This window comes from Zea mays, chromosome 5, assembly GCF_902167145.1.
Source record: "Zea mays cultivar B73 chromosome 5, Zm-B73-REFERENCE-NAM-5.0, whole genome shotgun sequence".
Lineage (NCBI taxonomy): Eukaryota > Viridiplantae > Streptophyta > Magnoliopsida > Poales > Poaceae > Zea > Zea mays.
In genome coordinates, this window is record NC_050100.1 from 170866073 (window position 1) to 170938161 (window position 72089).

The 72089-nt window shown below is 44.5% G+C and overlaps 1 protein-coding gene, 1 long non-coding RNA gene, 1 other non-coding gene and 2 pseudogenes across 5 annotated transcripts; 3 read left to right on the forward strand and 2 right to left on the reverse strand.

Annotated features, from left to right (window-relative positions):
* Positions 1-18507: 18507 nt before the first annotated feature.
* On the reverse strand, positions 18508-19913 carry LOC100276641 (uncharacterized). 3 transcript variants are annotated; one of them, XM_020553227.3, is made up of 2 exons: positions 19803-19913; positions 18516-19412 (listed from the first exon to the last, which is right to left on the reverse strand). In XM_020553227.3, exon 2 carries the CDS (start codon positions 19375-19377, stop codon positions 19018-19020), a length of 360 nt encoding a protein of 119 aa, XP_020408816.1. In that variant the 5' UTR covers positions 19378-19412; positions 19803-19913; the 3' UTR covers positions 18516-19017. The 3 variants fall into 3 exon arrangements, with proteins under 3 accessions (NP_001168041.1, XP_020408816.1, NP_001145399.2); NM_001151927.2 differs by having other exon boundaries at positions 18699-19409; positions 19803-19849; NM_001174570.1 differs by having other exon boundaries at positions 18508-19850.
* Positions 19914-37373: 17460 nt separating this feature from the next.
* LOC111589367 (uncharacterized) lies at positions 37374-37482 on the forward strand (annotated as a pseudogene).
* A 375-nt stretch (positions 37483-37857) lies between these two features.
* On the reverse strand, positions 37858-39128 carry LOC118471961 (rust resistance kinase Lr10-like; annotated as a pseudogene).
* Positions 39129-42753: 3625 nt separating this feature from the next.
* Positions 42754-46271, forward strand: LOC109939566 (uncharacterized). The gene is made up of 3 exons (XR_002262045.1): positions 42754-43071; positions 45621-45773; positions 46189-46271. It is a non-coding gene; the product is annotated as an uncharacterized lncRNA (long non-coding RNA).
* Positions 46272-70688: 24417 nt separating this feature from the next.
* LOC111589366 (U5 spliceosomal RNA) lies at positions 70689-70811 on the forward strand. The gene has a single exon (XR_004849795.1). It is a non-coding gene; the product is annotated as a U5 spliceosomal RNA (small nuclear RNA).
* The last annotated feature ends 1278 nt before the right edge of the window (positions 70812-72089 follow it).

The following is a 72089-nucleotide window of genomic DNA, read 5'->3' on the forward strand; positions in this document are numbered from 1 at the left end:
AGAAGAATAGAAACGACATCAAGTTACAAATGTACCTTCAGCTTGGAAGGAAGTAAAAGTACAAGCGTGACGTAAAAAGCAAATGCCAAGTCAGCGTGAACAGTACGGGGGTACTGTTCACCTATTTATAGGCACGGGACACAACCCATATAAAATTACATCCATGCCCTTTACATTTGGTAGTAGCTCTATAGTAATCCACCGAGGTTTAAATAGCCTTTTCATATTTAAGTCGGTTTCCTTTTCTGCAGACACGTCGAAGCTTTCCTGCTCACTCCTTCGGCACTGTATCAACCTTCGTATTCTTCGAGCTTCTCCCGCTGTGGTACCGATTCGAGTCCGAAGATACCTGTTCACACATTATACTCCAGAAACACAGTTAAATCCTGTTTTTGAGGACCTTCGGAAGCCGAAGGCCCCCAACACTAGGTTATAACATGAGTAGAGATCATATTTTAACTTAGTGGGATTAATCTACTAAACATAGGTCAAATAAAGATCAAATTATAAACGTATGAGATATGCTACAATTAACGCAGTTACCACGTAAAAAAATATTACAAAGCGAACACAACTTGAACGGACCAAATCGGGGTTAACCCCATTGAGTCACACCCCTCTAATCTGAACCCAACGTCCATGATTTAATCACGAAATGGTAACCCCTACTTCTAATCTGGCGCACTAGCACAAGATCCAACGATTAGAAGTCTGTCATCGCCGGACGGCAGCACCCACACGCATAGGCGGTGGTGCCATCGCCGGTGCACCTAGTTCCATGCTTCGGCCCATTAACTTCTAAATCGTGGGGTCCTATGAGAAGAGGAGGAAACTATGATTTATCAGAAGAGGTTCTCACCTCTGGTGATGACGCGACCACGTTGACGGCAACCCGCGGTGGCGCAGTGACCATGACGAGCAAACCCAGGGACCCTGGCTTCAAATCATCACCAGTGAGGTCACAGGCGCCCTCCACTCGCCCCGGGGAATCTCCCTAGCCTGACTACGAGGCCCTAACGAGGGAGCACAGGAGTTCTGCCATGGCAACACTCCTACCTCTTCCCCCGCTCCACGTGCGTGCTTTGTTCGCCGGGAGAGGCCCCAGTACGATGGGAGGAAGAGGTATCACAGGGGGGTCGGTTTTATATGTATCCGGAAAAAGTCCAATGGCTGAATGACGACAGGATCGGGCCCGAGATCCATGACGCGCTTGCGGATGTTCATTGAAACAAACTCAGAGTCCCACCTGGAAGGCGGTTCTACCGTTGCGGTCCCACATGCAAGCGGCCCCAGGAATTGTGGCTTCCGCGTGGCTCCGGCTAACAAGCGGGGCTTGCCTGTCGCGCGTGCGGAAATGGGCAGGTAGTGGTGGGCTGCAGGGATGGAAAGGGTTTGGGCCGGGGCGATTTTGGCCCAATAGTTCTCCCTTTTTTCTTATTCTATTTTATTTTTTATTTTTTTCTAGTTTTATTTCAAATTATAAATTCGAATTTGATTCAAATTCCACACTTATCTTCAAATGCATAATCAAAATCCCATCATGAAATGCAATAATATTTTATTATTTTGAATAATACTAATGCTTAATTCATCAAAGAGAGGGGAAGAAAATAATTCACTCATATCAACATTTGAAAATCTTTATGTTTATTAATTGATTTCCAATTTTAACTTCTAGTTTTGAGACCCAAATCTATCTTTGACAACTCAAAATATAATATTGTCATTTACTTATTTTTAAGAAATAATTTCAAAGCTAATAAAATCCTTATTAATGACATTTATTTAGACCTTAGAAAAATCTTTTTAACAAATCCAAAATAATATTTTGGGTGTTACAACATTGATACAGTTAAATGCAGTGGAAGCTTCTTCCTTTATCCAGATCTACATTTTCTCTTTTTAATCCTCCTTTAAGACTACATAAACTCAACTCAAACAAATATATTAGTCACAAAGGGTCAAGTTGTAGGTTATCCTCCCCCTCAACATATGCATCAATGCACAAGGACTTGTGAGGTCCGGGGATTACAGTCTACAACTTGAGCATCAAAATAAAGCATAGCATAAAGGACATGATCAAAGGTACATAAAGAATGTATGCTATAGATCAATCCAAGTTCTGTGAATCTAAGACATTGAGCTCACTGGGCAACTCACAAAATCTCCTCTCATCTAAAGGCTTGTTGAAGATATAATCTAGCTAGTGACCGCTACTAACATGGCATACATCGATATCTCCTCTTTGTTGGTGGTCTCTCAAGAAGTGATGTCGGATGTCTATGTGCTAAATGCAGTTATGTTCAATGGGATTATCTGCTAGGCGGATTGCACTCTTATTATCACATAGGAGTGGGGCTTTGCTCATATTGTAGACAAAGTCCCGGAGGGTTAGGTTCATCCAGAGTAATTGCGCGCAACGCTGGCCTATGGAAATGTACTCGGCCTTAGCAGTGGATAGGGTAACAGAATTTTGTTTCTTTGAGCTCCAAGACACCTCTGACCTCCCTAAAAATTGGCATGTCCCTGATGTGCTCTTCCTATCTACCTTTCACCCGGCATAACTGGAATTCGAATATCCAATTAGGTCAAATGTAGACACCTTAGGATACCAGAGCCCGAAGTGAGGCATATGAACTAAATACCTTAGAATTCGCTTCACGTCACAAGGTGACATTCCTTAGAGTCGGATTGAAATCTAGCACATATACAAACAGAAACAATAATGTCTTGTCTACTTGCACAAAAATAAAGCAAGGATCCTATCATAGATTGGTATACCTTTTGATCTACGGACTTACCTCCCGCGTTGAGGTATAGGTGTCCATTTGTTCCCATCAGTGTCTTGATGGGCTTTGCACCTTTCATCTCGAAATTCTTCAGGATGTCTTGTGTATACTTTGTTTGTGAGATGAAGATGCCTTCCTTGAGCTGTTTTACTTGGAATCCAAGGAAGTAGGTCAGCTCGCCCATCATTGACATCTCGAATTTTTTGCATCATCACCCTGCTAAACTCCTCACAAGACTTTTGATTAGTAGAACCAAATAATATGTCATCGACATATATTTGGCATATAAACAAATCACCAATACAAGTCTTAGTGAAAAGAGTGGGATCAACTTTCCTGACCTTGAAAGCATTTGAAATAAGATAATCTCTGGGACATTCATACCACGCTCTTTGTGCTCGCTTAAGTCCATAGAGCGTCTTAGAGAGCTTGTAGACATTGTCGGGATACCTATCATCATCGAAGCCAGGGGGTTGCTCCACATACACCTCCTCCTTGATTGGTGCATTAAGGAAGGCGCTCTTCACATCAATTTGAAAAGGCTTGAAAGAATGGTGAGCAGCATAGGCCAAGAATATACAGATTGATTCTATCCTAGCTACAGGAGCAAAAGTCTCCTCAAAATCCAAACATGTGACTTGGGCATAACCTTTTGTGACAAGTCTAGCCTTGTTTCTTGTCACAACCTCATACTCGTCTTGCTTGTGTGAAACACCCACTTGGTTCCCATAACATTTTTCTTTGGACGTGGCACCAGGCTACAAACTTCATTTCTCTTGAAGTTGTTGAGCGCTTCCTACATGACCATTACCCAATCTAGATCTTGCAATGCTTCTTCTACCCTGAAAGGCTCAATAGAAGAAACAAAGGAGCAGTGCTCACAAAAATTAGCAATAAGAGATCGAATCATTACTCCCTTGCTAATATCACTTAGGATTTTGTCCACCTGATGGTCTCTTTGTACGGTAGCGAGGATTGGAGCTAAAGGTGCATGTGGTACATCTTCTTCTTCCATGTCTTCTTGTTCATGCGCACCCCTTGATCCATTCCCAGATCTTGAGGTACATGTTCCTCACCGTGAGTTGGGGGTTGCGCCATTGTTGAATAAGAAGGTTGATCTTGTTCTTCTTGTTCCTACGGTCGCATATCTCTTATCGCCATAGTTCTTATTGCGGCCGTCGGAATCTCGTTCTCATCTACATCATCAAGATCAACTTGCTCCCTTAGAGAGCCACTAGTTTCATGAAATACAACATCGCCAGTTGGGTGTAGGACCGGTGAGGCAACCAGAGGGGGTGAACGGGAGCCACTAAAAATTCTCGTCTTGTGAGTCCATGACTTTGATCCCAAAGTTCAACACGGAAGACCTCTAGGGACTCAGAGCAGTAGGTCAGAGTGCGATACAAACCAGTGTCATTTGTATGCACCAAAAACCCTAAGAATAGCAGACTCAAGTTATTGGAAAATATCGGAGTCAATCACAAGGAAGTCCGAGCGTTAGTGCCGGCCTGAAGGTCGGCAGTGTCGGGTCTGGTAGTGCCGCGCACATGGGTGGCAGTGCCAGGCAAGCAATAATGCCCAGAACGATCTCAAATTTGACAGATAGTTTGCACAGGATAAAAAAGTTCTCTGGTGAAGTATGAACCCAAACAAACAAGAAATCAAATCACAGATCAGAAATCCCAAGAGTGATGGGGTTTTCTCAAAACGAACTCAAAGAGAAATAACCACAGTTCACGACCAAGAACTGCACCGTGAGGGGGTATGCAGTGATCCAAAGAGTCTATCTCCACACAAATCAATCCCCAATAGCACCCATATCAAAAGAACTCAAAGATTCTCCACAAAACTACAAGAGAAGAGAAAGGGAGAAACCCAGAACAATATACTTCAAAATTCTAGCATGGGTGCAAAACCGAATTTGAGAAGTGATCAAAACCTGTTGCCGTACTGGCGACCCTTCCTCGGATTAAAATTGAAGAGGACAAACACAGTCGAAGTACAAAATAGTTGTGGATCCTTGTCTAGAAACTAGAGCCGTCTTTAGATAGGAAATATGAGTATTAAAACCCTAAGCCAAAACAAATGGCAGCCAAGTGATGCTGAACTAAACAACCTTCCCCTCTATTTATAGAGGGTTATTTACACTTCCTAAACTAGCCATGTTTACATAGAGCCTATCCACTCCACCAGGGGTGAAATGGACTAACTCCTAGGTTTTTTATCTGACGGCCATGCGCTTCGCACAAAGTTGCTTCGCCTTGACGCACCCTTCATTGTGATGCCACGTGTCGCCACCGGTTCCCTCTAGAACCACCACCACCGAGTTTTGAGGCCCAAACTCAGCAAAACTCATCATCCGTAGGGTGATTTTGAGGCCCAAACCACCAAACCCACTCTGAGTGCTGCACCACGTGCGCGTCCTCCATGACCAGACGCGTGTCTCGCCATTCCTCGACCACGCCGACAATACGGTCCACTTCACCATGTCCTCGTGCGAGTGTGTGTCTCAGGTGTCAGCCACCACGGATAGTCACCCCGCTGCACCGGATCGTCAGCCAAGACCCAAAAATCATCCTTCACCGCTCCCGGTCCATCAGCACAAGCCCGCATGACCTTCACCTCAGCCGTCGACCACCAACTCTGTCCTCCACACCTACACACCACAAGCCAATCGACATGGTTGCACATACATAATCTCACACTTTGGTCAGTCCACTAACTACCCCATAGTGCTACTTGTTGACAATCACTCATCATCAACCCGAACCACAAGGGACAAGTGTGAATCATCTAGGCCCCTTAGTGATGTTTTGGTAATTAATGACAACCATTTGTGGACTAACAATTCTTAGAGAAATAAGAATGCAGGTTGGATCACAGAGGAAAGTATGGCTTGGAGACTTAAAGCATTGGTTGTGGATCAAGTGAAGGCAAATGTATAACATAGGTTTTTGCTTTTGCCGGTCACCAAGTGTCTTAGAGAAGAAATTGACCGGATTAGTAGGCTAGTGTAGTACCCAAAAATGTATTCGAAGTGAGTTGAGTTGATCTTCTTAAATGTTTTACCATCTACAACATGGAACATCCAATTTGAGTGAACAAATAACTAATAAAAATACTCTATGCACCATGTTGGGTTTTTTTTATTTGTTTGTGCATTTCATAAAAATAATAATATTAATAAAGGTACATTACTAATGAGAAATAGGATTTTAACATGATTCAAATTCTAGGGTTTGGAAATAATGTATAAAAGAGAGCAAAATGGAACTCTAAGTACCATAAAGAGAAATATAGATATATAAATGATTCTTTTACTAGCATAAATGGATTAACTATTTAACTTAAAATTACCAGTTCACAAGCCAAAAGTTTAAATGCAGTTGAACATTTGAATTCAATAGAAATCTCCGAAAAAAAAATGGAAAAGAAAAGAAAATGGAGAAAGAAGCTGTGCGGGCCGGCTAACCTCATTTCGGCCCATTTCACCCCCTGACCTATTCCTGCGGCCCAGCTCGTGCCGCACTCTCGTGCTGTGTATGACACGTGGGCCCCATAGGTCACTCCCCTGCGCACACCTAGATTCACCACCGCGACGCTGTTGGGTAGGACCAGAGCGTCAGCTCCTTCCCCTCCGCTGAAACCAAACAACGCCGAAGCAGCCACCAAAACGGAATCCGCGGAATCACTGGTAAATCGAGCAGGGTCCCAAAATGACTTGGGGGAAATCGGGGGGCGGATAGCGCGGACTCCGTGGTGCCAGGGGACTTTCTCCCACCTTCCGCTGCGCAACAAACTCGACCGCATCTCGCGTGAGCTCACCGAATCGAACTCCGAATCGTCTGTGGCCCCTCCCCCTCTCTGACCGGACTCGGCGGTGGTACTATAAAGGCGCAGGGCCGCATCCCCTCCTCTCCTCCCCAATTTCGCGTGCGCCGCCAGCTTTGGAGTCTCCTCTCCGTCCAGAAAGCACCCGGGGCTATTGCTGTCGCGTGCACGGCCGTTGGTGGATCCCCTGCTTCATCGCTCGTGCTGTGAGGTCAGAGAGCTCCACCCGGTCCTCCTGTTCGCGTTTGTCGTGGTGCCCGTGCGTGAGGACGGGTCGTGCGCCTCCAATTCGTCGCCGAGATCGTGCCTCCGCCGCGGGCCGCTGTCCGCCGTGGACACTCGTCGGTGGGTCGTCTCCCGCTCTGGTAAGTCCTCTATTGGATTCGTGGAATCCGTAGCATCGCGTAGCACCGAGAAGCAGTGGTTGGTGAAACGGGGCCCTGTGGCGCGCTGCTCGCTGGCGATGGCGCCACCACGGATGGAGCTCCGCCACCATCGGGCCGTATCTAGGGAAGGCGATAACGCGGACCCGTTGGATCCTAGCCAACGGTGATCTGGATGGTGAAGGGCTGAGGAAGTAGATGGACTTGGGTCGTTCGATGGTAGATGAGCGCCCCAGATTAGATGAAGGTACCCCTTCGCCTGGATTAAGTGTTGACTGTTGGATTTCAATCGGGTGGGCGCGAGTAGTTCTCGGCTATTAAAAATCTGAGTCGTTGGTCTCGAATCCTGCGATCGGGATTTGGCGCGGGATGCTTAAGATATGAATCTAATCTGGACCGTCCGGATCTGATCAAGCGGTTGTGTGATGTCCATACCCCTTCGCCCTGGCTTTCTTTCTAAAGAACCCCTGGCTTTCTTAAAAATCAACCCGCCGTCCCCGCGGGAGTAGGCTGTGTCTGGTAGATTTTACAAGTTAAACCCCGACCTTCTCTATATTAGTGTGCCCAGTCCAGAAGCTTAGGAAATTCAGAAAAATAATTTGGGAAATGGTTTTTATGTATAAAAATATATCCAGAACTTATTTAATTCATAGAAATTCCATTTTTTTTCTCCTTTTTAACCCATTCCAGTTGCAATAATTTTGTATTAATATTGTCTATCAACTAATAACACTGTTTAGCCATGAAACTTGAGTTAAAATTGTTCATTAGGATTAATCTATTCTAAGCACTAAATAATTTCGAAAATTCATAACTTAATAACTGCAGCTCCGAATTTAGTGGTTCTTGTTTCTACGATCTCGTTATGGCGCGTAGATTATTATTACGCAATGTATTCTTATGTTTGGTGTAATGTTAATTTTGTCTATACACTATTTGTTTGTAATGCTACGACTAGCGTGAGAACACGTGTCACCTGAAGAGCAAGTTGGTACCTGGAGTCTCAAGTCCCAGGCAAGTTGTGCCCTTGATCACTTCTTTTACCCACTCATGTTCTAATTAATCATAATGATCTGCATAGGTTAATTTTGATGGGACCTAATAGGTTACCCTAGTTTGTTTATCCTGAATACCTTGTTTAACCCCTGAATCACTTGGGTAGTTCTGCTACTGCTTTATATGGTTTTGGGTTAATATTTCATTATATCTATGCTCCAATTATGTTGTTATTTCATTTATGCTCATGACAAGATCATTAAATGTTAATTGGAACATAGAGCTTAACTTGAGAAACACGTGCCACCACAAGGGTTTAATGGGACGCCCTTGGCTGATTAATTAGGAAAGCTAGTGGAAGACTACCTTACCCGAAAGGGGCAAGGGCAGTAGGGGAGTGGTCAGTGTAGGGAGGCCCTCGGGAGGATTTTGCTGCGATGGCGGTCCTGCAAGGGATTCCTGCATTGGAGCTTCCTATAAACTGTAGCGGGTTTTCTGAAGCTAGTGGAACTTTGTAAAGGCCTCGTAGTGTTACCCTGCCTCGCCTCCTCGGAAGAGGTGTATGGGAAGTCGCGATCCCTTGGCAGATGGGTAACATGACTTGTGGGTAAAGGGTACCACCTCTGCAGAGTGTAAAACTGGTATACTAGTCGAGCTCACGGTCATGAGCAGCTCAGGACTCTCTGATGATTAAATTATGGAACTAAATTCAATTTGTCATATGCATTGCATCGCAGGTGATGGTGTTACTTTTGTTCTACTACTTAATTGGGTTGGTATTTACTTATACTTAGTAATTGCTAATAAAATTTTGACCAACTTTAAAAGCAATGCTCAGCTCTAACCATCCTCTTTGGTAAGCCTTACACTTCACGTGAGCTCCCACCTTTGGCGAGTTCATGCACATTATTCCCCACAACTTGCTGAGCGATGAATGTATGTGAGCTCACTCTTGCTGTCTCACACCCCCCCACAGGTCAAGAACAGGTACCGCAGGATGAGGCGCATGGAGGATGCTGCGATGAGTTCGTGAGAGATCTAGGCCGTCGTCTCCCAGTCAACTTTGGGTTGCTGGACCGTTGTCTCCTTATAATGTAATTATTTATTTATTTTGTATAGAACTCCTATTATATAGTAAAGATGTGACATTCGATCCTGTGCCATGATTCATCATATGTGTGAGACTTGGTCCCAGCACACCTGGTGATTATGTTCGCGCCCGGGTTTTGGACCCCTAAAATCCGGGTGTGACAGAAGTGGTATCAGAGGAATGTTGACTGTAGGACGAAACCTAGATAGAACTGGACAACCAATATTTACTTATCTTTGCTACTCTGATTCTTTCTAAACTCTTCTTAATCTTTTCTCATCTATTTCCGCTCTACTCTGATTATTCTTACCTTTTCTTTCTAAAGACAAATGTTGATTTCACACTTTGAAATCCTGTGCCTAAAGTGACTTTTAGGAATAGGAGGCCTACTCTTAGGAAAAAAACTATTTTTATATGTATTTATACGCTTGAGTGTTTGTTCTTATGACACTTGTCTGATTTGGATCTTTGATTGAGTGTGATGGGTTGTGGAGTAATGTCCACAATTGCATATACATATAAGCATAAATATAAATAAATGAAATTCATGAGATAACTAAACAACTTAGATTATCCTCCATTAAAGTGTATCTATTTTGAATAGATCCTTCTTAACTCAAAAGATTCTATTTTATCCTAATAGGTTCACCCTATGTTCTATCTTATCTCATACTATCCTAACCACTTTGCTTATCTCGAACTAGTGTAACAACTGTGATCTAATCCAAAGTAATTAGATATTATCTAGTCTAACCTAGTCATATCCCATCTAATCAAGATCCTACCTAACCTAATATAATCTAATCTAGTGTGAGTTACTAATACTGGATAAAACCATACTCCTAATTCACTTAAGCCTAAATTGGTGACGTAAGTCAACTCAGCCATATACAACCACTTGACCTATATAATAGGTTATACAACCTATCCCACCCATCTAGAAGCAAACGACCAAATCAGATTCTGACTAATCTCATTAAACTTATAGCTACCTACTAAACCCTCTACCCATCTGTTGCCTACAGATCCATCTTAACCTCTTGTCCCAAACCCGGATGAAGACACCAAGACTCGAGAAGAAGGAGATCAAACTCGTTGAGGAATAATAAGATTCAAGCCATACCTCCAAAGGAATCAAAGATCCACAATCTGGGACGGAGTCTTTCCCTTACCCTACTCTTTCTTACCAACACCTACTCATACTTCTAGGACATCTGTTATCCTACATAATAAGGTGGCCATACATATGCCTTCCTAATCACCTGATAATTTGATATAGACTATAAAAAAAATCTTTTCGTACTAGAACTAATTAGAAAATGAAATCTAGACTACAAGATAGACTTGTATCCTCTTTCCTCCTAAATCTCGAGGACGAGATTCTTTTTAAGGGGGGTAGGATTTGTAGTACCCAAAAATGTATTCGAAGTGAGTTGAGTTGATCTTCTTAAATGTTTTACCATCTACAACATGGAACATCCAATTTGAGTGAACAAATAACTAATAAAAATACTCTATGCACCATGTTGGGTTTTTTTTTATTTGTTTGTGCATTTCATAAAAATAATAATATTAATAAAGGTACATTACTAATGAGAAATAGGATTTTAACATGATTCAAATTCTAGGGTTTGGAAATAATGTATAAAAGAGAGCAAAATGGAACTCTAAGTACCATAAAGAGAAATATAGATATATAAATGATTCTTTTACTAGCATAAATGGATTAACTATTTAACTTAAAATTACCAGTTCACAAGCCAAAAGTTTAAATGCAGTTGAACATTTGAATTCAATAGAAATCTCCGAAAAAAAAATGGAAAAGAAAAGAAAATGGAGAAAGAAGCTGTGCGGGCCGGCTAACCTCATTTCGGCCCATTTCACCCCCTGACCTATTCCTGCGGCCCAGCTCGTGCCGCACTCTCGTGCTGTGTATGACACGTGGGCCCCATAGGTCACTCCCCTGCGCACACCTAGATTCACCACCGCGACGCTGTTGGGTAGGACCAGAGCGTCAGCTCTTTCCCCTCCGCTGAAACCAAACAACGCCGAAGCAGCCACCAAAACGGAATCCGCGGAATCACTGGTAAATCGAGCAGGGTCCCAAAATGACTTGGGGGAAATCGGGGGGTGGATAGCGCGGACTCCGTGGTGCCAGGGGACTTTCTCCCACCTTCCGCTGCGCAACAAACTCGACCGCATCTCGCGTGAGCTCACCGAATCGAACTCCGAATCGTGTGTGGCCCCTCCCCCTCTCTGACCGGACTCGGCGGTGGTACTATAAAGGCGCAGGGCCGCATCCCCTCCTCTCCTCCCCAATTTCGCGTGCGCCGCCAGCTTTGGAGTCTCCTCTCCGTCCAGAAAGCACCCGGGGCTATTGCTGTCGCGTGCACGGCCGTTGGTGGATCCCCTGCTTCATCGCTCGTGCTGTGAGGTCAGAGAGCTCCACCCGGTCCTCCTGTTCGCGTTTGTCGTGGTGCCCGTGCGTGAGGACGGGTCGTGCGCCTCCAATTCGTCGCCGAGATCGTGCCTCCGCCGCGGGCCGCTGTCCGCCGTGGACACTCGTCGGTGGGTCGTCTCCCGCTCTGGTAAGTCCTCTATTGGATTCGTGGAATCCGTAGCATCGCGTAGCACCGAGAAGCAGTGGTTGGTGAAACGGGGCCCTGTGGCGCGCTGCTCGCTGGCGATGGCGCCACCACGGATGGAGCTCCGCCACCATCGGGTCGTATCTAGGGAAGGCGATAACGCGGACCCGTTGGATCCTAGCCAACGGTGATCTGGATGGTGAAGGGCTGAGGAAGTAGATGGACTTGGGTCGTTCGATGGTAGATGAGCGCCCCAGATTAGATGAAGGTACCCCTTCGCCTGGATTAAGTGTTGACTGTTGGATTTCAATCGGGTGGGCGCGAGTAGTTCTCGGCTATTAAAAATCTGAGTCGTTGGTCTCGAATCCTGCGATCGGGATTTGGCGCGGGATGCTTAAGATATGAATCTAATCTGGACCGTCCGGATCTGATCAAGCGGTTGTGTGATGTCCATACCCCTTCGCCCTGGCTTTCTTTCTAAAGAACCCCTGGCTTTCTTAAAAATCAACCCGCCGTCCCCGCGGGAGTAGGCTGTGTCTGGTAGATTTTACAAGTTAAACCCCGACCTTCTCTATATTAGTGTGCCCAGTCCAGAAGCTTAGGAAATTCAGAAAAATAATTTGGGAAATGGTTTTTATGTATAAAAATATATCCAGAACTTATTTAATTCATAGAAATTCCATTTTTTTTCTCCTTTTTAACCCATTCCAGTTGCAATAATTTTGTATTAATATTGTCTATCAACTAATAACACTGTTTAGCCATGAAACTTGAGTTAAAATTGTTCATTAGGATTAATCTATTCTAAGCACTAAATAATTTCGAAAATTCATAACTTAATAACTGCAGCTCCGAATTTAGTGGTTCTTGTTTCTACGATCTCGTTATGGCGCGTAGATTATTATTACGCAATGTATTCTTATGTTTGGTGTAATGTTAATTTTGTCTATACACTATTTGTTTGTAATGCTACGACTAGCGTGAGAACACGTGTCACCTGAAGAGCAAGTTGGTACCTGGAGTCTCAAGTCCCAGGCAAGTTGTGCCCTTGATCACTTCTTTTACCCACTCATGTTCTAATTAATCATAATGATCTGCATAGGTTAATTTTGATGGGACCTAATAGGTTACCCTAGTTTGTTTATCCTGAATACCTTGTTTAACCCCTGAATCACTTGGGTAGTTCTGCTACTGCTTTATATGGTTTTGGGTTAATATTTCATTATATCTATGCTCCAATTATGTTGTTATTTCATTTATGCTCATGACAAGATCATTAAATGTTAATTGGAACATAGAGCTTAACTTGAGAAACACGTGCCACCACAAGGGTTTAATGGGACGCCCTTGGCTGATTAATTAGGAAAGCTAGTGGAAGACTACCTTACCCGAAAGGGGCAAGGGCAGTAGGGGAGTGGTCAGTGTAGGGAGGCCCTCGGGAGGATTTTGCTGCGATGGCGGTCCTGCAAGGGATTCCTGCATTGGAGCTTCCTATAAACTGTAGCGGGTTTTCTGAAGCTAGTGGAACTTTGTAAAGGCCTCGTAGTGTTACCCTGCCTCGCCTCCTCGGAAGAGGTGTATGGGAAGTCGCGATCCCTTGGCAGATGGGTAACATGACTTGTGGGTAAAGGGTACCACCTCTGCAGAGTGTAAAACTGGTATACTAGCCGAGCTCACGGTCATGAGCAGCTCAGGACTCTCTGATGATTAAATTATGGAACTAAATTCAATTTGTCATATGCATTGCATCGCAGGTGATGGTGTTACTTTTGTTCTACTACTTAATTGGGTTGGTATTTACTTATACTTAGTAATTGCTAATAAAATTTTGACCAACTTTAAAAGCAATGCTCAGCTCTAACCATCCTCTTTGGTAAGCCTTACACTTCACGTGAGCTCCCACCTTTGGCGAGTTCATGCACATTATTCCCCACAACTTGCTGAGCGATGAACGTATGTGAGCTCACTCTTGCTGTCTCACACCCCCCCCACAGGTCAAGAACAGGTACCGCAGGATGAGGCGCATGGAGGATGCTGCGATGAGTTCGTGAGAGATCTAGGCCGTCGTCTCCCAGTCAACTTTGGGTTGCTGGACCGTTGTCTCCTTATAATGTAATTATTTATTTATTTTGTATAGAACTCCTATTATATAGTAAAGATGTGACATTCGATCCTGTGCCATGATTCATCATATGTGTGAGACTTGGTCCCAGCACACCTGGTGATTATGTTCGCGCCCGGGTTTTGGACCCCTAAAATCCGGGTGTGACAGCTAGATAGTTGTACTATAAAGAGGGGTCAATGACTTTGGTCTGTGTAAAGCTTAGTGCCTCATAGAACATCAAGTAGTTGCATTTGCATGAGGACTAGCAACGCTTCTGAAAGGGAAATAGGGTTAACCATTTCCACCACGCCGGAGTGGCAAAGGATCATCTCATAGTGAGCACTTGGTTCTTGCGAGAACCAAGGGGGAGCGATACCCTTGCACGGGTGCTCCAACGAGGACTAGTGGAGAGTGCCGACTCTTCGATACCTCAAAAAAATTGGAGGAGTATTCTAAACTTTGCTTTACATTCCGCACTTAATTCAAGCATTTTACATTATGTATTTGTTTAGTAAGTATTTGAAGCATTGTCTTAGTATTGTTGTATTTCTAGTAGTTCTCTTATTGCTAGTTGTTGGGGTGAAGTTGGGCTCTTGATTAGGTTTTAAATATTGTTGATTTTTAGAAAAGCCCAATTCACCCCCCTCTTGGGCATCGTGATCCTTTCACTAACTATGAAATATTTATACTATTTTCTACAAAATAGTTAAACTTAGAAAAGTTTGAACTTAAATGAAGGATTACATCCTGTTTTTTCATTGGAATGAGTTAATTTTATCTCCTAAAAGTATCATTGTAGTCTACATTTCCTACTAGAACTCCAAACCACGAACTAGCAAAACCATTCGGATTACCTCCTTATCCTTCGTTAAAGTGGTTTTAAAGGTAGTTTTATTTCTTTGTGTTATTTAAAAAATCCAACAAATATTAAGCTTACAGTTTTTTAAAAAATTATAAATTTACAAAAATATTCTAATCGATGTTAAAAATGTGTTTATGAAACTTTTCACAACAAAAATGTGAGATACAACCAGCATGGGTGCAACATACATTAAGGTTGAATGAATTCACGTTATGTATCAATGTCGATTGTGTCTTACATTTCTTATGGTGGAAAGTTTTAAAAACATGATTAGAGGATTTTTTACATCTTTCCATTTTCTTAGAACAAAATATACCTTTTGGAAGCTCTTAGACATATTTTTTTATCAAATCTTTTATTTAGATTTGTTGTATCCTAAATTGTCTCTCAGTTTTTTTCTAGAATTTTCTCTAGCATAGAGATTTTTTGTGGTTTAATGACTCTATCAAGTGTTTATCATAGTTTTTTAACTAAAAGGACAAAACCTTCTTCAAGATCACTTCAAAGTCCGAACCACGTTATGCATAAATTCACCTTTCGATGGCCCCAATCTTCATTTCCTTTAGCCTTTGAAGTACCTTCGAGTTGATTCCCGTGTATAGCCGAAGGTACGCTTGTAAATTTGTTACTCCCTTCGTCCCAAAATGGTATTCTTTTTAGACTAAAGATACGCTCATGGGTAAATATAAGAACGTGGTTGGTATATATGTCTAGATTCATTATTGTTCATTTGAATGTGGACAAAAAAAGATGGTTAGAAAAAACTATATTTTGGAACGGATAGAGTATATGTTAAAGGATGGAACATAAAATGCTAAGACATACAAGATGAGTAAAATGCTTTGTCCTTTTCTATTCTTTTGCATCTGATTACTTTGTATTCATTCATATCTCACACGTTCTCCCTTAAGTTATCCTTTGGAGAAGTGGCAACTTAAGGGTTTCTAACTGGTTTTTATACTCAATAATAATCAAAAGTAAGTGATTAGCAATACCTGATTTAGTATTCAACTCAATTCAATTCTATCATCTTTAATATCTACAGAGGATAAAGGTTTTCCTATTTCATTGCTGCCGAGCGCCGACCTAGGAGTACGGAGAAAACAGAGGATGCCACTTCGAGTGCGCTTCGGGCCTCGAGGCCGGCGTCTCACGGTCTCGGTGAATGTGGGGAACCGCTCACTCCGCTCGTGGGCTTGTGGCGTCATTGGGCGGCCCGCGCCTCTATCGTGTCGTGACCGTGAGTCTCACCTTAGAGCATCTCCAAAAGGATACTAAAATTTTTGCCCCAAAACTGATTATTAGCGGCAAACAAAAACTTATTAGCGACATGCTAAGATTTTACTCCAGCAGTTCCCCAAATAGAAAACTAAAATGAAAAGTGGGCAGAGCATGTAGTAGTCCATAGTTGCATCAGTCCTGTTAGTATTTTCCCACAACCTGGTTGTAGGACACCTACGTTCATGCATACAACAACACGGTTCCCTTGAAATATGCCAAATTTAGTATGTCAAAAACATAATGTGTACAAGATAAGTACAAATTCAACATACATATTTGTTTCTTTCGGTAAAAGACCTATAGAATGAGTGAACAATGAAGTGCCTTCCTATCTAAGATTGGTACCTAAAAGTGCTTCGTTATTCATCTGGCAAACAATTGAAAAATCCTAATGAATCACGTTAGCTGCTCTTGTTCAATTATTCTTGCAACCAATTTGAGACATCAGTTGACAAACAACATCAGGATCAGGTTCAGTAAGCTAAACATAGAAATTCTTCAACATCATCTTTTATGCATTTCAGTCTTATAGACTCACAAATTTAGACTTGCAGAATGACAAACTTAGAGATAGACTCACACATTATTCAAGCGACTGTGTTCTAAAATTATTTTGAAGAGCCAGTGTGCAATGATTGAATGATGCAACAACTGATTATATGTAATGTGCATGTTGCCATTTAGCTATATGACATCGATTGGCAAGAAAAATTACACTCACCGTCATCATTAATTTAATAATTACTCCTACAGATCAATCTAACATGCTACAGGAAGCAAAAGCGAATCTGACATCCAACTTCTTCACTCGAGGTTTTAGATCCAAAAAAAAATTTGTACCTCGGAACGCTCCTCCTCTGTCAGAATCCAGAGCTTCATCGTCGGCTAAATCATAAATGTCATGTAGGATCCTCCCGCCGAAGAGACATCCTGTAACGTACAATCACGAGTCACGACGAGAACAGCAGTATCCCTTGCGGGAAGCATCGCACCGGCCACCACCGCCTCCTCTCCAGTCGACCGCCGTGCTTGTCGAATCGTCGAACGCCACCGCCTCCTCTCCATGCCACCGTTGCCGCTTGCCGCCTCGACCACGACAACTGCGCACGTGAGAAAAAAACGTGAGAGCACGGGCGGATTGGGGAGGAATGCTCACGCGAAAATATGCGGGAGCGAAGGTCGCCGATGAGGGATGCGAAATTTTTCAGAGGTGGATACAGGAGCTGTTGGAACCAGCAAAATTAGTTTTTTCCCCTAATATATTTTTTAGGGTAAGTTTGCATCTTCTTTTGGAGTTGCTCTTAAACGACTTTCGTCCGACTTGAAAGTTGAAACGGAGCTCACCGCGAACGGCCGCTTTAATGCTTTATCAAGCGACAGGGGATTCCCCGTTTGTCCTCTCCTCGTCCAGCAGCTGGCAGTAGTAATAATAATAATAATAAACAGAGAAGCCGGCAGCGTCACCTCATTTCGATCCCAGAAAAGATCTGCTCCACCTCCACGTTGCTGTAGTTAAGAAGAGAGAATCTCTCGTGCGTCCGCCGGAAGCAATCATCGCCGCCGGTTTTATTATTTAGCAGCAGCTACAGCCTGACCCAGAGCTGCACGGATCACCCATCATCAAACAGGCAGAAGCTACAGCTTGTCAGCGTGGAGGCCGAAGAAAGAGGAAGGCCGGTCCACGTCCATCCAATGCGCTAGCGCCTAGCGGATGGTCTCTCATCTCATCATCAGTGCAGGGCATCAAAACTCATCACAACCACCTTGCACATGATCGCGATGGAGACCTGGTGGTGGCCGGTGTGTGGGCAGGCACTCCGCCCTGGGCAGTGCAGAGCAAGCAGTGCTGTACAAGTAGATGTGGTTGGCCGAACCACGTCGAGCTAGCAACTCCTTCCGGGGGGAAGCGCAACCACCAGTAGACGCACTCACCTGGAGGCTGGATGTTTTTTTATATATATATTTGGAAATTCCTTGGATCAGAAAATTCTGAAACTAAAAAGGTCAGAGCCGGAGAACATGGATGATGTCGAAACGCGACATCGACACCGATGGAAGACAGAGAGGTGCGGTCCTAATCGCCATCCTAATCCTTATCCTAATCTGTCAGGTTGAAGCTAGGACTAGTAAAATCGAGACGGAATATTTGGGGAGAGAATTGACCTAGCACTAGCAGCAACCAGCGATAGCCACATCACGTCGTCATCTTCGCCCTCGACTCAGGGCTTCTTCAGCTGTGGTGCCTTGCACCTCCCCTCAAGAAATCTAACCAAGGCCCTGTTTGTTTCAGCTTCTGTCAGCTTCTGGCCACCAAAAGCTGCTGCGGACTGCCAAACGCTCAGCTTTTCAGTCAGCTTCTATAAAATTCGTTGGGACAAAAACCATCCAAAATCAACATAAACACAGAATCGGTTGAGTCGTTGTAACAGAATCGGTTGAGTCGTTGTAATAGTAGGAATCCGTCACTTTCTAGATCCTGAGCCCTATAAACAACTTTATCTTCCTCCACACGTAATCGTAATTATACTCAGATTCTCCCCACAGCCAGATTCTCACCACAGCCAGATTTTCAGAAAAGCTGGTCAGAAAAAAGCTGAACCAAACAGGTACCAAACCGGCCACTGATTGAAGATCTTTTATGTACGGGTACGAACTCTTCACCGAAGAAACACAGACCATGAGTCCATGACCATCACACCACAGACAGAAGGACACAACAAGGGTGATGATACTTCAATACTAGTAGCACGTAGAATGGTAAAGAGAGGCAATTAATTACATGGAAAGGCATCCAGTTTAACCTTCTCCCCAAATCAGGATCCAGTTCACCAGTTGAGAGGAGCAGCGGTAGCAGTGGCAGGAGGAGGAGAGTCTCGTCTTGGCAAGGAAGAAGGCGGGACGGCCGGCAATCAGGAATTTAGAACCACAACCAGCACGAAGGGAGGAAACGGGTAGGGGGGAAGAGGCAAAACAGCGCGGATCACAACAAGAGGGAATAATAGCTTCACTCCTTTCCTTCTGACAGACTGACACGACAAGTATATCCCATCATCTTCTCACTTTCCCCACGCCTCGCCCGTCTTTGGCCTCGGACACTCACAGGGCCTCGACGGTGCGGGAGGAAGCGGAAGACGAGACGCCCTGCGCCGGCGCGGCGGGGGAGGCCGGCGGGGACGGGTGCGGGTGGCCGTGGCCGTGGCCCTGGGAGTTGGTGCGGTGGAGCCGGCACTTGAACGACCCGGCGTGGGTCGCGGGCGCGCACACGCACTTGGCCCCGCCGCCGCCGCCGCCGTGGCTGTGGCCCGCGGAGGACGCGGAGGAGAAGCTGCGCCGGAAGTTGCGCGGCGATGCCGCCGCCGCCGCCGCGCCGCCCGTCGGGGTCGTGCTGGTGCTGTGGCTGTGAGGGCCGTGGAACCGTCCCTCCTCGCCCGTCGTGTCCACGTAGTTGGACGCCATCGATCGCTTTTTCTTCCTCCCCGCTCTCTGATCTGCTGCACATGCCAGGACATAGGCCATCATCAGCCAGCGGCGCAACGCGACATCCAGAAGGCAAGGCAAGGCAAGCCGCAATACTTAAATGCGGGGGGAAAATAAATAAATTGAAATCCAGGAGTAAAGATCCTTGTGCGTAACGCAGCGAACGGCACAGGGAAACAAATTAACTGCGTTCGTAAATTCAACTTAAGAGGATGTTGCTGTATCCTCCACTACGACCGAACGAACCCAGGCTATCGTTCGTTCAGTGACGTCCCAGTTTTTACAGTTGCACAAGACTCACTTTCGGTTTCAGGGTTAACATAATATAAGCGAGATTTCTTAGCGTCTCATCAGGAGTACTACTAGTAGATAAGATCAAGCGAGGACAGGAGAGAGGAGGCTACCTACGGACGAAGACGACGGCGGCGGCGGCGGAAGAAGACGGCAGCAGGCTCACAGAGCGGCAAACTGCGTTATCCAGGCCTTGGCGCCCGTTTTATAGCCGGCGAGAGGTCAGAGCAGAGGTGCCCGCGGGCAGGCCGGGTAGGGGCTGCCCGGGAATCCCTCCGCCAACCCAACCCGTGGGCCCCTCGGGCCCACAGGCCATCGGCGCACAGCCCTTCACCCTCGCTGGGCTGGATCCAAACGAGGACGCCGATGCCCTCCGGTGCGGTGTAACCGCTGCCCCCCCTCCCCCACCCCGGATCTCGTCGTTTGCGCGGCAACGGATTTGGATCCATTCGGGCCCGGCGGAGAGGACACGCTCCTGGCCTGCTGCTACGTGCGCACTGCCTAGTTTTACACGCGTACTTGTGGGTATTGTACTCCTTGTATATCTTTACTGCTTTTATTATCTGCATCAGTTTATTCACTCGTCCACATATTCAAACTCTATTATACAAACGATGGACCAAAATCTCTACCGCGATCTTTCGCGGCGATGGAGACGGAGATTTTTCCTCCTATGCAAACAGGGAAGATAAGGATATATACAATCAAGATAGAGAAAAATATATCACAAGCTTGTACTGCGGGCTGCAGGCTGCAGCAACGTACGTACTGCCTACTTGGATCTCCTGCTCCACCGGTTTTTCAACGGAGCAATACAAGCGCCGTCCCGCTCTGACGCTTCCCGGGCCACTAGTACCGTCCCGCCGGTGACCGACGTACCGATCGATTGTGACTGTGTGGATGCGGCCTCCCCTACCCCGCACCGCAGTGACGGGATAGCCGGTAGCCACGGCGCCGCCACGACGCCGGACGGTGCCGAAGTCCTCTCCCACGTCTAGTGTGACGATAGGTTATATAATGTATACTATAAAATTTAAAGATCAATTTAGGATCAGATTTTATTTCTATTTTATTTTTCAACTAGAAATAATTTAAAACTTAATAAATTATAAAGAAACATTTAAATCACAATCTATTATCATCTCTACCACGTGAGGTCACTCTTCTACACGCGAATTTTAGGCCGAACGGGTCGGCAAGCCCCGATGGCTGCGCGCCGGCTTCCGCGTGGTCAGCAGGACGGTGAACCCTGGGTCCAAAGCCGCTCCTGCGAGCCACCACCAACGTCGATGGACGGTGCGTGGCAGGTGGCACCTCACGGAATCACACGGTCGGTACTCGGTGGGCGATGCCTCCTCCGCGGCTCCGCAGCGTCTCCGGATGCCTTCAGCCCGGCTCAGCGGCGCATGCGACTTCCTCGTCCTGACGTCTGATTTTCTGAGGCAGCCATCCAAGGCATGGGCTCATCACAATTCACAAGATGGAAGTTTAGAGTTGCCGTCCATCGTCGGACGCGTTATCCTTAGCGACCTGGCCGGGAGACTCCGGGCTGCCATCAGACGCATTGCCGTTGCGTCTTCGCCACTGCTTGCTGAACTCCTTCCTCGTCCTAGGTTTCGGTCCTCACCCGTCAAGTTATCAGCCGGTGTCGTGTCTCTGCAAGTGGCCGGCTTGCATTGTTTATCCATCGTCCACCCGATGAAAATATCGGGCGGAACAGGTCAGGCGTGCGTGATTGCAAGCACGACAAGGGACAAGAAAAAACAAAGCGTCGTGGATAAACATCATGACCATTATGTCGACCGGCCGGGCCCCGTACTCACTACTACTACTCCCGCGCGCCCGGGCCCGGCCCACCCACCGGAGGTTCTCGTCGCGTTTTGCCATGGTGACCACTGCCGTGCCGCCGCGGGTGTGTGAAAGCTGTTTGGCGCCGGTCCCTAGCTCCCTGGGCCGTGGTAGCAATTTCGAATCGCGACGGCAATTCATCCCCGGACCCCTCCGGTGCGGTACGCCTTCCTACTCTTGTTGTTCGGCACAATGGCAGATCCGGTCTGTGTCAATTGTCATGAAACGTAAAAAGCTACCCGTGGCCCCAGCACATTGGGCAAGGCCGCGTGACCAGCTGACAAGGACGGGCACCTTGCCCGGCCGCCCGCCCGCCCCCACCCCTGCCTGTGTCTTTCTTAGCACACGGAACAGAACGGAACGGCCGCCCGATGTTAACATCTACGTTCGCCCATGCGGGCAAGCCAAGCAATCCACCCGGGCCGGGTTGCTTTCAGTGGCCATCTTCATCGACCGTCAGCAGAGCATCGCCCCCGCCGCCGCCGCCGCCGCCGTCCGTTGCTAGCTAGCTGGACGCTGCCGCGCTGGTCGTGTCTCCATCCATGACGTGCGTGCCTAGCCTAGTAGCGCTGCGCAATTCGCGTTGTTTCTACGCGCTCTGCTGAACAGATGCCGATGGCCGTGCCAGACCGGCGCTACTGTACTACGTGCTGCCTGCAGATTAACTGAGCAACTGCTGCCGTGCCCCCCTCTGGAGTCATCGTGAACTCTGCAGCGTGGCCATCCATCCATGCATGTGGCACGCCCGCCCGCCCTTTCTCAAGTGCAACCAAGGCTTGGGGACCTGCTGCTCCGTCAGGCTCCACACTAACGTGATCCTGCCTGCCGCTGATGCTCCGTGATCGTCAGGGACTGTGGACCTCTCTAGAACGATAAGGCGATATCATCCACGTGGCGTGGCCTGGCCTGCCGATCCATGTACGTCCCCATGTCGACATGTATGCTACAACGACATGCTATCTGCTCCGGCCGCCTTCACCTTCATTGTAGTGGTTATTACGCTAGTGCTACTAGCTAGCTTGGGTTCTGGGCATCGTTAACATCCCCTCCACTGGTTGCTTCATTGGCTGAAACTACTCTGTTTTCCTGAGAATTCCCTCATGTTTGGCTGTTTCTGCCTTACTGTTTCCTGACAATTCCTTCGATGTATGTATTTATGTATAGAGAAAGACACGCACCAACCAGATCCTCTTGTTTGCTAGCGATGTTACATGTTGGAGCGCGATTCTTAGTATGGTCTGTGGTCCCATGCCGTTTTCTTTGCTTCTTGGATTAGAATGCATCAGAGTCAGCTTTTATCGTTGGAAAAAAAGTAGATCTGGATTAGGGATTCACCGTAGAGTAGCTATACTAGTGAATCTGAAATCTATTACGGAATGGAACCATTCGACTACACGGCAGCTTTAAATTCATGTAAGAGCATATTTGGATTCCATGAATTGCAATCAGCATACAGAAAATGCTTCGTATTTTTTATTATAAAGTTACTTTAATATTCCTCTCAATTCTCGGGAACCAAACAGGACCAGGGTAATATGGTCGGAATAGCTTAATTTGACCTTTTCCTAGGCCCCACTTATCACTACCTCTGGTCCTTTTTACAGCTCTAGATTTTGCACCGTAAAATTGAAGAACCGAATTAATTAGGAGCTCTAACTTAATGTGAAGAATATTTGAATTGTGATTCAATACTACACCTATTTCTGCATCCTTCATAAATTTACAAAAATATACATATGTTCGGGCATGGCCCAGCACGGCCAGGAGCGATCGAAGGCGGTGCAGAGGAGAGAGGCCAAACACAAACCAGAGAGTAAACCGTGTTAGAAATTACTGGTGCTTAGGATCGTTTCCTAAGTCCCTAGAATACCAATCCGTGTCTAAAATACCTCGATGATGAGTAGATCTATTCTACTGAGGGGTATAGGTTAACATACCGTCGTTGTTGTTCCTAGCCATCATTGCGGCGGCGTCTTGCAGCGAAGACCCGCCTCCTCCTTCTTGTCGATCTCCCTGCTGGTGTCGAGGAGATTGGTTCCCGTCGTTGATCGGCGGTGGATCAGCTCCTCCAATGTTGCCTGCAGGGGGAATCTCAGATCCCGATGGGATAACAGGGATCTGAGACATAGTCACAGCGATTCCAGTCACTTCGAGCGCCTAGGGGATCGGTTCCTCTCAAAGTGTCGATTAGGGTTTGTGGTCGAGCGATTAGCGTTAGCTAAACCCGTCGGCCCCCTTAATCTATTTATATGGCGTCGTGTGACCGGGGGCTGCAACCAACGGTTAGGATAGCCCCCCCGATCAGGGGCGCGGTTAGACGGTTAGGATTAACCCTACCCCGGTTACTGTTAACCGGCTAGTGTAGAGGACACATCCTAACAATCTCCCCTTTGTTCTCTACATATCTCACACTCAAACTTTTATTAATTCCGTCCTTTAACAAGTTTACACATAGAGACCAATGTGTGACAATGATCTATTAAGTATCACCGCACTCATTGACTACAACATGCTCCCCTGCTTCAGAACGAAAGATTTTACTAGGTTGCAATCTGTAGCCCCTGTGATTCTAGATCATAGGTACTTCCTTAATCCCATGTCGGCTGCGTGCTTACTAAACACGCTGGGTGGAAGACCTTTTGTGAGCGGATCCGCAAGCATCTGATGGGTTCTTATATGCTCAACTTGAATGGTGTGATCCAGAATCTTCTCCTTAACAATATAACACTTAATGTCAATGTACTTGGCAGAGCCACTTGACTTATTGTTATGGGAGAAAAATACCGCTGGCTCGTTGTCGCAGTAAATTCTCAGTGGTCGCTCTATGCTATCAACCACTCTTAATCCGGGTACGAATTTCTTTATCCATATCGCCTGTCCAGTTGCCTCATACGTAGCTACAAACTCAGCGTGCATTGTCGACGATGCTCTCGCTGTCTGTTTGCAGCTCTTCCAAGAAATAGCTCCCCCAGAAAGCATAAAGACATACCCTGAAGTGGACTTCAGTGTATCTCTACACCCTCCCCAGTCGGCATCTGCATAGCCAACTATTTGTAGGGAATTAGATCTTCTGTACGTAAGCATGAGACCTTTAGTACCTTGAAGGTACCTTAGAGCCTTCTTGACTGCTTTCCAGTGTTCTATGCCTGGATTCTTCTGATAGCGTCCAAGCATCCCGGTGGTAAAAGCTAAGTCAGGGCGAGTACATACTTGAGCATACATAATGCTTCCGATAGCTGAAGCATATGGTACTGACTTCATCTTGTTTTTCTCATACTGATTCTTGGGACACTGATATTCCCCAAACTTATCACCTTGACTATTGGACCAGGCGAGGCATTACACTTGTGCATATTATGCCTCTTTAGTACATTTTCTATATATGACTTCTGTGAGAGTCCTAATACTCCCTTTTGTCTGTCTCTGTGAATTTCTATTCCAAGAACATAGGAGGCTTCTCCCATGTCTTTCATATCAAAATTCGAGGAAAGAAACCCTTTTGTTTCCGCTAGTAGATCCTTATCACTACTAGCTAAGAGTATGTCATCGACATACAGAACAAGGAAGATATACTTTCCTTTTCTAAATTTTGCATAAATGCAATTGTCTTCCTTGTTTTCCTCGAAACCAAACTTTCTTATAGTCTGATCAAACTTGATGTACCACTGTCTGGAGGCCTGTTTTAATCCATAAATGGACCTCCTCAAGTGACATCCCATGTGTTCTTTACCGCTCACAACAAAACCCTTTGGTTGTGCCATGAACACGTTTTCTTCTAACTCTCCATTTAGGAATGCTGTCTTTACATCCATCTGATGGAGCTCTAGATCAAAATGAGCAACTAGTGCCATTATGATCCTGAATGAATCTTTTGTTGAGACAGGTGAGAAGGTTTCATGGTAGTCAATGCCTTCTCTCTGTGTGAACCCTTTGGCCACAAGTCTAGCCTTGTATCTTTCTATGTTCCCTCTGGAGTCACGCTTTGTCTTGTAGACCCATTTACAGCCTACTGTTTTGGCTCCATGGGGAATGACTTCTAAGTCCCAAACTTTGTTCATTCTCATGGATTCTAATTCATCTTCCATGGCAGATAACCATTTGGATGAATTTGCACTTCTCATAGCAGCTTCATATGTAGTGGGATCACCTTCTGTATCAATGTCCTCACTCATATGAATCTCATCACATTCTATGTTTTCTGCTGCATAGACTTCATAGTCATCAGGAATCACAGATTTTCTGAGTCTCTGTGATCTCCTGAGACTTGGTTCTGGTTCAGATTCTACCTGGGGCTCCTGCAATGGTGCATCACTTGGCGCAACACTATCATCATCTTCTGAACTGTCCTGTGCAACTGGCTCAGGGCCAATATGCGCAGAAGGTGAAGCTACTTGCTCTGTAGTAGTTGCACTAGATGATGCCACATTTGCAGCAGGTGTTTCACCCACAGTCGGTGTGACTGTTGGTGTAACCACAGTGGGTATCGAGAAGTGTGGTTCTTCAACCATCGGAAACGGGACATATATCCTCTTTTCCTGAAGGTCAACCTCTCTGAGTAACTTACTCCCCTTGATCATGTCATCCTCTAAGAAAATGGCATGTCTGGTTTCTATGAACTTGGTTTGTCTGTCAGGGCAGTAGAATCTGTATCCCTTTGATCTGTCAGGGTAGCCAATAAAATGGCAGCTAGTGGTTCTCTCATCTAGCTTTCCCTGTCCAGGATTAAATATTCTAGCTTCTGCTGGACAACCCCATATATGGAAGTAGTTGAGCGTGGGTTTTCTGCCAGTCCACAACTCATATGGAGTTCTAGCCACTGATTTACTAGGAACTCTGTTGAGTATATGCATAGCGGTTTTTAAAGCCTCCATCCATAGACCCAATGGCAGGTTAGAGTAACTTAGCATACTCCTTACCATATCCATTAGCGTTCTGTTACGCCTTTCGGCAACCCCATTCTGTTGTGGTTCGCCAGGTGTTGAATATTGAGCAACAATGCCGTTTTCTCTTAGGAACCTCGCGAAAGGTCCTGGGACCTGGCCATACTCGGTATGGCGCCCATAGTACTCCCCCCACGATCTGATCGAACAATCTTTACCTTCAAATCGTGTTGATTCTCTACTTCATCCTTGAACTGTTTAAACTTGTCTAAAGCTTCTGATCTTTCCTTAATAGGATAAATATAACCGTAGCGAGAGTAGTCATCTGTGAAGGTTATGAACGAATTAAACCCATCTACTGTCCTAACTGGAAAAGGACCACAGATATCTGTATGAATAATTTCTAACACTCTCGTACTATGCTTAGCATCTTTCTTAATCTGCTTCGCGAATTTACCCTTAATGCAATCTCTGCATTGCTCTAAGTCTGTGAAGTCTAGGGGATGGAGAATCTGTTCCTTAACAAGACTTTCCATTCTCCCCCTCGAAATATGGCCCAAACGATAGTGCCATAATTTCGACGAGGTTTCTCCATCACTTCGTTTTCTTTTCCTGCCACTGCTGGCTGGATCGTTTTCTGGTATATCTAATACATTAACAACATCACTTTGCGAAAGTAAATAAAGCATATCTCGTCGGATGGCGAGACCAACATCTTTATTATCAAACTGAATGACACACTGTCTATCACCAAAATGGCAATGAATGTGCTGATCATCTAATCTAGAAACCGAAATAAGGTTCCTTCGCAAGGAAGGTACATAAAGTACGTCTCTCAACAACAGTACAAAACCATTAACTAATTTAAGATGTATATCTCCAATGGCCTCGACTGCTGCTTCAACTCCATTTGTCACTCTAATTGTTCTTCGGCCCTTTGGGAGCCTTTGGCTTGTACGGAGTCCCTGTAGAGAGTTTGCAACATGAACAGTGCACCTGAGTCAATCCACCAAGAATAACTGGGATATTCTAAGTATAAAGACTCATTTACAAAAGTAACTTGGTCCTTACCACTCTCTAGTAGATACTGCAGGAATTCAGGGCACTTTCTCTTGTAATGACCTGTCTTCTTGCAATAGAGGCAGGTATCAGGGGGAACTGAGAAACTGCCTCCTTGTCTTGGCTGATTATTATTGCTCGAGGAAGCCTGGTTATTCTGTTTACCTTGCTTCTTGAACTTTTTCTTTGAGTTCTTGTTCTGTCTGGGGATATTGCCTTTGATGAGGTTGACAGAGTCTCCAGTCTGCTTTAACCTCTCTTCCTCCTGGACACACTGTGCCAAAAGTTGGTCTATATTCCACTTATCAGTGACACTAGTGTTGTACTGTATGTGAAAAGTCTCAAACTCCTTGGGCAGAGACTTCATTATCATAAATACTACAAATTCCTCGTGTAAAGGAGACCCGAGATACTTGTTTATCTTGGCTACGATGGATATCATTTTCTGAATGAATGGTCTGACACCATTTCCATCGTATTTTGCATTGACAAATTCTGTCATTAGAGAGCAAGCATAAGCCTTAGAAGACCCTTGGTGATGAGAGGCTACCCTCTCAAGGTATTCTTTGGCAGTCTCACACTCTGGTATGGAACTCTTAAGAGGCTCCTTGATGCTCCTCTTAAGAATAATCATACATTTGTCATTTGATCTCTCCCACTTGACCTTGTCGATGCTGTATTGCATCCACCTGTGGTCATAGTTGGGAGTGCCCACTGTGGGCTCAACTGATTTATCAAACCTCAGTGCGTAATCTATCTCACCCACTGTGGTTATCATGTCTATATCCTCCCGCCAAGAATGGTAATTACTACCATCTAGCGGTTTCATCTGAGCAATCTGGCTAATCAGCATGGCGGTATGAGCACCTTTGCAAAATTAAAATAGAAAATATTTAGGACATCTGAAATAAATACTGAATACTGAATCATAGAACATGCATGAATTAAATATTCAACGTTGGTCAAATAATAATCATGCCATATCTATGAAAATTTCTGATCACAAAATTTCTAAACCATCGTTGGATGATCTAGAAAACATAAACTTGTATTAAATTGTGGTAACAATATCCAACGTTGGTTAAAATATTCAATAACCACAAAATTTTCTGAATTCTATGCAATTTAAACAATAATTAATCCACGTTGGTTTCATAATTAACCGGAAAAATTGCATAAAATATAAATAAAAGTACCAAAGTACGCAGCGGAATAAAATAGTCCATAAATATCTCTGAAATTTTCTATAACTGGAAAAATATAATTCTGAATTTTCTGCACTGTTTTTCTAATTTCTTTTCTGTATTTCTAATTTCTGGAAATAGAAAATAAAATTCCAGAAAAAAAAAATTGAAGCCATTTCGGCCTGGTTGGCCTCTTGGCCCAGCCTGAACGGCCCACACGGCCTGGCCGTGAGAGAGGCGAGGCGCGCCCAGGCCGCAACCTGGGCCTGGGCCGCCAATCCGGCCCACACGCGTGCTGCAGGTGACCCTCCCCGCCTTCATCTGCGCCGTCAGATGAAATCCAACGGTCCGGATTGACCGTGTACTGTAGCAAGATCTATATAAGCCGTGAATTTCGGGATAGAGAGGAACCCTATTCTTTTGCTCTTCCCATCTGTCCGCAGCCGCTAGGGACTCCTGGCCGGCGGCTCCCTTGGTCTCTTTCTGTTTTTTTTATTTTACTGTTGCCAATAGCCAAAACCGGCTGCCAGGAAGCACCGGTGGTTGGCTACTCTCCTTTTTTTTCTTCCTACAATCGGTAGGATCAGACCTCTGTTCGGTCGGCGACTCTACTCTGGTTCTTGTTTGTGACACTCTAGCGCTCGGATCTAACTCCATTAACTCGAACCCCTTTTCTGTGATGAATGCATATATGAAATGGATAAGATGTAATATCGGGTCGAGTTTTGGAGTCTGTCATGTGTAGATCTGGGTCCCTTTTGCGTTTTCTGGTGAATATTACTAGTCCTGAGACCCAACTGGTGCGAAGAACATGCTGACGCTTCGAGTAGTGCCTCTGTGCACTTGACCGACCAATTTGGGTAAAATCTGTTTGGGTCAGTAACCCTAATCTGTTTCTTTTCGATTTGTTGAAACTAGGGTCACGAACCCTAATGCGTTCTATTCGATCTCTATTTCTTCTTGATCTTGTTTCTTGGTCGTGGATTCAAAATCCCGAACCTTTTGAGGTCTCTGTTGTCTCGATCTGTTAACTAGGGTTAGGTAAGAAAACCCTAACACTAGACCGTCGATAAACTATTACTCTGGCATGGGTATGGCCGAGACCCTGTGTCTCTTTACAGTGGCCTAACACCCAAGAACTTGGGTTAGGTTAAACCCTAACCCGAGAGTAACGACCCTTTTTTTTTATTTCTAATCTTTTTGTTCTCTGTTCTCGGGTGATGAACAATGATTTAAAAAAAATGAGTTCAATCACATTGATCCGAGACCTTTCTGTGATCTCATAAAACGATGCGGATTAGGAGATCTAGGGTTCTTAGGTGGCCTCTGATACCATTGTTAGAAATTACTGGTGCTTAGGATCGTTTCCTAAGTCCCTAGAATACCAATCCGTGTCTAAAATACCTCGATGATGAGTAGATCTATTCTACTGAGGGGTATAGGTTAACATACCGTCGTTGTTGTTCCTAGCCATCATTGCGGCGGCGTCTTGCAGCGAAGACCCGCCTCCTCCTTCTTGTCGATCTCCCTGCTGGTGTCGAGGAGATTGGTTCCCGTCGTTGATCGGCGGTGGATCAGCTCCTCCAATGTTGCCTGTAGGGGGAATCTCAGATCCCGATGGGATAACGGGGATCTGAGACATAGTCACAGCGATTCCAGTCACTCCGAGCGCCTAGGGGATCGGTTCCTCTCAAAGTGTCGATTAGGGTTTGTGGTCGAGCGATTAGCGTTAGCTAAACCCGTCGGCCCCCTTAATCTATTTATATGGCGTCGTGTGACCGGGGGCTGCAACCAACGGTTAGGATAGCCCCCCCGATCAGGGGCGCGGTTAGACGGTTAGGATTAACCCTACCCCGGTTACTGTTAACCGGCTAGTGTAGAGGACACATCCTAACAAACCGCACTGATAATTTTACCCATCAAGTAAACCGCACTTACTTGAAAAAGGTCTCGATATGCCAATTACTCAAAATGTCAAATAAACACACAAAAAATAACTTCGATTTTGAATATAACAAATTGTATGATTACATAACTTGATGGTTAAGCAAACAAGAACCGAGAAAGATTTTATTTTAGCTAAGATGGGTTGTATTTGATGGTAATAGTGGTATGACGTGAATATATTTTACCCACGGATATACAAATATGGGTAGCACCCGTACCCATCTACCCTACGGATAGAAATTTTTACCCATTAACCTACACATGGATAAAGATAAAATATTATATCTATCTTCGTATCGAATAAAACCCCGTCGACTTTTCAGGATTTGTCTACCTATTGTCATCTTTAGAACCGGCATGGCATGACGCAGCTAGAAGTGGCCTCCGATGATACAGAGGAGCGGCCGAAGGCCATGGCGTGAGAAGTCGGGCACGGGAACCCTTAAAAGAGAAATATAAAACGAGCAAGTATTTCGTTGCAGCAATTGTGGGTAATTTTCCTTTAAAAAAACTCCAACCTTTTGAGTTTGTTGGAGCTCAGAGTTGCGTTAAAGTGGTAAATATATCTCCAACCTTTTGGTGAATCCGAATTCTGTGGAGTTAGACTGTTTGGATAACTTTTTTTTTTGTAGAGTGAGGGTGTTTTTAATGGATTTAGAGCTGGTGGAAAGCTGATTCAAATACGGCCTAAATCGTAATACATGCACAGTTCCTGCACTGTTAGCTGTGATTACAAAACAAGTTAAAACTTACCTAAGATCGGACGTGGGTTTGGACGGAAGGCGTATCTATCAATCGGCGACGGTGACTGGCCCCAGAGGAGGATGGCAACATCTCATGACGACACTGCTCTGCTGCAGTTTTTTTTTTTTTTGGGCAAGGACCAAGGAGCTAGCACAGCATATCAACCAATCAGTAAATTAAACAATGAGTAGCAAGGAAGAATAATCGACCGATGAATCTGCATTGAACTTAGGTGTTGACGTGTTGTACGCACACCACAATACCATATGGCTCTAGTTTAATATATCCGCTGTCTGTGTTGACCGCGCCAACATATTCGCTGCAATTATTGGCCCCTTCAACTTCAACCTTGTGCATGCAAGTATGCAACACATTCCAGCTCGAGCAGTGTACTACTCCTTTGGGCCTTCTGTTCAGACTGTAGCTTGTAGATAAGATTCTTGGTACCGCAGCAGATAACAGCGGGAAGTCCAAGCCCCAAGTGTGAAAGAGAACGGTTTTTTGATCCATGCTCTGAAGAATTCAGCGACTTTGAGGGCCGATCGCCGTCATGCCATGAACCCTTTTCTTTTCAGATATGTCTGGAATCCAGTTGTTTTTTTTTTAATTAATTGAATCGACATTCGCCCCTTCTCCTTTTCTCCTAAGATAACAAAATCCCAGCTTTCACGAGAACCGTCAAGCTGTGATCTTTTGATCGGCAAACATCTAACTTCATATACGACATGGGGTGGATATTATTATCTGAAATCTACCACCCATGGGGGGTGGATATATATACATCGACCCTGTCTGTGAAACCTTTTCTCCCGTTGGAACTGCTACGTGCTGCCTAGCTACCGGTTGGGGAATTCCTTTCTACCAAGCCACTGCCCACTGGGAAAGTGTGCCACAGTCGTTATGCTACTGATATGACATCCTCTTACTGCAGCTTTTGGCCTTTGCACGGTTGGATTGCATCTCTGACACCAACCATACCAAGCAAAGCACAGCAAAGCCGGTCATCAGGACAGCACTAGCACTAGTACTAGGAGCCAGCCATTGTCAGTGAAGGGCTTGGCCCTCTTGCCCCTTGGGGCAACGAAAGGGTGCTTCAGTTTTCGTCGTCAAGGAAACAAGGGACCGCCGAGTAAGGCCAATAATGCAAGGTACCCAATCGACGGACGCCACCTCACCTCACCTAACTTGGGCATGTATATATATACACTGCTCGTTGAAAATATCAGCGAATCTCAACATCTTGATCGGGATACACTGCTCCGGGAAAAAAAATGCTGCGATTGGCCTATCGTATGATCCCAACATCCAATCCAAGTAGCAGTTTTGGATCGATCCTTCACAGACACCAAAGGCACGTAGTCCTGCTGTAGTTAGCAGTATATATCAGCAGCCAGTGTAGTTGTAGTACGAGGCTTTTTGTCGTTACGGGATGCAGCGTGGTCGTCGTCGTCGACGTCTCTGGGTGTTCGATCGATGCTCAGCGTTGTACAGCTAGTGCAAGGCGCGCTCTCGCACGCTAGGCGCAGGTGACATTGTGTAGGCAATGCCGATTTTTTTGTTTTTTAGTCCCTTTGGAGACAAAAAATTATGTTTGGACCCCCAGAAATTTAATTTGCACGTTTGGACTCGAAGCTCGGCGCCATAGGCTATGGCGCCGAGGTAACACAGCTCGGCGCCATAGCCTATGGCGCCGAGCTCGGTGACGTGGTAGTCGTCGTGGCACCTAGCTCGGCGCCACAGATCTTGGCGCCGAGCTAGGAAATACCCGCGAACTCCCATTCTCTCTGCGCGTTTCTTCTCAGTTCTCTCTGCGCAAAATACCACCGCCGCCGTTCACTTCTCCGACCGCACCGCCCGTTCGCTTCGCCGCCGTCCCGGCTCGCCGCCGGCCGCCCACCCCGCTCCCTGCCTGCCCGGAGATCCCCGCCCCGCCAACGGATTTCGCCGTCGCCGCCCCGGCTCGCGAGCTCGGTCGCCCGGAGTTCGCCGCCGCCGCCGCCCGTAGTTCGCCCCCGCCGCCCCCGCCCGGAGCTCCGCCAACGGTCGGCCACCGCGCGCTACGGTTGGCCACCGCCAGGTATTTTTTTTTAATTTCTTAGTTTAGTAAATTCTTAGTGATTATATAGTTTAGTGTATTCTTAGTAAATTTCTTAGATTAATTTCTTAGTTTATTAATTTTTTAGTTTAGTAAATTTTTAGTGATTATATAGTTTAGTGTATTCTTAGTAAATTTCTTAGATTAATTTCTTAGTTTATTAATTTCTTAGTTTAGTAAATTTCTTAGTTTAGTGTTTAGTAAATTCTTAGTGATTATATAGTTAGGATTTTGTTTAGCGCATTGATATTACATGTTTTCTGTGTTGGCAACCATCGTGTTGTCGTTTATTCGCAGGTTCTATAAACATCACTTTACAGGGGAGGTGCTGCCAAATTTTTTACTGACAATAGGTTTTTTTGTACGTAGGTGTTCGTCCGACTTGACCTTCTCCACCGTTAGCTGGACTCGTACGCGTTCTCAGGTATACAATGTTTTCGTACATTATTTATAGATTATGTAATTTCGTTTGATGTGTTCATTTAATATTTACTATATAGTTATTAGTTAATGTATATTTATTACTTAGTAAGTTAGTAGGCTTAAGTATATAGCCATTATTGAGTTAGTAATCCATTTTTGTAATAGATGGACAGCCTAGTAACACTATACCATGGAGGAAGGGTGGAGATAGATGCTTATGGGAGTGTTACTTTTGATGGTATGAAGATCGTGACCATGTTGTTCGATGAAAGACCATCTTTTGACAAGCTTTTGGCTCGAGCTTGTGAGGAGATTAGTTGCGACATAAACGACCCTAGAATATCAATTCAGGGTTTGTTGTCCCATATTACATATGGAACAGTTGTCCGACGGTTGATCTCCATTACCTCAGAAGATGATTGGGTGATATATTCAAGAATTGTGAAGACGATGGTTCCACCATGTTTGGATGTGGTTGTTCAAAAGTTACCTGTTATTCATTGCGAAGGTCCAGTCGGGTTATCTCCACAAATGCCAAATGCATCTCGTATTGAAGCTCCTTTGGTAGAGCTTCATGAAGAAGTGGTTGTTGTGCCCGATGCTCAACCGGGTCCGCACGAGTATGGGATTTCTCGTCCTATTCCTGGCGTTTGTGGGGCTTCTAATGCGGTGGTACCCCCCCAAGAGATCCCATTGACCCAGGATCCAGTTCACGATCATCCTAGTAAGTGTCTTCGACACATTGTTCGTATCCATCATTATTTCGTTTGATTAGACTTTTTAATGTGGTTTTTCTTGCTCCGACCCGATGCAGGATCTCCACATATCGATAATGCTGATGTTCAGATTGATGTGTCTGTGTCATATAATATGGACAACATATGCAGGGCATCCAATAGTGTTGATGTTCAGATTGAGGATGAGGAGGAGCCATATGAGGCTGCACGGTCCTTAGATTCTGATGATGACCGTCCGGTTCAAGAAATGACCGAGCAAGAAATTGAACTCATAAGACGTTTGTGTCCGGAGCGAGACCCTGCAGTACATGAATTTAGCAGTTTAAGTCATTCCACCCGTGCTTATGCTGAAGGACGTGACGATGAACTGCTAGAGGCTCCGGATAACGCCGACAGCATTGAGATTAAGGTTGGCTTACTTTTCAAGGATCTGCCTACACTGAGACGATGGCTACAGGAATATTCTGTGAACCGGAAGAGGCCGTTCAAGGTGAGACATTCGTATGCACAGCGTCGTTACACTGTTGTGTGCGAGGTGCCAGAATGTAATTGGAGGGTATGTGCCCGAAGGCAGAAGGACACCAGAAAGTTTAAGATCACCAAAATTGTAGGTCCACACACTTGTGCCCAGACAGAGCTGAGCTCTAAGCATCGTCAGTTGACATCTACCCTGATTGCGAAAAGGATATTGGGCATATTGAAGGGTCAGCCAAACTTGAAGGTGAAGTCAATTATGACCATGGCTTCGGAGCTGTTTGGTTACAGGATCAAATATGGGAAAGCATGGAGGGCAAAGCAGCGAGCATGGAAGATGATATACGGGGATTGGGAGGAGGGTTATGAGAAGTTACCAACATTGTTCAATGCAATGAAAGCAAAAAACCCAGGCATGCATTACGAGTACATCCCCAAACCTAATGAATGGAGGAACGACAAAGAGATATTTTTCGTGCTTTCTGGTGTTTCTCGCAGTGCGTAGAGGCCTTCAGGCATTGTCGTCCCGTGCTCTCTATTGATGGTACTTTTCTGCTTGGGAAGTATAAGGGCACATTGTTGGTTGCCATATCATGCGACGCAGACAACGCATTGGTTCCTTTGGCATTTGCTTTGGTGGAGAGGGAGAACAAGCTCCGAAGGAACTAATCCATCGTAATCGACCATATGTCCACAAAAATATCCAACACCAAGCTCATCGTAATCGACCATATGTCCACAAAAATATCCAACACCAAGCTCCGAAGGAACTAATCCATACTTAGCTTCAATACCACATTTGCAGAGTACTGGATCAAATTTGACCTCTTCTGCCGCCCACCCCATGTATATCTTTTCCTTTACCTCTGGCTCTGGCCAATGGGACAAAGGACCATACAACCACTCTCTGAAACGACACTTACGCCACCCGTATGGCTGCAGGAGAAAAAATTAGTAATTTATTGTAAATAAAAACTAGTTCATACATTTAGCGTATCAATGGGCTCACATAATCAATGTTCGGACAACAGAACTGCTTGTCATAGTCTTCGTCGATGACAGCACGGTCTCCACAATCGCATCGAGGCGGTGAGTCCATCCGTCTTTCTGTTGCTACCTCCTTCTCCGCATCCGTCATTGGTGGAGGATTCGGGGGAGGAGGTACCCAACGCTTAAAACGCTCATGATTGGTCTTTCCACTCAACCAATTAACGAAAAGAAGATATCGAGGGTCAAATTTATCAGGACCATCGATCCACTGGAAAAAGAAACACCTCTGATGTCCCTAAAATAATGGAAAGATGCACTATTACATATCTACAAAATAATGAATGCGAACAAAATTAAGTGACAAGTCATAAGCTACGTACGTCCAAAGTGCCACAAAGGTAGTAGCAGCGAGCAGCCGTGTCTGGATGTTGTGATTGATGTACCCAAGCCAGTCTGCCACAGTCACAGTTAGGCACGGGGAGTTCAGGAGGAACAGGAGCATCCTTACTAGATACGTCCGGATATAACTCCCGAGGACGACCTCTCTTCTGCCACAACGCCTCTCGGTACATGTCTTTCATCTAATAAACGATTATAATTATCACTTGTACCTATTATGCTTTATAATAAATTTACACAAACTAATAATCGAAATGATAATATAATAGGTGTATACAAATTATTAAACTAACAACCTAATATACAAAACGAATCAGTTGGAAATCATACCTTGGTCTACGAAGTGAACCAACTCAAATATTTGAATCCAGCAATTTTTGACGAAGTTTGGAAATGTGATGAAATGAGCTGCTCTCGGCCAGCCGCGCGGACGTTTTTATAGGCATTCGCGCCGAGCTACGAGGCCGCGCCGCCACCACGTCAGAGCCAGGTCAGCCCTAGACGCAATTAGCCGTTGCTGCCACGTCATAGCTCGGCGCCACAGGCTATGGCGCCGAGCTAAGGGTCCAAAACTGAGTTTAAAATTTTTTTAGGTCTAAACGTGATTTTACTTCTATTTAAGGGCTAAAATACAAAAAATTCGGTAGGCAATGCATGCATGCACCCATGCGGCGACATTGTGCCGTATCATGTGGAGGCAATGGGACACTGGGGCATCGTCTAGCCTGGCGGCTGGGCCGCGGATATCATGGGCCGTCCGCTCTGTTGCAGTACATGATGACAAGGATGCTTTGTTTTGTTTTTCTATAATCCCACATCGCCTTGCTTAAGTGAATGCCAGCACCTACTAGTGCTGCTAGCTATTTGCGATAGCCCGTGGCGGCTTCAATAGGCCGCGCAGCTGCCCAGTCAGTGGACACAGAGTCTTTCGCCTTTTACTAAAGATTACCGTGTGTCCGCTGGAATAAGCAGCATACCCACTCTTTTTGCAGGGTTCCTTCTCTCTGAGAAGTGAGAAGTATCCCAACAAATTGAAAAGAAATATGGCTCTCTTCTCGTCTCACTCTTAGTAGAGTACCTGTTTGGTTTTCTTCTCTGAGAAGGATCCCAACAAATTTAAAGCCATGCGAAGTGTTTGTTTGGCTCTATTGGTGAATTGTTTGTTTGGCTGCATGTATGTATAAAGCCATCTGAAGTAGGTTTGTAAGATACTAGAATTAGCAGCGCCATATCGGGCGCTATAAAATTCTCTGATCTAGCATCAATGTTTGAGGAGAAATGGTAAGAATCTATATGAACCATATGATCACTGAAGCATCCCTACGACTTGACTCATTATTGGACGATCCTGTGGCTTCATCTAAATGCATAAAGACAAGTAATATTTCTTCAACCATCTTCCTCAGATATTGCAGTAAGCTCCGATGAGAAATGGTAAGAATCTGCTGCAGGCATATTAGGATCATCATCATCACAGAAGAATGGCCTAGAAGGCATTTGCAGGCCCAGGCCATGAGTGCCACACTCGAGCATCTCTATGATCTCGCCCATGGTCGGACGATCCTGCGGCTTCATTTGAATGCAGCGTAGCCCAACGATGCACAGTTTCCTCTCCAACTCATGCATGTCTGCCGCAACAGAAATCTCGCCAGCTTCTTGTTCCGCTAGACGGTCATAAACCCAGGCCGGGTACTATGCTCGGCTTGAGTTGGCTGCATTTTGGTCTGCGTTCCTTCGCCCTCCTGCCATCTCGAGCAGTAGCATACCAAAACTATAAACATCAGATTTGCTTGATATGGCACCAAAGCTACGAGATATCATTTCAGGAGCTATGTACCCAATAGTTCCCCGCATGGCGCTTGCTGGCACAAAGCTCTTGTCTCTAGGGTACAACTTGGCAAGGCCAAAGTCAGAAACCTTTGGGACAAAATTGTTGTCCAAAAGAATGTTGTGTGGCTTGATGTCAAAGTGAAGGATCTGCATGTCGCACCCTAGATGCAGGTATGTAGTTGATTCCCCTTGCAATGCCCAAAGCAATCTCGTTGAGCATATCCCAAGAAAAACTTCTTTCGGCCGAGAATATGTACTCACAGGCCAGTGCCCTCCTCATTTCCTCTGCACAGAAGCCCACAAGGCGAACCACATTGATGTGGTGAATCCTACCGATGGTGGAGAATGAACTCGCCCCCATTGCAGTTGGAGTTGCCCAGCATCTTGACGGCAACATGCATATTGCCTGCTGCGAGTAGTAGGCCCTTGTATACGGAGCCGTATCCAACATGCATATTGCAAGTAACGGATCCCAGCGAGGAAGAGGGCAGCTGTTGTGCATATCCAAATTGGCGTCCACAACCCAGAAGGAACGATTGATATAGTCGATGCTGGTGACAAAATATGTCCCCGTGTTGATGCGGATTGTAGCCTTGTCGTTGCTACAGACCAGCTCGTATGCTTTTACACCGCACTCTTCTGGGTCACCTGGCCTACGGAAAGGGTTGGATATGTTGCCAAGATCACCACAGGAGAAATCAGGACACTAACCTTGGCCACCAGCATCTACAGTTACAGAAATAAAAAAAGACAAGTAAAGCTTGCCAGATAGTGGAAGGATGAAGATCACCACAGGAGAAATGAGGACACTGACCTTGGCCTCCAGCATCTACAGCACGAACTGCACTACTGCAGTCACAGAAATAAAAAAGACAAGTAAAGCTTGCCAGGATGCAGAAGAGTGAATAAATGCTGCAGGTGAACATGACTTCACCATGAGAGATTTTTAGATGCATGAATGCTTCCTAGGGTGTTAGCTATGGACAGGCTAACAAGGACGCTTAATTATTTGAGAACAGCAGACCTGACGATGATTGGGGCCGAATACTCTCCAAGTCTAATAAAATGCATCACCGCACCTTTTGACTTTGCGTTTACTTGAGCATAGCAGGAAGTTTCATGGAAACTTGGAATTTCTCCTCACCATACAATGGCAAGAGGGGGAAGACATGGGAGGCAAGGGGAGGAATACCCAGGGCGCAGGGGGTCAGGCAGCCACATTGGAGGCGGAGTGGCGACGTGTGGCCGCGGAGGAAGAGGAGGCCCTTGCAGCGGCACCGTGGAGGCGGCGCTCGGTTGAAAAGGTTTGTGTGGGAACCGACAGAGGGACGTCACGACAGCCGGAAGAGCCAAATCAGAGCCGGCAGAGCTGCGCGCTGCGACGACGGGACGAGAGAAGGAGAGGCAGAGGGAGGAGGCGAGGCTGGTCAGGTCGACGGTGAGCAGAAAGATGGGATTTGCAGCGAGGCGGGCGGTGTCATCGGAGGGAGTAGCCGAGTAGTACAGGATGGAGGAGGGTAGAGAACACAACACCCGTCACAGGCTCACAACTGGATTGAAGGAAGAGCTTGCGTCCGCGCTCCTGACACGCGTTGGCTGGGTGGTGGCTGTGCCTCCGTGGAATACGGAGGGCGCGTGAAACCCCTTCAAGTTTTAATAACTCTGATAAGTAGGCTAGCGTATGATTAGTACATGTTAAGTCATACTAGTTCTTATGAGTTAATTAAGGCTTAGTAAGGAAATCTAATTAAGACAACTAAATATACTTATATACATCATATAATAATTACTTTTGTCCCAAATTAGTATTCATTTTAGCTCTTGTTTTTTATGTCTATATTCGAATGGAAGCTCTTGGTTTTTTGTGTCTATACTTAAGTAGATGATGATGAGCCTAGACGCATACAAAATACATACACCAATTATTTTTATGAATTTATTAAAAGGCTAAAACAAATTTGAATCCATTAAAAGACAAACATATTTTAATTTGGGGTAGAGTGAGCATATTTTATCTTTTACCACCTCATTAGCAGATAACATGCATAGAAATTTCTTCTTTCCATCATAAAAATATTCATATCATCAAACAATAAGGTGTCACAAACGTACGCAGAAATATTTTATGTTGGAACATATAGATGGTCAAACGGGCCGGCACGGCAGGGCCCGTCAGGCCCAGCTAACGAAACGTGTCATGCCAGATGGACCGACGTGCTGCTACCGCGGCCCAGGCACGGCCCATCGGCCTGATAGTCGTGCTAGGCCGGGCCGGTGGCACTATGGCTCATCTGAGTATATTGTATAATTTAGCAAAAAATATGTAGTTGTGAGAGCTCGAACTCACAACCTAATATATTAGAGACTTAAATGCATCCATCTAGCTAGTGCAGCTGCAGTTTTATTGTGTTATATCTTGAATTCTTAAACTAAATATATGTAAACTATTATTTTTAAAATAAAAATGTAACAGTGTCGTGCCTGTGCCAGCACTACGGGTCGAGATGGTGGCCCAGACACGGCACTATAGCCGTCCGTGCCAGACACTGGCACTATACTAGCCGGGTCGGGTCATGCCTCGACCGTGCTTTTTCGTGTCGTGGCTGGGCTGGCCCATCGTATTAGTGCCAAATGGCCATCTATATTGGAACATGCTCATTGTAAAATAATAATATGTACTTTTATTTTTGCTGGCTTTTATCATTAGTGACTGATCGGTTTGATCTCGATCGATGTGGATTCGGTGAGATTGAGTGGGTTTAAATTCCAAGCAAAAACCAAAATTGTTCTTAATTTTTCAAACCTTATTTAATCCATGTGGAATGAGAATCTTTACTACTTATTAAGGCGGTAAGGGGTAGGATGTCATTCCTGGTTCTGCCATTCCCATTCTGATGTCCTGGTCGTGGCATTTCTCATTCCCACCCACACACTGTTGTCTGACAGGTGGCCGTCCAACACCCATAACATTTCCCATTCCCATCCTGCCTTGTCGTCGTTTAACAACTGGGACAGGTGGGTCCCACAACTATGGCATCTTCTCCATTCCCATTCCCACACATGTGCACCAACACTAAAAAAGCTAGTTGTGTGGGGTGACAGCCATGACCAACTAAGACTACACAAGTTGTTCCACACTAGAACTTATAAACATGTGTGTGCGCAATTTAGTGGTCGATGTGGTACTAAGTTTAGCTTCCAAATACGAAGTACACGCATGATGGGAGTCCCATCTGCTTTTTGTGGCCCAAACCTTGGCCCACTATCGGAGCAACCGCTCTCCCCACGAAATCCTCCCCCGGGTCAGCGGACTCCCCCTCCCCCACCCCCGCGCTCCACTTACGTGACTCGCGCGCGACACGCGAGCAGGAGGTTGAGACGAAGACCCGCCGCCACCAGGGATGGCCCAAGCGCCGCCGCGACCTAGGGAGCGAGGATGAGGAGCTCGAGGAGGTGCGCCGCATGCGGAGGATTCCTGCAAGGAGGAGAACATGGAGGTGGTGCCCGTAGTAGTAGGGGAACCGGTCAAGAGCACTGGCGAGGGGAAGAAATAGAAGAAGCACTATGCTTCCTTGGAGTACCACGTCAACAGCTTGGAGCTGGTAAGCATCCTTCTCCTCCGTTCCCTCCCCTCCCTGCTCTGTTTATCTAACTTCTCTCGTTAAGAGATCCACACTTTTGCTTTCTTGGGATTTTTTGGGGTTTCGGGAGGCATAGGTGAGCCCATGGTTTGTTCCTCCGGCCCTTCCCTCCCCTCCCCTCCCCTCCCTGCTCCACCGACTCTGTGCGGATCTGGTACTATCTAGCCCATAGAGCCGTGCTGGACAACACAACCACGACCACAAGGCATCGTTGTGGAGCAGTCAGAGCCATTTGTGATGCCCCCTCCCGGTAAGAGATCCACACTTTTGCTCGTCCGGTGATGAGATAAGCAAGTACGAGTACTGAGTTACCTATTGTTCTCTCCAAAATGAGGGCCCCAAATGATGAGGAAAAATGTCTCCAGTTCACAGAAACTACCAATCCAGATAAGCCCTCTACTCCATGGTGCTCCAAACAATCGGCCTCTGATAATGGAGTTTAGCGTGCTTGAGTTTGACGACTTAGGTGTAAGGATGCATTTTCAGCTATATTGTGTATGCAATAAGTAAAGACTATATTGTATTATTATAAGTGCAGTTCTGTTTATCTAACTTCTCGGTCTTATAGTGTCATAAAGTGTTGATTAACTGAGGATAAATTATTCTCTTAGGCTCAGAGTGAAAATAAGGTTTCAAAATTAGTTATTTTCAATCTCAAAAGTTAAGATAACTCAAAACATACCCGATGATTATAGAAATGAAGAACTCGTACAGCAAACCAACTAGCATCTATATTATAAAAATATTTCTTGTTTTAGTTGTTGATATTTATTATGCCTCATAAATATTAAATTTATTTTTATAGATATTTGATAAGTTTGATGTCATCATAATATCATATTCTCCGAAGTGTGTGCCATTCAAATTGAGTATTGTTGTTTGAGACCTTTGGTACGTATTTATTTTATAAAAATGAGAGCAAAATTGTGTACCTGATGTTATATGCAGCTATGTTTAATATAGTCCTAATATCTTCAACTCGGCAACATGGCTATGATCAAGGTCTGGCACATGGTCAGCTCCTTCAAGGTCCTATACAATATAGTCCTGACAACATTGAAATATTAAATGTCAAGCAGCCTATTTAATGCAGGTTTTATGGGCTAAGTGAGATAAGGAAGAATGATGAAGGTAGGTTCCCTTTGTAACGAGTTCAATCCGTGCATTCACAATTGAGCCAAGTTTGTCCAGTTAGCCTTCTTATCTGCTTGTTGTGCACTACAATCTGTTCTGATCTGTGAACTCGATGTTATCTGGTCATCTGATGCTACCTATCCTGGTTATTTTGGAAGTGCATAGGAGTTTTTCTCTCGAGTTTGGTATGGAGCCATGTATAAAGAATTCTCAAATAATTTTGATCTATTGCTTGACCGTTTTTCAGCACTATGCAACTGATTTGAGAATTTTTGGTCTGTTTGCTCAAAATATTTAGCTTATGTATGATGTGTTGCCTCTTTCTTTTCCTACAAAACATCTATGAGAAATTTGTTGAATGTTCTTGATTTCCTCAAGAAGCCCAACGCAAGTGAGCTTGTCTCCGGGACTCAGGATAGAGTGAATCTGTACAACAAGTTTTGTCGTGCCATCGAGGCAGCTCACCCTGGCATGATCAAGCAGCTTGAGCTTGAGGCTCAGCATAAGGCCGCTGCTCGGAAGAAGAAAGTGTTGTTCTGGAATTCTATTGTCGATGCCAAGAGTGGAGAAATCAAATTCTCAATCTGAGTTTCACAACAGCTAGGTCTGTGATTTTCATGTTTGGTTGGATCCAGTTTTCTTGATAGTTAGGCAGTGTTGTATGCTCATTTTTCCTTGAGCAGTCAGCAGTCGTAGTGGACAATGATGATGAGCACAGACTATTTAATGCAGATTTGTCATCTTATTGTCTGAACCAGTCCAAAATGAAATGATATATCAGATTTAAAACGGATCCACAATAAAAAATTGCACAAACTTTACAGTTAGATAATCACAATCCTCAATCTACAAATAGACGTAGCATTCAGAAACAACACTGGAAAGACATTATTCAGCAAGAAGGGCTTCTCGTGAGCTGTACTCTTTTCTCTCAAATTATATATACTCCATGCATCCCAGTCCAGCACGTATGTTTGTTTAGAACATTGGCTGTTATTTCCAGTCTCATTATTATTTGTTAAGCTATTCCTATTTCCTGGGACCTGAGAAATTATTTCATGATGCAAATAGGATCCTTTTCAAATAGTTAATGTATGTTGCTATTTTGTTTTGGATAGTCTAGAATTATTCCTTGAAGATGTTCTCCATTTGCGGTTACTCCTCCAATATGTTTGTTTGTTTTTTCATTCACATGGCTAATTGAAAGGGAAATGTGCCTTTGGGCCATTTCAAGTATATTTTGGTGATTAAGTGTCCAACACCCATTAAGTGAGTTATTATATGTCAAATGATGAATGAAGTGCAAATCAACAAGAAGGTATAATTCTAGACTTAGTACATTGGTTTTTGTGTACTAATATATTTGTCTAAGTGCTGGAATCAGAGAAAAGAAAAGAAGAGGAGAACTTGGCTCGAAGGAGCCAAGACTCAGCTCAGTTTGGGTGCACCGGACAGTGTCCGGTGCGCCAGGCTGGACTCTGGCGAACTGGCCACTCTCGGGAATCTTTGACGGCGTACGGCTATAATTCACCGGACTGTCCGGTGGTGCACCGGACTGTCCGGTGAGCCAACGGCCGCCAGCGCAACGGTCGGCCGCGCAATCCGCGCGCGACGCGTGGCCCACGCCAACGGTCGGCTCGGGGCACCGGACTGTCCGGTGTGCACCGGACAGTGTCCGGTGCGCCAACCAGCCCGAAGATCCAACGGTCGGCTGCGCTAGGAATGGAAGGAGATCCGCACCGGACATGCTACAGTGGCTGTCCGGTGGTGCACCGGACTGTCCGGTGCGCCACCCGACAGAAGGCAAGAATTGCCTTCCTTGTTGGGTTTCAAAGGCTCTTAGCTGCCTTGGGGCTATAAAAGGGACCCCTAGGCGCATAGAGGAGTCACCCAAGCATTCCTTGATCATTCCTAAGCACCAAGACTCCACTCTCGCGCATTCAATTCTTTGAGACAGTGACTTGAGCCCCATTTGAGTAGAGAACTCCTCGAGTTGTGTTGTGAGCTCAAGTTGTGGCCTGTGTGCGTGATTGTGCTCTGGTTTTGAGTCTTGTGTGTGTTGCTCTCCCCTCCCTTACTTTCATGCTTCTTTGTGATCATCAATTGTAAGGGCGAGAGGCTCCAAGTTGTGGAGATTCCTTGCAAACGGGATAAAGTATAAGAAAGGAAAACACCATGGTATTCAAGCTGATCATTGGATCACTTGAAAGGGGTTGAGTGCAACCCTCGTCCATTGGGACGCCACAACGTGGAGTAGGCAAGTGTTATACTTGGCCGAACCAAGGGATAAACTACCGTGTCTCTTGTGATTGCTTTTTTGTGATATCTTGTGTTAGCAAGAGCTCGCTTCTTAGCCATACTAACACTTAACCAAGTTTTGTGGCTATAAGTATTTGATTTTTACAGGATCACCTATTCACCCCCCTCTAGGTGCTCCCACTAATAATTACAGTTACTTGTTTGTCTATAATAACTATATTCATAATTCCTTACAAGATTTCCCCTGTATCAAATTTAAGCATGTTTGATTACACTGACTACCACAGGTACTGGACTGGAGTCTACCCATATTGGGCTTTCTTGTTTTATGTGAATGAGCTTTTCGTGCTCTATTCCTTGCAAGAACCATAGATTGTATACTTCAGATCGTCGTCAAGAAGCTCAACCCGGAGAGCGTCCAGGGCCTGCAGGAGTGGCAGGTGCGTGGCAGGATCGCTTCTTCCTTTCGTTCTGTTTTGATGAAATCACGTCTTTATAATTAAACCCAGTAGCAGACCACTGAATCTCCTTTTTTCTTGCTTGTTAGTTTGACTTGAGATTAGAAAAGGGCCTAATGTTTCTAGCACCAAACAAAATTAGCAATGAACATACAACATTTTGGTGGATAAGTTCTTAGGTAAGGAGAAAGTAGATGCTGATGGTCGAGAGATGCTAAACTGGCCTTCTACCAATAGCTATTCAGCAGGCATCGATCTAATAATTCTATTGCATGTTTGCATAGGATATCGAAAGGACAAGTATCTTGAAAACTATGACATAAACCATTGTGTTAGCTACTCATAGGAGTACATTTTTGGCTTCCAGGTTGTTTGAACTATTTTGTTTTTTGAACAGGATAACATGGAGAACTTCAACCCTTTCGGTGAGAATGGAGAGCAGGGTACAGGGTAAGTACAACTTCATTTAAGCATTTGCAGTTCTCTCCCCTCGACTTCTCGCTTTGTTGTCGTCTCTACGAGTGCTTTCGCGAGGGGAGGCGGCGATATATATCACTGAGTATGAGGGGAGGGGTGGGACGTCATGGTGTGTTGGTTTGGCCGTGAATGTTCTAGGAGTTGATGAAGATGTTAGTTCTCACGACTGAATTGTTTGGCCAAGGTTGTTTATATTTTTGTCTCACGTGTTTGGCTCGTGCTCGCAGGTCACCATAGAATGTTCTGGGATCTTCAGTACTCTTGTACGAATAGAGGTAATCCAATTGCACCGGTTATTAAATTAGTTGGTAAGCGATTAGGTTATAATAAATAACTAGCCAACATGTTCATAATATCATCATTTGACATAGATGGTTCTAATTATAGAAGCACGAGTCATATAAGTCCGGATTATATACAAAATACAAGAAATATTGCCCTAATACATTTTTGGACTATATTTTAATCGATTGACATGAGTTAAATCAGCGGTGGTGGTAGAAATAATAGTGTCTGGACCTTGAATTTCTGAACCGGTTTGTTCTGAAAAAAGATATAGTTTTCCCCTCATGAAAAGATATGGTTTTCCTGTTTTTTATATGCACAAGTTGTTTGTATTTGGATAACCTTTGATCCTAGCTGATACGCGTCCTAATCTGGTGGGTGTTTTAGTTGTTTGAAATGATAAAGAAAGTTAAAGTACATTCAACGTGAATCCTTCCATGCAATGTTAACTTAGATGACATAATTTCAGGTACGCATTGGTGCCAGCTTCACTCTACATCGGTTTTATTGCATTGATCATTTGGGTTGGGCAGGTAATGTTTTTGCTTGAATTCTCTAGGGAATGTTCTATTAACTGTTTTTTTACACCTCAGGCACATATACTCATTGTAGGGTACATACCTAACATTAGCTGCCCTGCCCTTAGTGACGCAAGAGAAAATGATTGCTTGAGGGTCCAACTTTAGGGAGCTTCAGTGTGAGTTTTGTGGAATGTTCGCTAGCACACAGGTACAATTTTCCCGAGAGCTCCTCTTAATCGAAAATGTTGATAATGAAATTTAGGTCTATTTAATTTCATACAATAGATCGTTTTGAGGGAAAAACAAGTACAATTATCCTTAGAATATCAAATCAGTGACTTTTGATATGCAGGGTTCTGAGATAGTATGTTATTTGCTTCAAAGTTTTGCTGCTAATTAGACATATGGAGCTTCTTCTTTGGACGGGATAGAGTGTATTTTGTAGTCACTCTATGCTTGCAACTGTCTTCGGTCCATCACATTGAATTGTCGTTCAAGATTCTGCCAGGATAAACAGTGGCCCTGCATTTTTTAACTATAATAATAATGTTGGTAGGGATACCAATGGTGCTCCTCTGTTAATGGTGCTTATTGTCATATTGTCATATTGGAGGAAGGGCTTATTGTCATATTGGAGGAAGGGCTTGAAGCTCAATGGAAGTGATAATAGATTCTGCAAATGCTCCTCAATTGGTTCCAGTTAGTCATCTGGTATTCATAGTTCATGGCATTAGACATAGGCTGGAGAAAGCTAATCTTGTTGATGTTGTCAATTTTCCATCGTGTAACTGCTAACCAAGCTGAAAGATACTTGACTTCTTATCAAAGAAGTGCCCAGATGGTTCTATTTATACCATGTCAGGTTAGTTATTAACCTTTCATGATGCATCTCGCTAATATTTCTTTTCCACTCAAATAAGCAGGTGAGTTGCAAATTATTTGTCTGTTTTTCTAACCTTCAAGAGTCTCAATTGTTGTGCTTTGCTGAAATGCGGCAGTCACTAATCGCTGATAGCACTATCTTACCAGTGAGGCCTTCTAAACCCGTATGTTCGGTAAAATATTCCATTGCTGTCAAATGTGTTTCCCATGACAGTCCTTCATTTCTTGAATGTCCTGTATTTCGATTATATGCAAAAACATGCAAATGTAAATTTGGTGCCATTTGTAAGTTCAATCATCCAAAACCAAAAGATATTAAGACACCACCTTTGATTACAAAGGAAACCATATATGCAGCAACAACCGATGCAACAACGCACACTGGTGGAGCAGATGACTCTGTTCCAGCAAAGACAAATGCACCAAGTGGCCCTATACGAGTCACATAATGCAAAGGGGCTTCCTATAAGACCAATATATATTTACCAAGTGGTTGTTTAGCTAGAGTAGTAAATTTCAGTAATCTTTTTTATGTACTATAACACTAGATACAATAAATTTATGTTTTATCCACATCTTTTATTTGGAAACCTTATCAATAATTTTTTGCAAAATATATGCAGAATGTAAAGTTAAAAATATTTCCTATTTTACTGCAAATTATGTCAGTAAAATCTATCTACAAAAGTATGCCTACTACTGTATCTTCACAGATCGCTTTAATTTAGTACTACAACATTCACTGTACCCAAATACCTTGTATTGCTCAACACATTTTCTCCCATATTGCAGGGTGAAGTAGATTGCTCATTTCTATTTGTCGCTTCAATCATCATGATCGGTCAAGTCTTTTTGTTTGATAACTATTAATTTGGTTGAGTTAAATGATCATTGACATCCTATAGGCCATTTTGTTCGGTTTCCATTGTGTTCTAGAAGGGTAGAGAAACCATCTGGGCACTTCTTTGATAAGAAACCAGTGATGGATTTCAGGATGAGAAATATGGTGCTGGTTTCAAGAAGTGCCATATGTTGATGAAAGACAATAATGCGGTGTTTCACCAAGCACTGCCTACCACATCACAGTTCCTTGCACAGGATGGCGATAGGCTCAAACTGCAACTCTCATCAGCAGTCACTATGTCTTTAGACAGGGCCTGCAATACATCAGCTGATGATCCAACAACTAATCATGATTACATGATTGTACTGTCAGTAAAAGGTATCCTTCCTTGCTTATTTAATCAACCATTTTGTTCAAATTTGCATTGGGTACTACTTATGGAAATATCTGTCTCAATACTTCTTCTTGCTATTCTGATGATCAGCGGCCACTGTTGCTTCTCAGTGGTTGGAATTACTACATCAGGACATCATGGGGTGCCTCATTGGTATAATTCTAAAATCTGATGTAAATGTGAATGTTGTACTCATGCATTGTACTTAACACATTTGTTTGTTTTTCTTGAAGCTTTAAAGCGCAGCAGGAAGAGAGTCAGAAATGCTCTTCATACAGAATTGCCTTACCTAATATCGACAAAATTTTCATCTAACCAAGAGAACGAATCATCCATTGCAAATACTTGTGATGCTGGATGCACTGAAAAAGCAGTTTCAGAAGCGCATTTGGCACGATGGAGGTCTCTGTTTGTCCAGATGGACCGAACACTTTAGGAGGAAGGGAAACAACTGGTGAGTTTGTCGGTTGGATTAGTTTGTGTTGTAGGAAAGGACTATGCCATCTGTCATTGTTTGTGTTGGTACATAGCCCTATTCATACTACTTGTAAAATGTATAAGCTCATGGAGTATATACATGAATCACCGGAGTACTTGATTGCCTAATACTTGTTGCAGGAGAACCGGTTGAAGCAAGTACAAGAAATGCAATCGAATTGTGATAAAGGCCTCAAACACATGAGCTGTGAAGCTCCTCTGCTAGGACCTATGGCTGAGCTATGGTTAGTTCATCATGACATTTTGACCAAAAAATGGTTTGCCTTTCCTTGCTTTATCCATTCCACTCAATGCTTGAGCAAGTGTCTAACTGAAATATGTCAACAGGAAGCTGAAGAACCCAGATATTTCTGAGAGCGAGTGGGCGGTGCAAGCCGCCGCCGCATCAATCTACTCGACCTGCAACATGACCATGATAACGGAGAATGTGCCTTGCTTCTGACCTCACACTTGTAGTTGTAGTTTAGTTTCTTGCTTTTGCTGATTTTTACCTCAAAAGGTAGGCCTCTTTTATTACCTTTAGTATTTGTGAATTGTGACCCCTTGTCCATTACACTAGCGGCACATAAGTTTGGAGGGATCTATCATTTTTTTCTTTTGCACTTTTACGTTTGCAAATATGGTTCTATTTGTCACTTCCATCATCCTGATTGGTCAGACCTTTTTGTTTCATAACTAATCATTTGGTTGAGTTAAACTATCATTGACATCCTATAGGTCATTCTGTTCTGTTTCCATTATGTTCCAGAAGGATATAGAAACCACCAATAGGAAGCTCACTCTAATCAAATCACACTTCCGCTTGCAATATATACCACGTCGAAGCTTGCCATTTGTAAATCATATGCTGAAAGCAGAGCTTGTAGTGAGCTTGAAATCATTAGAGGTTCATAAAAGTCTAAATATGGTAGAAAAGGCACCATAGTTTCTAATATTATGTTTTTGTTGCAAATTGAAACGCCTGATGGACATATAGTGAAGTTATGATAGCCTGTTTAACTCGCACAGGAGCTCGCCCAGGTGAAAGGGAAATAGGGTCAAACCTTTTCCTAAATGATTTTGGTGGTTGAATTGCCCAACACAAATAATTGGACTAACAAGTTTGCTCTAGATTATAAGTTTTACAGGTGCATAAGTTCATCTACAACTAATCTAAATCGACTGTCTGGAATACCGTATATTATTCCGGACATGAGAAGCTTTTTGTAAAAACAGACTGAGCACGGACCGTCCGCGACACCCAAATGACCCTCGGACAGAACCACTGCAAAAACTCAACTCTGCACTACGGACCGTCCGAAGGAAAAACTAGCACCGTCCGAGACCATGCGCGGACCGTTCGGCCTCAGGATCGGACTGTCCGGTAGGTGAGGAACCGAAAAACCCGAAGGTGACGGGTTCGGTAAAATGAATTATAGCGTCCTCACGGACCTCCGGGGTGCACGACCATACCGTCCGTGACTGCATTTATCTGACATCTGACGACACATTAAATGCAAAATAGTCGTTACTGCTGACCGTTGCGTTTTCAGCCGTTGATGTGCAGGGGGCGGACCGTCCGAACCAGGGCGCGAACCGTCCGCGGTTGGCAGAAATGGAGCAACGGCTAGGAAGTGGTTGGTGGCTATAAATACAACCCCAACCACCTCCATTCAATCAATCCAAGCATTCCAACCTTCAACATTCAATACAAGAGCTAGTAATCCATTCCAAGACACAATCAAAGCCTCCAATCTCTCCAAGTTCCACAATTGAGACAAGTGATCATTAGTGATTAGTGACTTGAGAGAGAAAGTGATCCGTGTGTTATTTGTCGCTCTTGTCGCTTGGCTTTTGCAATCATGCTTTCTTCTTCCCCATTCTTATTCTCAAGACACTTGTAATCAAAGCAAGAGACACTAAGTTTGTAGTGGTCCTTGTGGGGTCTAAGTGACCCGTTTGATTAAGGAGAAAGCTCACTCGGTCTAAGTGACCGTTTAAGAGAGGGAAAGGGTTGAAAGAGACTCGGTCTTTGTGACCACCTCAACGGGGAGTAGGTTTGCAAGAACTGAACCTCGGTAAAACAAATCACCGTGTCACTCGCTTTACTTCTTGGTTGATTTGTTTTCGCCCTCTCTTTCGGACTCGTTTCTATTTCTAACGCTAACCTCGGCTTGTAGTTGTGCTTAAACTTTATAAATTTCAGATTTGACTATTCACCACCCCTCTAGGCGACTTTCAATTGGTATCAGAGCCCGATACTTCATTAGAGCCTAACCGCTCGAAGTGATGTCGGGAGCATCCGCCAAGAGGGAGATCGGGACCGGCGACAAGTCTGCAAGTTCGGGGAGAACGCACTCAAGAGAGTCCACCCACAAGCACAAGGAGGAATCCTCTTCCTCCATCAAGTCCCAATGAAAGGGTGATAAGAAGAAGAAGATGAAGAAGGTGGTCTACTACGAGACCGACTCTTCGTCACCCTCAACCTCTGGCTCGGAATCAGCATCCACCACTTCTAAGCGCCATGAGCGCAAGAAGTATAGTAAGATGCCCCTTCGCTATTCTGTATTTCAAAACACACACCATTACTTTCCGTTCCATTAGGCAAACCACCTATGCTTGAAGGTGAAGATTATTCTATGTGGAGTGATAAAATGAGGCATCACCTAACCTCACTCCACAAAAGCATATGGGATATTGTTGAGTATGGAGCGCAGGTACCAAAAAGGGGAGACAAGGATTACGATTCAGAGGAGGTCGATCAAATCCAACACTTCAACTTCCAAGCCACTACTATACTCCTCGCCTCTCTAAGTCGAGAGGAGTATAATAAGGTGCAAGGATTGAAGAGCGCAAAGGAAAATTGGGACGTGCTTAAGACCGCGCACGAAGGAGACGAGGTGACCAAGATCACCAAGCGGGAGACGATCGAGGGGGAGCTCGGTCGCTTCATGCTTCACCAAGGGGAGGAGCCATAAGCGATGTACAATCGGCTCAAGACCTTGGTAAACCAAGTGCGCAACCTCGGGAGCACCAAATGGGATGACCATGAAATGGTCAAGGTTATTCTTAGATCACTCATTTTCCTTAACCCTATGCAAGTTCAATTAATTCGTGGTGATCCTAGATACACACTAATGTCTCCCGAGGAAGTGATAGGAAAGTTTGTGAGCTTTGAACTAATGATCAAAGGCTCCAAACAAATCATCGAGCGAGGCGCCTCCTCCACACCTGATGTGTGACCCGTTGCATTCAAGGCAACAGAGGAGAAGAAATAAGACTCTACACCTAGTAGGGTCCCCATCGACGCCTCCAAGCTCGACAATGAGAAGATGGCGCTCATCATCAAGAGCTTCCGCCAAATCCTCAAGCAACGGAAGGGGAAAGATTACAAGTCTCGTTCCAAGAAGGTTTGCTACAAATGTGGTAACCCCGGTCATTTTATTGCTAAGTGTCCTATGTCTAGTGATAGTGACGGGGATAACGACAAGAAGGGAAGAAGGAAGGAGAAGAAGAAGTATTACAAGAAGAAGGGCGGCGATGCCCATGTTTGCCTAGAGTGGGACTCCGACGAGAGCTCCACCGACTCCTCCTCCGACGAGGACACCGCAAACATCAACGTCAACAAAGGTCTCCTCTTCCCCAACGTCGGCCACAAGTGCCTCATGGCAAAGGATGGCAAGAAGAAAAAGGTAAAATCAAGATCCTCCACTAAGTATGCAACTTCTAGTGATGAGGATAATTCTAGTGATGATGAGGACAACTTGCTTACTCTTTTTGCCAATCTTAACAGCAACAAAAGGAAAAATAAAATGAATTGATTAGTGCTATTCATGAGAAGGATGAACTCTTGGACAACCAAGAGGATTTCCTTATTAAGGAAAACAAAAAGCATGTTAAGACTAAAAATGCTTATGCTCAGGAGGTAGAGAAAAATGAAAAATTAACTAGTGAGCTTAGCACTTGCCATGACACTATCTCCAACCTTAGAATTGAGAATGCTTATTCGATTGCTAAGGTGGAGAAGTCAAATATTTGTGATGATTCAATTACCAATCTTAGAAATGATAATTCTAGTCTATTGCTAAGATTGATAAATTAAATGCATCTCTTGCTAGCCTTAAGAATGAGAATGAGAAATTAATTGCTAAGGCTAAGGAATTAAATGTTTGCAATGTTTCTATTTCCAATCTTAGAGATGAGAATGTCATTTTACATGCTAAGATTGTTGAATTAAATGATTGCAAACCCTCTACATCTACCGTTGAGCATGTTTCTATTTGCACTAGATGTAGAGATGTTAATATAGATGCTATCCATGATCACCTTGCTATGATTAAACAACAAAATGATCATATAGCAAAATTAGATGCTAAAATTGCCGAGCATGAACTAGAAAATGAGAAATTTAAATTTGCTCGTAGCATGCTTTATAGTGGGAGGCGCCCTGGCATTAAGAATGACATTGGCTTCCAACAGGGAGACAATGTCAAGCTTAATGCCCCTCCTAAAAGATTGTCTAATTTTGTTAAGGGCAAGGCTCCCATGCATGAAGATAACAAGGGGTATATTTTATACCCTGCTGGTTATCCTGAGGATAAGATTAGGAGAATTCATGCAAAGAAGACTCATTCTCATCATGCTTTTATTTATAAGAATGAGGCTTCTAGCTCTAGGCGTTCTACACATGTTAAAATGCCTAACAAGAAAACTCATATTGCATCAAATGAACCTAATATTTCATTTAAAACTTTTAATGCATCTTATGTTTTAACTAACAAATCAGGCAAAGTAGTTGCCAAATATGTTGGGGGCAAACACAAGGGGTCAAAGACTTGTGTTTGGGTACCCAAGGTGCTTGTTTCTAATGTCAAAGGACCCAAGACCGTTTGGGTACCTAAGAACAAGGCATAAACTTGTTTTGTAGGTTTATACATCCGGGGGCTCAAGTTGGATAATTGACAGCGGGTGCACAAACCACATGACTGGGGAGAAAATGATGTTCTCCTCCTACGAGAAAAACAATGATCCCCAAAGAGCTATCACATTCGGGGATGGAAATCAAGGTTTGGTCAAAGGACTTGGTAAAATTGCTATATCACCTGACCATTCAATTTCCAATGTTTTTCTTGTAGATTTGTTAGATTACAATTTGCTTTCTGTTTCTCAATTATGCAAAATGGGTTACAACTGTTGAAAGTCGCCTAAAGGGGGGGTGAATAGGGCGAAACTGAAATTCTCAAAAATAATCACAACTACAAGCCGGGTTAGCGTTAGAAATATAATCGAATCCACGAGAGAGGGTGCAAAACAAATCACAAGCAAATAAAGAGTGTGACACACGGATTTGTTTTACCGAGGTTCGGTTCTTGCAAACGTACTCCCCGTTGAGGTGGTCACAAAGACCGGGTCTCTTTCAACCCTTTCCCTCTCTCAAACGGTCCCTCGGACCGAGTGAGCTTCTCTTCTCAAATCACTTGGGAATCAAGCTTCCCGCAAGGACCACCACACAATTGGTGTCTCTTGCCTCAATTACAAGTGAGTATGATCTCAACAAAGAATGCGAAAGAAAAGAAGCGATCCAAGCGCAAGAGCTCAAATGAACACTACAAATCACTCTCTCTAGTCACTAAAGCTTTGTGTGGAGTTGGGAGAGGATTTGATCTCTTTGGTGTGCTTTGCAATGAATGCTAGCTCTTGTATAGTGGTTGGAAGCTGGAAAACTTGGGTGCTATTGAATGTGGGGTGGTTGGGGTATTTATAGCCCCAACCACCAAACTAGCCGTTTGGTGGAGGCTGACTGTCGTATGGTGCACCGGACAGTCCGGTGTACACCGGACATGTCCGGTGCGCCAGCCACGTCACCAAAGCCGTTGGGTTCGGCCGTTGGAGCACTATCTTCTGGGCCCGCCTGGATGTCCGGTGGCGCACCGGACATGTACTGTAGAGTGTCCGGTGCGCCAGCATGGGCGTGTCTGACTTCTGCGCGCGCTGGCGCGCATTTAATGCGCTGCAGGTAGCCGTTGGCGCGAACTAGCCGTTGCTCTGTTGGTTCATCGGACAGTCCGATGTACACCGGACAGTCCGGTGAATTATAGCGGAGCAATCTCCCGAGGCTGGCAAGTTCCAGAGCCACTCTTCCTTGGGGCACCGGACAGTCCGGTGAATTATAGCGGAGCGCCTCTGGATTTTCCCGAAGGTGACGAGTTTGAGTTGGAGTCCTCTGGCGCACCGGACTGTCCGGTGTGGACACTGTCCGGTGGCACACCGGACAGTCCGGTGCGCCAGACCAGAGGTGCCTTCGGTTATCCCTTTGCTCTTTTTTTGAACCCAATATTTGGTCTTTTTATTGGCTAAGCGTGAACCTTTGGCACCTGTATAACTTGTACACTAGAGCAAACTAGTTAGTCCAATTATTTGTGTTGGGCAATTCAACCACCAAAATCATTTAGGAACTAGGTGTAAGCCTAATTCCCTTTCAATCTCCCCCTTTTTGGTGATTGATGCCAACACAAACCAAAGCAAATATGGAAGTGCATAATTGAACTAGTTTGCATAATGTAAGTGCAAAGGTTGCTTGGAATTGAGCCAATATAAATACTTATAAGATATGCATGGATTGTTTCTTAATTTTTTAACATTTTGGACCACGCTTGCACCACATGTTTTGTTTTTGCAAATTCTTTTGTAAATCCCTTTTCAAAAGTTCTTTTGCAAATAGTCAAAGGTAAATGAATAAGATTTTGCAAAGCATCTTTAAGATTTGAAATTTTCTCCCCCTGTTTCAAATGCTTTTCCTTTGACTCAACAAAACTCCCCCTTAATGAAATCCTCCTCTTAGTGATCAAGAGGGTTTTGATATTAACTTTGAAGAGGGTATACCAATTTGAAATTATATCACAAGTAAGATACCAATTTGAAAATGCTCTTTGAAAAACTAAAATTTTAAAATTGGTGGTGGTGCGGTCCTTTTGCTTTGGGCTCACTCTCTCCCCCTTTGGCATGAATCGCCAAAAACGGAATCATTAGAGCCCTTAGAGTTACTCTCTCCCTCTTTGGTCATAAATAAATGAGTGAAGATTATACCAAAGATAGAGTGATGCTCGGAGTGACGGCGAAGGATGAGTTACGAAGTGGAAGCCTTGGTCTTCGCTGAAGACTCCAATTCCCTTTCAATACACCTATGACTTGGTTTGAAATAGACTTGAAAACACATTAGTCATAGCATATGAAAGAGACATGATCAAAGGTATATAAATGAGCTATGTGTGCAATTCAACAAAAGAAGTTTCTAGAATCAAGAATATTTAGCTCATGCCTAAGTTTGTTAAAAGTTTGTTCATCAAGAGGCTTGGTAAAGATATCGGCTAATTGATCTTTAGTGTTGATGTATGAAATCTCGATATCTCCCTTTTGTTGGTGATCCCTTAAAAAGTGATACCGAATGGCTATGTGTTTAGTGCGGCTATGCTCAACGGGATTATCCGCCATGCGGATTGCACTCTCATTATCATATAGAAGAGGGACTTTGGTTAATTTGTAACGGTAGTCCCTAAGGGTTTGCCTCATCCAAAGTAGTTGCGCGCAACAATGGCCTGCGGCAATGTACTCGGCTTCGGCGGTTGAAAGAGCAACCGAATTTTGCTTCTTTGAAGCCCAAGACACCAAGGATCTTCCCAAGAACTGGCAAGTCCCCGATGTGCTCTTTCTATTAATTTTACAACCCGCCCTGTCGGCATCGGAATAACCAAGTAAATCAAATGTGGATCCCCTAGGATACCAAAGCCCAAACTTAGGAGTATAAACTAAATATCTCAAGATTCGTTTTACGGCCGTAAGGTGAGCTTCCTTAGGGTCGGCTTGGAATCTTGCACACATGCATACGGAAAGCATAATATCCGGTCGAGATGCACATAAGTAGAGTAAAGAACCTATCATTGACTGGTATACCTTTTGATCGACGGATTTACCTCCCTCGTCGAGGTCGAGATGCCCATTTTTTCCCATGGGTGTCTTGATGGGTTTGGCATCCTTCATTCCAAACTTGCTTAGAATATCTTGAGTATACTTTGTTTGGCTTAGGAAGGTGCCTTCTTGGAGTTGCTTCACTTGAAATCCTAATAAATACTTCAACTCCCCCATCATCGACATCTCGAACTTTTGTGTCATGATCCTACTAAACTCTTCACATGTAGACTCGTTAGTAGACCCAAATATAATATCATCAGCATAAATTTGGCATACAAACAAGTCATTTTCAAGAGTTTTAGTGAATAAAGTAGGATCGACCTTTCCGACTTTGAAGCCATTATCTATAAGGAAATCTCTAAGGCATTCATACCATGCTCTTGGGGCTTGCTTAAGCCCATAAAGCGCCTTAGAAAGTTTATAAACATGGTTAGGGTACTCACTATCTTCAAAGCCGGGAGGTTGCTCAACATAAACCTCTTCCTTGATTGGTCCATTGAGGAAGGCACTTTTCACGTCCATTTGATAAAGCTTGAAGCCATGGTAAGTAGCATAGGCCAATAATATACGAATTGACTCAAGCCTAGCTACGGGTGCATAGGTTTCACCGAAATCCAACCCTTCGACTTGGGAACACCCCTTGGCCACAAGTCGAGCTTTGTTCCTTGTCACCACCCCATGCTCATCTTGCTTGTTGCGGAAGACCCATTTGGTTCCTACAACATTTTGATTAGGACATGGAACTAAATGCCATACCTTATTCCTAGTGAAGTTGTTGAGCTCCTCTTGCATCGCCACCACCCAATCCGAATCTTGTAGTGCTTCCTCTACCCTGTGTGGCTCAATAGAGGAAACAAAAGAGTAATGCTCACAAAAATGTGCAACACGAGATCTAGTAGTTACCCCCTTATGAATGTCGCCGAGGATGGTGTCGACGGGGTGATCTCGTTGAATTGCTTGGTGGACTCTTGGGTGTGGCGGCCTTTGTTCTTCATCCTCCTTGTCTTGATCATTCGCATCTCCCCCTTGATCATTGTCGTCATCTTGAGGTGGCTCATTTGCTTGATCTTCTCCTTCATCAACTTGAGCCTCATCCTCATTTTGAGTTGGTGGAGATGCTTGTGTGGAGGAGGATGGTTAATCTTGTGCATTTGGAGGCTCTTCGGATTCCTTAGGACACACATCCCCAATGGACATGTTCCTTAGCGCGATGCACGGAGCCTCCTCATCACCTATCTCATCAAGATCAACTTGCTCTACTTGAGAGCCGTTAGTCTCATCAAACACAACGTCACAAGAAACTTCAACTTGTCCGGAGGACTTGTTGAAGACTCTATATGCCCTTGTGTTTGAATCATATCCTAGTAAAAAGCCTTCTACAATCTTAGGAGCAAATTTAGATTTTCTACCTCTTTTAACAAGAATAAAGCATTTGCTACCAAAGACTCTGAAATATGAAATATTGGGCTTTTTACCGGTTAGGAGTTCATAAGATGTCTTCTTGAGGAATCAGTGTAGATATAACCGGTTGATGGCGTAGCAGGCGGTGTTGACCGCCTCGGCCCAAAACCGATCCGAAGTCTTGTACTCATCAAGCATGGTTCTTGCCATGTCCAATAGAGTTCTATTCTTCCTCTCCACTACACCATTTTGTTGTGGGGTGTAGAGAGAAGAGAACTCATGCTTGATGCCCTCCTCCTCAAGGAAGCCTTCAATTTGTGAGTTCTTGAACTCCGTCTCGTTGTCGCTTCTAATTTTCTTGATCCTTAAGCCGAACTAATTTTGAGCCCATCTCAAGAATCCCTTTAAGGTCTCTTGGGTGTGAGATTTTTCTTGCAAAAAGAACACCCAAGTGAAGCGAGAATAATCATCCACAATAACAAGACAGTACTTACTCCCGCCGATGCTTATGTAAGCGATCGGGCCGAATAGGTCCATGTGTAGGAGTTCCAGTGGCCTGTCGGTCGTCATGATGTTCTTGTGTGGATAATGAGTGCCAACTTGCTTCCCTGCTTGGCATGCGCTACAAATCCTGTCTTTCTCAAAATGAACATTTGTTAGTCCTAAAATGTGCTCTCCCTTTAGAAGCTTATGAAGATTCTTCATCCCAACATGTGCTAGTCGGTGGTGCCAGAGCCAGCCCCTGTTAGTCTTAGCAATTAAGCAAGTGTAGAGTTCAGCTCTATCAAAATCTACCAAGTATAGCTGACCCTCTAACACTCCCTTAAATGCTATTGAATCATCACTTCTTCTAAATACAGTGACACCTACATCAGTAAAAAGACAGTTGTAGCCCATTTTGCATAATTGAGATACAGAAAGCAAATTGTAATCTAAAGAATCTACAAGAAAAACATTGGAAATAGAATGGACAGGAGATATAGCAATTTTACCCAATCCTTTGACCAAACCTTGATTTCCATCCCCGAATGTAATAGCTCGTTGGGGATCTTGGTTTTTCTCATATGAGGAGAACATCTTCTTCTCCCCTGTCATATGGTTTGTGCACCCGCTGTCGATAATCCAACTTGAGCCCCCAGATGCATAAACCTACAAAACAAGTTTAGTTCTTGACTTTAGGTACCCAAACGGTTTTGGGTCCTTTGGCATTAGAAACAAGAACTTTAGGTACCCAAACACAAGTCTTGGAGCTATTGTGTTTGCCCCCAACATACTTGGCAACTACCTTGTCGGATTTGTTAGTCAAAACATAAGATGTATCAAAAGTTTTAAATGAAATGTCATAATCATTTGATGCACTAGGAGTTTTCTTCTTAGGCAACTTAGCACGGGTTGGTTGCCTAGAACTAGATGTCCCACCCTTATACATAAAAGCATGGTTAGGGCCAGAGTGAGACTTCCTAGAGTGAATTCTCCTAATTTTGCTCTCGGGATAACCGGCAGGGTATAAAATGTAACCCTCGTTATCCTGAGGCATGGGAGCCTTTCCCTTAACAAAGTTAGACAATTTCTTAGGAGGGGCATTAATTTTGACATTGCCTCCCTGTTGGAAGCCAATGCCATCCTTAATGCCAGGGCGTCTCCCACTATAGAGCATGCTTCTAGCAAATTTAAATTTTTCATTTTCTAAGTCATGCTCGGCAATCTTAGCATCTAGTTTTGCTATGTGATCATTTTGTTGTTTAATTAAAGCCATGTGATCATAAATAGCATTAACATCAACATCTCTACATCTAGTACAAATAGAAGTGTGCTCAATGGTAGATGTAGAGGGTTTGCAAGATTTTAATTCTACAACCTTAGCATGCAATATATCATTTTTAGTTCTAAGGTCGAAAATAGTAGCATTGCAAACATCAAAATTCTTAGCCTTAGCAAGCAATTTTTCATTTTCATTCCTAAGGCTAACAAGAGATAAGTTCAATTCTTCAATCTTAGCTATCAAATCATCATTATCATTCCTAAGATTGGGAATTGAAACATTACAAGCATTTGAATCAACCTTAGCTAACAAATTAGCATTTTCATTTTTAAGGTTGTCAATAGTTTCATGGCAAGAGCTTAGCTCACTAGAAAGTTTTTCACATTTTTCTACTTCTAGAGCGTAAGCATTTTTGACCTTAACATGCTTCTTATTTTCTTTAATAAGTAAGTCCTCTTGGGTGTCCAAGAGATCATCCTTCTCATGAATAGCACTAATCAATTCATTAAGTTTCTCTTTTTGTTGCATGTTGAGGTTGGCAAAAAGAGTGCGTAAGTTATCTTCCTCATCACTAGCATTTTCATCACTAGAGGACTCATATCTAGTGGAGGATTTAGATTTAACCTTCTTCTTTTTGCCGTCCTTTGCCATGAGGCACTTGTGGCCGACGTTGGGGAAGAGGAGTCCCTTGGTGACGGCGATGTTGGCGGCGTCCTCGTCGTCGGAGGAGTCGCTAGAGCTTTCGTCGGAGTCCCACTCCCGACAAACATGGGCATCGCCGCCCTTCTTCTTGTAGTACCTCTTCTTCTCCTTTCTTCTCCCCTTCTTGTCGTCACCCCTGTCACTGTCACTAGAAATAGGACATTTAGCTATAAAGTGACCGGGCTTATCACACTTGTAGCAAACCTTCTTGGAGCGGGGTTTGTAATCTTTCCCCCTCCTTTGCTTGAGGATTTGGCGAAAACTTTTGATGACGAGCGCCATTTCCTCGTTGTCGAGCTTGGAGGCGTCGATTGGTTGTCTACTTGGTGTAGACTCCTCCTTCTTCTCCTCCGTCGCCTTGAATGCAACCGGTTGAGCCTCGGACGTAGAAGGACCGTCAAGCTCGTTGATCTTCCGTGAGCCCTTGATCATAAATTCAAAGTTCACAAAATTCCCGATTACTTCCTCGGGAGTCATTAGTGTATATCTTGGGTTGCCACAAATTAATTGAACTTGAGTGGGGTTAAGGAAAATAAGAGATCTTAGAATAACCTTAACCACCTCGTGGTCATCCCACTTTTTGCTCCCGAGGTTGCGCACTTGGTTCACCAAGGTTTTGAGCCGGTTGTACATGTCTTGTGGCTCCTCCCCTTGGCGTAGACGGAAGCAACCGAGCTCCCCCTCGATCGTTTCCCGCTTGGTGATCTTGGTGAGTTCATCACCCTCGTGCGCCGTCTTGAGCACGTCCCAAACTTCTTTGGCGCTTTTTAGTCCTTGCACCTTGTTGTACTCCTCCCTACTTAGAGAGGCGAGGAGTATGGTTGTGGCTTGGGAGTTGAAGTGCTTGATTTGGGCCACCTCGTCCTCATCATAATCCTCATCCCCTACGGATGGTACCTGTGCTCCAAACTCAACAACATTCCATATACTTTTGTGGAGTGAGGTTAGATGAAATTTCATTAAATCACTCCACCTAGCATAATCTTCACCGTCAAAGGTTGGCGATTTGTCTAATGGAACGGAAAGTAATGGAGTATGTCTAGAGGTACGAGGATAATGTAGGGGAATCTTACTAAACTTCTTGCGCTCATGGCGCTTAGAAGTTATGGAGGGCGCGTCGGAGCCGAAGGTAGATGGCGATGAAGTGTCGGTCTCGTAGTAGACCACCTTCCTCATCTTCTTAATTTTGTTGCCACTCCGATGCGACTTGTGAGAAGAAGTCTTCTTCTCCTTCTTCTTTTCCTTCCTCTTCTCCTTGTTGCGGGACTCTCCCGATAAGGCTTTCTCGTTGCTTGTAGTGGGCTTTTCGCCGGTCTCCATCTCCTTCTTGGCGTGATCTCCCGACATCACTTCGAGCGGTTAGGCTCTAATGAAGCACCGGGCTTCGATACCAATTGAAATTCGCCTAGAGGGGGGGTGAATAGGGCGAAACTGAAATTCTCAAAAATAATCACAACTACAAGCCGGGTTAGCGTTAGAAATATAATCGAATCCACGAGAGAGGGTGCAAAACAAATCGCAAGCAAATAAAGAGTGTGACACACAGATTTGTTTTACCGAGGTTCGGTTCTTGCAAACCTACTCCCCGTTGAGGTGGTCACAAAGACCGGGTCTCTTTCAACCCTTTCCCTCTCTCAAACGGTCCCTCAGACCGAGTGAGCTTCTCTTCTCAAATCACTTGGGAATCAAGCTTCCCGCAAGGACCACCACACAATTGGTGTCTCTTGCCTCAATTACAAGTGAGTATGATCTCAAGAAAGAATGCGAAAGAAAAGAAGCGATCCAAGCGCAAGAGCTCAAATGAACACTACAAATCACTCTCTCTAGTCACTAAAGCTTTGTGTGGAGTTGGGAGAGGATTTGATCTCTTTGGTGTGCTTTGCAATGAATGCTAGCTCTTGTATAGTGGTTGGAAGCTGGAAAACTTGGATGCTATTGAATGTGGGGTGGTTGGGGTATTTATAGCCCCAACCACCAAACTAGCCGTTTGGTGGAGGCTGACTGTCGTATGGTGCACCGGACAGTCCGGTGTACACCGGACATGTCCGGTGCGCCAGCCACGTCACCAAAGCCGTTGGGATTCGACCGTTGGAGCACTGTCTTCTGGGCCCGCCTGGATGTCCGGTGGCGCACCGGACATGTACTGCAGAGTGTCCGGTGCGCCAGCATGGGCGTGTCTGACTTCTGCGCGCGCTGGCGCGCATTTAATGCGCTGCAGGTAGCTGTTGGCGCGAACTAGCCGTTGCTCTGCTGGTTCACCAGACAGTCCGGTGTACACCGGACAGTCCGGTGAATTATAGTGGAGCAATCTCCCGAGGCTGGCGAGTTCCAGAGCCGCTCTTCCTTGAGGCACCGGACACTGTCCGGTGTACACCGGACAGTCCGGTGAATTATAGCGGAGCGCCTCTGGATTTTCCCGAAGGTGACGAGTTTGAGTTGGAGTCCTCTGGTGCACCGAACACTGTCCGGTGGTGCACCGGACACTGTACGGTGGCACACCGGACAGTCCGGTGCGCCAGACCAGAGGTGCCTTCGGTTATCCCTTTGCTCTTTTGTTGAACCCAATATTTGGTCTTTTTATTGGCTAAGCGTGAACCTTTGGCACCTGTATAACTTGTACACTAGAGCAAACTAGTTAGTCCAATTATTTGTGTTGGGCAATTCAACCACCAAAATCATTTAGGAACTAGGTGTAAGCCTAATTCCCTTTCAACTGTCTTTTTACGGACTTAGGTGTTACTGTCTTTAGAAGAAGTGATGATACAATAGCATTTAAGGGAGTGTTAGAGGGTCAGCTATACTTAGTTGATTTCAATAGAGCTGAACTCGACACTTGCTTAATTGCTAAGACTAATATGGGCTGGCTCTGGCATCGCCGACTAGCACATGTTGGGATGAAGAATCTTCATAAGCTTCTAAAGGGAGAGCACATTTTGGGACTAACCAATGTTCACTTTGAGAAAGACAGGGTTTGTAGCGCATGCCAAGCAGGGAAGCAAGTTGGTGTTCATCATCCACACAAGAACATCATGACGACCGACAGACCGCTTGAGTTACTCCACATGGACCTATTCGGCCCGATAGCTTATATAAGCATCGGCGGGAGTAAGTATTGTCTTATAATTGTGGATGATTATTCTTGCTTCACTTGGGTGTTCTTTTTGCAGGAAAAATCACAAACCCAAGAGACCTTAAAAGGATTCTTGAGACGGGCTCAAAATAAGTTCAGCTTAAGGATAAAAAAGATTAGAAGCGACAACGGGATGGAGTTCAAGAACTCACAAATAGAAGGCTTCCTTGAGGAGGAGGGCATCAAGCATGAGTTCTCTTCTCCCTACACGCCACAACAAAATGGTGTAGTGGAGAGGAAGAATAGAACTCTACTTGACATGGCGAGGACCATGCTTGATAAGTACAAGACTTCGGACCGGTTTTGGGCGGAAGCAATCAACACCGCTTGCTACGCCATCAACTGTCTCTACCTTCACCGAATCCTCAAGAAGACATCATATGAACTCCTCACCGGTAAAAAAGCCCAATGTTTCATATTTTAGAGTCTTTGGTAGCAAATGTTTTATTCTTGTTAAAAGAGGTAGAAAATCTAAATTTGCTCCTAAGGTTGTAGAAGGCTTTTTACTAGGATATGATTCAAACACAAGGGCATATAGAGTCTTTAACAAGTCCACTGGACTAGTTGAAGTTTCTTGTGACATTGTGTTTGATGAGACTAACGGCTCTCAAGTAGAGCAAGTTGATCTTGATGAGCTAGATGATGAAGAGGCTCCATGCGTCGCGCTAAGGAACATGTCCATTGGGGATGTGTGTCCTAAGGAATCCGAAGAGCCTCCACAAGCACAAGATCAACCATCTTCCTCAATACAAGCATCTCCACCAACCCAAGATGAGGATCAAGCTTAAGAGGATGAAAATGAAGATCAAGAAGATGAGCCACCTCAAAAGGAGGACAATGATCAAGGGGCATATGCTAATGATCGAGACAAGGAAGATGATGAGGGTCCAAGACCGCCACACCCAAGAGTCCATCAAGCGATACAAAGAGATCACCCCGTGAACTCCATCCTCGGCGATATTCATAAGGGGGTAACAACTCGATCTTGTGTCGCTCATTTTTGTGAACATTACTCTTTTGTGTCTTCTATTGAGCCATACAGGGTGGAAGACGCATTAAGAGATTCAGATTGGGTGTTGGCGATGCAAGAGGAACTCAACAACTTCATGAGGAATGAGGTATGGCATTTAGTTCCACGTCCTAACCAAAATGTTGTAGGAACCAAGTGGGTCTTCCGCAACAAACAAGATGAGCATGGTGTGGTGACAAGGAACAAAGCCCGACTTGTGGCCAAGGGATATTCACAAGTCGAAGGTTTGGATTTCGGTGAAACCTATGCACCCATAGCTAGGCTTGAGTCAATTCGTATATTACTTGCCTATGCTACTTACCATGGCTTCAAGCTTTATCAAATGGACGTGAAGAGTGCCTTCCTCAATGGACCAATCAAGGAGGAGGTCTATGTTGAGCAACCTCCCGACTTTGAAGATAGTGAGTACCCTAACCATGTCTATAAACTCTCTAAGGCGCTTTATGGGCTCAAGCAAGCCCCAAGAGCATGGTATGAATGCCTAAGAGATTTTCTTATTGCTAATGGCTTCAAGGTCGGAAAAGCCGATCCTACTCTATTCACTAAAACTATCGCAAAAGATTTGTTTGTATGCCAAATTTATGTTGATGATATCATATTTGGGTCTACTAACAAATCTACTTGTGAAGAATTTAGTAGGATCATGATTCAAAAATTCGAGATGTCAATGATGGGGGAGTTGAAGTATTTCTTAGGATTTCAAGTAAAGCAACTCCAAGAGGGCACCTTTATCAGCCAAACGAAGTACATTCAAGACATACTCACTAAGTTTGGGATGAAGGATGCCAAGCCCATCAAGACACCCATGGGAACTAATGGGCATCTCGACCTCGACACGAGAGGTAAATCCATAGATCAAAAGGTATACCGGTCGATGATAGGTTCTTTACTCTATTTATGTGCTTCACAACCGGATATTATGCTTTCCGTATGCATGTGTGGAAGATTCCAAGCCGATCCTAAGGAAGTTCACCTTAGGGCCGTAAAACGAATCTTGAGATATTTAGTTTATACTCCTAAGTTTGGCCTTTGGTACCCCAGAGGATCCACATTTGATTTACTTGGTTATTCAGATGCTGATTGGGCAGAGTGTAAAATTGATAGAAAGAGCACATCAGGGACTTGCCAGTTCTTGGGAAGATCTCTGGTGTCTTGGGCTTCCAAGAAACAAAATTATGTAGCTCTTTCTACCACCGAAGTCGAGTACATTGCCGCAGGCCATTGTTGCACGCAATTGCTTTGGATGAGGCAAACCCTTAGGGACTATGGTTACAAATTAACCAAAGTTCCTCTTCTATTTGATAATGAGAGTGCAATCCGCATGGCGGATAATCCCGTTGAGCATAGCCGCACTGAACACATAGCCATTCAGTATCACTTTTTGAGGGATCACCAACAACGGGGAGATATCGAGATTGCTTATATTAACACCAAAGAACAATTGGCCGATATCTTTACCAAGCCTTTAGATGAGAAAACCTTTACCACACTTAGGCATGAGCTAAATATTCTTGATTCTAGGAATTTTGATTGATATTTTACACACATAGCTCATTTATGTACCTTTGATCATATCTCTTTCTTTGCTATGACTAATGTCATTTTCAAGTGTATTTCATGATAAGTCATAGATTGAAAGGGAAAAGGAGTCTTCGGCGAAGACAAGGCTTTCACTCCACTCCATCGAATTATTCATACTTCGCCGTCACTCCGCACCGCTCTCCAATTTGGTATAATCTTCACTCATATATTATTTTCCAAAGGGGGAGAGAAATTAAAAGGGCTTATATTTCACTAACAAGTATCCGTTTTTGGCGATTCATGCCAAAGGGGAGAAAGTATTAGCCCAAAGCAAAAGGACCGCACCACCACCAATTTCAAAAATGAAGTATTTCAAATTTGTAGTAAAAGAAAGTTGTTTTCAATTGGTATCTTATTTTTGATATAATTTTCAAATTGGTATAACCCCTTTCAAAATTAATATCTAAAATCCTCTTGAACACTAAGAGGAGAATTTCATTGAGGGGGAGTTTTGTTTAGTCAAAGGAAAAACATTTGAAACAGGGGGAGAAACTTTCAAATCTTGAAAATGCTTCTCAAAATCTTATTCATATACCTTTGACTATTTGCAAAAGACTTTGAACAAGAATTTCCAAAAAGAATTTGCAAAAACAAAACATGTGGTGCAAGCATGGTCCAAAACGTTAAAATAGAAGAAAACATCCATGCATATCTTATAAAAATGTAAATTGTTTTATTCCAAGTAACCTTTACACTTACCTTATGCAAACTAGTTCAATTCTGCACTTCTATATTTGCTTTGGTTTGTGTTGGCATCAATCACCAAGAAGGGGGAGATTGAAAGGGAAATAGGGTCAAACCTTTTCCTAAATGATTTTGGTGGTTGAATTGCCCAACACAAATAATTGGACTAACTAGTTTGCTCTAGATTATAAGTTTTACAGGTGCATAAGTTCATCTACAACTATTCTAAATCGACTGTTCGGAATACTGTAGATTATTCCGGACAAGAGAAGCTTTTTGGAAAAACAGACTGAGCGCGGACCATCCGGGCCCTTGCGGCGGACCGTCCGCGACACCCAAATGACCCTCAGACAGAACCACTGCAAAAACTCAACTCTGCACTACGAACCGTCCGAAGGAAAAACAAGCACCGTCCGAGACCACGCGCGGACCGTCCGGCCTCAGGCTCGGACCGTCCGGTAGGTGAGGAACCGAAAAAACCCGAAGGTGACGGGTTCGGTAAAATGAATTATAGCGTCCTCGCGGACCGTCCGGGGTGCACGACCAGACCGTCCGCGACTGCCTTTATCTGACATCTGACGACGCATTAAATGCAAAATAGCCGTTGATATAGCCGTTACTGCTGACCGTTGCGTTTTCAGCCGTTGATGTGCAGGGGGCGGACCGTCCGGACCAGGGCGCGGACCGTCCGTGGTTGGCAGAAATGGAGCAACGGCTAGGAAGTGGTTGGTGGCTATAAATACAACCCCAACCACCTCCATTGAATCAATCCAAGCATTCCAACCTTCAACATTCAATACAAGAGCTAGCAATCCATTCCAAGACACAATCAAAGCCTCCAATCTCTCCAAGTTCCACAATTGAGACAAGTGATCATTAGTGATTAGTGACTTGAGAGAGAAAGTGATCCGTGTGTTATTTGTCGCTCTTGTCGCTTGGCTTTTGCAATCGTGCTTTCTTCTTCCCCATTCTTATTCTCAAGACACTTGTAATCAAAGCAAGAGACACTAAGTTTGTAGTGGTCCTTGTGGGGTCTAAGTGACCCGTTTGATTAAGGAGAAAGCTCACTCGGTCTAAGTGACCGTTTGAGAGAGGGAAAGGGTTGAAAGAGACCCGGTCTTTGTGACCACCTCAACGGGGAGTAGGTTTGCAAGAACCGATCCTCGGTAAAACAAATCACCGTGTCACTCGCTTTACTTCTTGGTTGATTTGTTTTCGCCCTCTCTTTCGGACTCGTTTCTATTTCTAACGCTAACCCCGACTTGTAGTTGTGCTTAAACTTTATAAATTTCAGATTTGTCTATTCACCCCCCTCTAGGCGACTTTCACCAGGTACGTTCCCCTGTCACGGTCTCGTCGTGTGTTATTTGCTTTTGCACCTCGTCTGTCGATCTCTGATGGGAGGAGGCGGTGGCGCTAGCCAGTACCAATTCTACGGTGGCCTCCAGGCACAACCGGAGGTGGGCGCCGCTAGGGTGGCCTTTCTGGTGAGTCCCAAACGCTCCTGTGCTCATGTCATGTGATGCATGTGTGCCATCCACCTGTTTGGCTGTTTGTTGTATTGGCTCAATGTAAAACATGATTAAGTTCTGTTGCTTTAGCTTTACTGTTTTTTGTTAGGTTGTATTTAAGCCAGAAGTAAGGAATAGTCTCTATTGTCTCTGGATTTTTTTCCCTTATTAAATTGTGACCATATTTGCTGAAGCAATCTCTTGGTTTCTTTTGGCAGGCGTTCGTAGTCAGAGTTTACAACACGTAGAGGGTAGAGTACGAACCGAGCTTGAAATCTAGAGGTAGTTTTGTTTTATTAGATTTCTGAGGCCAACGCCTTGGTCACGTCCCTGTACTGAAATACCACTTGTGGTGGTGGTGTTCAGGTGAATGGTTAATCAAGGAAGGAACCAAGAACGTTGTTGGAGATCTATAGGTTCTTGAATCTTCACCACTATTGGTGAACTAAGTTTTGTTGTGCCGTTTGCAGGGTGGCAACAGGGAGAAAAAGGACCTTGAATTCATGCGCCATTAGTAGGATATGAGTTAGTCTCGCAAGTTAGAAAACTACTAGAACACGCACATCACATCATCTCACACGTGTTGTTGTTTTCTGCTTGGATTTTTGCTGGGATCTTTAGATAGTAAGATAGTAAAGTAACACCACAACTATAGTGCACCAGTCCAGTACTCCAGTGTCTAGATTGATATCAAAGGAATCACTAAGATTCACCAAGATGCCTCACCATAGACTGAGGCATCTTACAATCTCTTCGTATCACCATATGCTAACAATGTGTTTCCGTTGCAATGCACGGGCACTCACCTAGTAACTGAATAAGACTTTAATGACTTTAATGGGTGAAAGAAACAACTTAACTAGTAACTGTTAGCCTTAGGCTGGTTGGATGAAGTTCGTCCACTTCGGTCTGTGGTCCGAGATAAAATTAAACCACCAATATTTTGGTCTTACATTCCGATCACATTCTATGGTTCACCGGGCAACGATGTGGGGGCAGGCAAAGGCAAAGACTCAAACGGGACAACCAGGCAAGCGACGTTTTGGGCCCGCATGCATCGTTGCGCCTGGGCCGCGGAGATTCATAGCGTTGGCTATGTAACGGGCCGCCCGTTCCGTTGCAGTATATATATTGACAACGGCGCTTTGTTTTTTTATAAGAAAACAAATCCCAAATCGCTTGCTTAAGTGAATGCCAGCAGCTAGTCCTGCTATTTATGGGAGCCCGTGGCTGCTTCATAAGATCACGCAGCTGTCCAGTGAACACAAAGCGAACTAATCTTTCGCCTTTTACTAAAGATTACCGTGTGTTTGCTGGGAATATAAGCAGCATACCAATATTTTTGTAGGGTTTCTTCTCTTTGAGGAGGGTCCCAACAAATTAAAAAATATAAAATCTTGCTCTCTTTTTCATTCACTGCACTAGTAAACTATCTGTTTGGTTGCCTTTTGCTGGGATACGCATTTTGAGATGTTTGGTCTGTTGGGTGCAAGAAGCAAACAATGAAACAAAGCCAAGTGGATGAAGAGGTGCGGGCAGGACATGAAAAAGGCGAGGGCGTCAACCAGGGGTATAGAATAAGGTCAGGATTTTTATCTGAAAATAAATGTAAATACTGGCTGCACGCCATGACCAACAATTGTTTCCCCTTTCACTATTATTGTTGGTGACTTTGTCACTGAGCTGACAGGCCCTGACCTGCATCCCAACTAGGTTGGGTAGCAGTAAATGACAACCTTTTCATCTAAAACTAACTCAAATCCGAATAGACAGCTATCATCATTGTTGCTCTCTGCAGCAAGGAGGCCAACAAGGGTGAACAGTAGTGACAACAGGGTTACGTGCTCGGGGGCAATAGCTCTGTTAATCTAGCCTCTCACGGGCACTGTGCGGGGGTATTTATAGGTATCTGAGTGCCCTACGCCTTGTGTTAAGGACGCATGTGCCCTCAGACACCTAGTTTATCCCCAGAATATTCCCATAAAGCAGGGTTACAGGCTGTAATTACAAGTATGCCTTTACAAGTTAGGCCCGTAATACAGAGGCGGCCACGCGGGGCCCGTTACAATGGGCCAGATCACACGTGGGCCTTGGGACTGAACGAGGCCGCGCCGCGAGAAGACGTCGCCGCAGGCCTTCGTCAAAGTGCCGAGTCCAGCGAAGGGTGTCCCTGCCCGTTTTGTCTCTGTCCGACCAGCGACTGCAGCGAAGGCCTCGAGCGAAGGGTGGCGTCTTTGCCTTCGCCCCAACATTTGCCCTCCGAGGGACCAGTTCGACAAAGTCACCTGGTGCCGAAGACGTCGCTAGATGGCGGAGACGCTGCCCTCGCTCGAAGTGGTTCCGCGGGGGTTTTTGATGTGACCGTTGATGGACGGCGTACTGTTGGATTGCGGGTTTCCCGAAGCGTCGCGGCCTGTCGGATTGCGGGTTTCCCGAAGAGCCGCGCCCTGCCTATAAAAGGGGGCGGGGGTCGGCACTGTTTGAACTTTGCCTTCCGCGCTCCGTAAAACCCTAGCCGCCCGCCGTCTTGCTGCTCCTCTTCCTCCGCTGCTCGTTTTGCTCGCCGGCGTTCTGGCTCGAGTGAAGCAGACCGCCCGCCGCCGCCGACGGTACGTAGCAATGCCATCCTCTTCTTCTTCCGCCGACGCC

Bases quoted from the DNA above. Each gene is read 5' to 3' on its own strand.
- LOC100276641 (NM_001174570.1), bottom strand. From the start codon at position 19,420: ATGTGCAGCAGATCAGAGAGCGGGGAGGAAGAAAAAGCGATCGATGGC.